Genomic DNA, 60,948 nt, shown 5'->3' with positions numbered 1-60,948 from the left:
CCTCCCAGCACCCTACAGCTCCTCACTACACACTAACCCTCCCAGCACCCTACAGCTCCTCACTACACACTAACCCTCCCAGCACCCTACAGCTCCTCACTACACACTACACACTAACCCTCCCAGCACCCTACAGTTCCTCACTACACACTAACCCTCCCAGCACCCTACAGTTCCTCACTACACACTAACCCTCCCAGCACCCTACAGCTCCTCACTACACCCTAACCCTCCCAGCACCCTACAGCTCCTCACTACACACTCACCCTCCCAGCACCCTACAGCTCCTCACTACACACTAACCCTCCCAGCACCCTACAGCTCCTCACTACACCCTAACCCTCCCAGCACCCTACAGCTCCTCACTACACACTAACCCTCCCAGCACCCTACAGCTCCTCACTACACCCTAACCTTCCCAGCACCCTACAGCTCCTCACTACACACTGCTATGTGTCTCCATCCTGGTTGGCTTCCTGCACTTTAAAGAATGTAAAATCGGGTTTGGATTGGGAATTTCAAGAGGAGAGAAACTTTTGAACAGGACATATTTATTTCATCAAAATTATTTTTTGCACTGCATAATCTTGAAATCGGTACCAGCACTTCACCCAAGTGAAGCATAGAAAGTAATTTAATCTAAATTCATTTATTTAGTCCCATACAATCAATAAATTAACTGGTTGTATCCATACAAATAAGCATCTTCTCATTCTAAGGGATTTAAAAAAAAACGTATACATTAACTGTTATATTCTTGGTGCTTATGACAGAAACACAAAACATCACACTACTGACGTCTGGTGGCTGGGAGATGTACTGCATGTGTCAGTGCTATTTACTGTGTGGCATGCTCAGGTGAAAACTCAGTAACCTCCCTGGCTTGCACCTGTTATAAACTCACATAATACCACATTGCTGCTTCATTAAGAGTAGAGAAGACTAGCCATCTGGCCTGTAGCTTAATAGAAGACACAATTTAATTTAATACATTAGTTGAAAATATATTTGGCTGGTACAATGTAAAATAATAACGTGTAATGGTGTTCCTAGCTCCTCTGGTTCCAGCTGGTCTCAGATATTTAACCCTTGTGTTAGAACAGGCAGTTTACCAGGGAGTGTATCACATGATCATGACTGGGTCATGGGCCAAACAGAGCAGAGACCAGGAGGCCATACTGGAAATGCAGCAGGCTACAGGACCTTCCCAGGATTCATCAAGTTCTTGGGGTCCAGGGAAGCCTTGAGGCCCTGCATGACCTCCATGGCCTGGGGCCCCACTTCTTCCCTCAGCAGAACACGCTTCCCCAAACCTACGCCGTGTTCACCAGTACAGCTGCCATCCAGGGCCAGGGCACGCCTGGGGGTGGAGGAGGGGGCAAAGGAGGAGGAAGAAGGGCAGAGGAGGAGGAGTGGGCAGAGGAGGAGAATATATGTAGTTAATCCAACCATGTACCACATTCATACAGTAGATAGATCGATAGATATGGTTTTTATTGTCATACAACAGTACAGATACGTGCACATAAGAACGAAATGTTGTTCTATCTATCTACTATATGAATGTGGTCCATGTTAGGGAAGTCACCGTTGAGAGAATGTGCTGGAAGAGGGGATGGCAGAGATAGTCAGGGAAGGATTATAAGAGGAGAGGAAAAAAAAAAAAAAAAAGAGAAGAAGAGAGAGAGAAGCATACCTGGCGAGTCTGTCAGTGAAGAGGTGAACTCTCTCCACCTCATCCTGATCCTCTGGGTCCAGCACCATGATACAGTGGAAATTCCCATCCCCCACATGACCTGCAATTGGCCCTGCAAGAGACACACACACACACACTCCGTCTCTCCCATGTGTGTCTGACTGTGCGCATATAGGTGTGTATATGTGTGTGTGTGCATGTGGGTGTGTACATGTGCCTGTAGGTGTATTTACTGTATGTGTGGGGTGTGGGTGTATATGTGTGGGGTGTGGGTGTATATGTGTGGGGTTTGTGTGTACGTGTGTGTGTACGTGTGTGTGTATATGTGTGGGGTGTGTGTGTGTACGTTTGTGTGTGTATCTGTGTGGGCGTATATGTGTGGGGTGTGTGTGTATATTTGTGTGTGTGTATATGTGTGGGTGTATATGTGTGGGGTCTGTGTGTATATTTGTGTGTGTGTATATGTGTGGGTGTTTGTGTGTGTGTGTGGGGCGGGGGGTATGTATCGTGTTTGTGACCTGTGAGGTGGTTCTGGATTAGGTCCCTTTTGGTGTCCACGATGATCTGAGGGAGGTGGGACAGAGGCACACACACATCTGTGGAGTATGCCTGCGCACACACACACACACACACACAGTGCATTGTTCCTTACAGTATGCCAACACACACACAGTTATTACACACACAGAAAACATAGTAGCTCCACACACATCAACAGATCCCCCCACATACACAACCCTAACCCCAGACAGCCCAGGGGAGGGCCCATACCCCAGACAGCCCAGGTGAGGGCCCATACCCCAGACAGCAAGACAGCCCAGGTGAGGGCCCATACCCCAGACAGCCCAGGTGAGGGCCCATAACCCAGACAGCCCAGGTGAGGCCCCATACCCCAGACAGCCCAGGGGAGGGCCCATACCCCAGACAGCCCAGGTGAGGCCCCATACCCCAGACAGCCAGCCGCCCAGGTGAGGGCCCATACCCCAGACAGCCCAGGTGAGGGCCCATACCCCAGACAGCCAGACAGCCCAGGTGAGGGCCCATACCCCAGACAGCCCAGGTGAGGGCCCATACCCCAGACAGCAAGACAGCCCAGGTGAGGGCCCATACCCCAGACAGCCCAGGTGAGGGCCCACCTTGCAGCCTGGTCTCAGAGCCAGGGCAGCGTACCAGGCGTCGTGCCGAGCCTTCCACAGACGCCCTCGTGTCTCTGGGTCCCGCGCCCAGCTGAAATCTGACCCCCCGTTCTCCTGGACGATCTCCTCTGATCACACACATACAAATATTACAGACACATACATACAACATAAAGTATATACACACACACACCTATACAGTATATACACACACATATACACACACACTATGGGCCCTATCTTGCATCCAGCGCAATTGACTTTGTCAACGATGCAAGTATCATTCCTAGGTTGCACTCGACACAAAGTGGATTTTTCCCTCCACAAACGCACGTTGGTAAATTAGGGAATTACTTGGCGCTCCTGGGGGCGGTTCAGTGAAAAAAGGAGGCGTGCTCCGGCGCAAACGCTCCCTGGTGCTATTTTGCAGTTTCAGAAAAACAATTCTGCCACTGACCAGGAAAAACATAGCCTAAAGTCAATGGCACCTTATTCAGATGCTATTTTAAAGGTCACATGACATTAAAACTTCACTTTAGGAGGTTATTTAACATTAATATGTGTTCCCCTAACCTGCCTTTGGTCCCCCAGTGGCTAGAATTTTAGACAGGTGTAAACCAAGCCCTGGGTGTTCTTCTCCGCCTTTGAGAAAATGAAGGCTCAATTGCTCTGTTTGAAAATCTCCTCCTTGTGATGTCATAAGAAGGAAGGTTACTTCCCCTCTCTCTGCTTTGCCCGCCCAGACAATCTGGCCCGCCCATGAGAAACTGAGCTACGATCGTGCAAAGGCAAGTGCAATATCGTTTTTTCCTGGAGAGACATCATGGCTAGCAAACAAACTAAGCATAATAGTTGCTCTGTGTTTGGATGTACAAATCAAAACAAAAGTCTGTTTTTTAATTCCTTCATCCGAGCCTCTGCACAACCAGTATCTTAATTTAATTTGCGCTTGAAATGTGGGTTACCTAGCTTGCTACCCTTAGAATGTGGCTGTAACATTAGCTCTGCAGCTAACAGCTGAGTTACTGTTGCTAATGTAAAGGTAGATACATCAAGTATGTGTGTGAATAGACATGCTGTAACGCAAGTGTTGTAAACTTCTTTGTTATTTGGATAACCGTTATGCTGTTGGTGTTATGGCGCGCGAGATATCCGCCTTTCCCTTCATTTAAATTTTCATGAGTGCGCGCTTCTGCAAGGTGCAGGGTGCAGGGTGATCAGATAAGAATGGGCAAATTCGAGTCCTCTTACAGCAACGGGGCTACGAGCCAGCTGAGTTACTGTCGCTAATGTAAAGGTAGATGGCATCAAGTGTGTGTGTGAATACAAACGCCGTAAGGCAAGTGTTGTACACTTCTTTGTTATTTGTATAACCGTTCTGCTGTTTGTGTTATGGCGCGCGCGATATCCGCCTTTCTCTTCATTAAAATGACTGTGCGTGTGCATCTCTGCAAACCAGGGTGATCAGATGAGAATGGCTAAATTCGAGGTATCTAACCCTGTGTTCACACTGCAGCGACGCAAATCGCTTGCCATCGCTCGCCTTCCCACAGTTCACCACGCTCGGGGGCGTTTCAAACAGATTATGTGGAATGTAGTTCTCTAAAGTCACTGTTGTAGTTGTAATGGCCAAGTGTGCAGACGTGGGTTTACGTACTCGCAACATCGATTGAAATACAACTTGTATACAAAATACAAAACTGTTTAATAGACATACACGTTGACATGTGTAAAAAACGTTTTATTATATTACTCAAAGTCTCAGCTAATCTGTCGATACGATAGGGAGTTCCAGCCAGGCTAGCTAGCTAGCTAGCTAGTTACCACAGAACGAAGTTACGTAATGTCACTAGACTGAATTAAAAAGTACAAGCACCAACAACTTCGGCAACCTGGCACCATGCATTGTTTTTTTTTAATTAACATTAAATCTCAACTCTGTCGCGTCGCTACCCACAATGCACCACGCAAGCGATTCGCCTGGCACCATGCATTGTTTTTTTTTAATTAACATTAAATCTCAACTCTGTCGCGTCGCTACCCACAATGCACCACGCAAGCGATTTGCCTGGCACCATGCATTGTTTTTTTTTTATTAACATTAAATCTCAACTCTGTCGCGTCGCTACCCACAATGCACCACGCAAGCGATTCGCCTGGCACCATGCAGAGTTTTTTTTAAATTAACATTAAATCTCAACTCTGTCGCGTCGCTACCCACAATGCACCACGCAAGCGATTCGCCTGGCCCCATAGAAAATGAATGGAAAACACGTTGTCGCTCGCATCGCGAGTTGTCACTGCAGTGTGAACGCAGTGTTACAGCAACGGGGTCTACAAGCCATTACGATACATCCTTTGTGAACATTAGCGCATGTTGCCACCACTCTCCTCCTCATTAGCATTTAAAATTACAGACACAAAAACAGCGTGTTTTGAAGAAAGCTCATTGTGGGAGTCTTGGTAGTGGCTGTAATTATGCACCAAGGCTGAATTTCGGGAAAGATACATCAGATACAGTAATAGGGAACCACTAAGGCCTATATAAAAGCATCCAAAAACAGCATGTCATGTGCCTTTAAGGGCGCAAGCTTGGTCCGTGCGCACTGCTGGCAAGGCCAGGGTCTTCTTTCTGCGAAGCTACGTTACATTGTTTTGATTTATGGCGTGTTACATTTCTTCAATGATTATAAAAAAAGATTTTCATGAGAAATCTCTAAGTATGTGAACTTGATTTGGAACAATTGTGGCAATTTCCTCCCACGCCTGTTTAACCGAAGCTCCTTTGGGTGGGTTTCTTCTCCCATCTCCATCAGAATCTGAATTCGGTTTATTCGCCATGTAGCCATGTTACACAAACACGGAATTTACTGTGGCAGGAAAGTGCAAACAGTAAACATATATGGGTCTTAAATTAAGTAAAAAAGTACAATAGTTAAACTAATTCTAAGAACTAAACAATAAAAACATATAACAATTAAAATAAAACATTAAATATACATAAATATATATTTATTAATATTTATAAATAAATATAAAATAAGAATAAGAATTTGAATGAGCAGCATGAATGGGCAATTTAGTGCAATGAGAAAACTGCTCTGCCTTTCCCATACAATGTCACTTCTCTATCTGTTACGGCCCTGACTAGAACGTTGGTCTCCTCGGCTGTGAACCACTCCTGGGGCCCGTACTTTGTATGTCGCTTATTACATCCGAGATCAAATAACACATCCAAGATGACATCATCGTGCTAATCATGATCTGGCTAATTCGGTTCTTACAACACTCTTGTTGTGATTAATTTATGCGTTGGTCTAAAAGGGGGTATGTATCAATAGTAGAAACCTTGATCAGCAACGCTGCTATTGGCTGCTCACATAAGTCTATGGCTGCTCACCGTGGCCAAAAAGAGCACCCCGTGTTTTCTGCAACAGAGCCAAACAGAGCAAGAGCTTGCTTGAAGGTTACTCCAAATTGGAAGATTTAACCAAACGGCAGGGAACACCTCAAAGTCAGCAAAATCCAGGAGGGCTGACAAAAAGTAGCAGACAAATTAAAAGTAGTGACCACGTTAGATGTTTTATCGCTTATTACAGTAGGCTAGGCCTATTTGTCTTTGTATTTTCTTATTTTCATAATCACTTTGTTTATCATCTAATGTCATATAATAATTTAATGTGGTTCCAACAAATTAATGATGTAAATGACACCCTCACGAGAAAACCGTATACTCAAAAAGTATCGTAGCCTGTCTCGCTGTGCTAATTGGATCTGTCTATCACGCAATGTGCGGTTCTGCTAATTATTTGTCCACCTTCTGCAACAGGTTGTTGTCGTAAAAACGGATAAGAAATGGTTATGACAGGCCTCCTGTATCACCTCTGCTTGTAAAGCCGCAATCAAATCCTGTTTATATAAAATAACCTGCTCCCGAGCAGGTTCAATCTTACGAACCTGTTGCTATGACAGCAAGTCCAGGATGAGCTTCGAAGAACCGAACAATCCAAGATCATGACAAACTGTCCACAATCAAGTCCAGCTAACTGAGTTAGCGATGTACGGAGAACAGGCCCCTGGCGTGCGCCTGGAAAATCTGCCGTTATAATAGTAATCCGCCATGGAACAAGCCCTGCTTTTAAAGGGAATGTGAGATGACGTTCTGATTGGTTTATTGCACGTTACGCCCAACCGGCATAGGCAGAAATTGTATTTTGGGCGGGGCCAGTGCAAAAGGGCCTATAGTTTTTCCTAGAAAAAATTTACTTCAATAACAATTAGCGCGACGTTTGGGCTGCAAACAAGCACAAAACAGAGCAGGCAGAAGGCAAAAACTGAATCAAGGCAGAATTTGGTACACGCTGAGGCAGGATGACAGGGCAAAGGTACCAGACGACAGGAATCCAGGGCAAAAACTATCCGGGGCAGGTCACTTGTTTATTGTGGCGATATTAGTATATAGGCTAAAAAGCAGCTAGTCTAGCAAAGTTAGCTGGCTAAAGGCCGCCCAGAGTCTTCAGAACTCCTAGCAACCATAGCTACCAATAAAACTTAGCAGACGCTCCTATCCACTTACGTTCTACAACTTGCTTCAACAGTTCAATTTTATTCGGAAAACAAATTAAACACGTACACCAGTCAACTATACATCACGTTTATATTAATATATTTTCTTAAATACATTTGAATAATAAAAATAAACTAAAAATGCATTTTGATCAAACTTGCCTGGGCGAGCCAGTGAGTAATGTGGGCGGGCCAGTGCCGCCCTGGCCCAATACTGGATACGCCCCTGCGCCCAACCACACACAGTAATGTAGCTACTTCGAACCAACCCATTTGAGGGTTGCACCAGGCGCAAAGTCATTAATCCTGCCCGCAAAATAGCAACCGCGCCAGAGTCCCGCCCATAAAGTTACTTGCGCTTTGCGTTTTGATACTGGCGTTTCAGATTGTTGAAATAGGGCCCTATATTTATATTTATACACACACCAACACACACCCAAACACACCCACACCTGTGGAGGTCACCTGCTCCTCCAGGCTCTTTTCAGTCCCGTGGAACTCCAGGAAGAGGGTGGGGCAGACTGGGTATGAGAGGGAGCTGAACCGGTTACATGCTGCTATCATCACGTCATCCAGGAACTCTGGTGGACACAGACACACATTTAGTCATTTAGCAGACGCTCTTATCCAGAGTGACTTACAGTAAGTAACACACACACACTAACTCTATCCCCCGTTCCTCACCCACCCCTAATCCCACTCTATACCTCCTTACCTCACCTACCCCTACCTACCCCTTCCTCACCTACTCCTCCTGACCTACCCCTAACTCGATCCCACCCCTACCCCTCCTCACCTACTCCTCCTGACCTACCCCTAACTCGATCCCACCCCTACCCCTCCTCACCTACCCCTAGCTCCACCCCTACTCCTCCTCACCTACCCCTAGCTCCACCCCTACCCCTCCTCACCTACCCCTAGCTCCACCCCTACCCCTCCTCACCTACCCCTAACTTCACCCCTCCCCCTCCTCACCTACCTCTAACTCTATCCCACCCCTACTCCTCCTCACCTACCCCTAACTCCACCCCTCCCCCTCCTCACCTACCCCTGACTCCACCCCTACCCCTCCTCACCTACCCCTAACTCTATCTCACCCCTATCCCTCCTCACCAATGCGAGCGATGGGCACCCCTGCCTGCAGGACCTGCACCGTGCTGTCCACAGCAGCCTGGACAGTGGGGAAGGAGCACACGGCCGACACCACCGCCTCAGGGACACCGTAGAGACGCAGAGTTGCCTTGGTGATGACCCCCAGCGTGCCCTCAGAGCCCACAAACAGGTTGGTCAGGTTGTAGCCTGCAGACGTCTTCCTGACAGAGACAAACAGACAGACAGGCAGACAAGTAGACAGGCAGACAGACAGACAGGTACACAGACAGGCAGACAGGAATACAGGTAGACAGACAGGTGGACAGATAGGCAGACAGGTAGACAGACAGGCAGACCAGTCAGACAGGTAATAATAATATAATATTTTATTTGTAAAGCGCCTTTCTTGCACTCAAAGCACTACAGTACAGTTAAAATGATCATCATAAAAACATGATATACAATAACAATAAAAACAGACACAATACAATTTACCATTAAAAACCAGATAAAAAAAATACATTTTAAACAACTTTTTAAAGTGGCAAAGTGAAGGAACATTTCTGATTGAAACAGGAAGTTCCACAGTTTAGGAGCAGTGCATGAGAAGGCCCTTCCATCTAAGGTTTTAATTTGCAGAGAGGCTGGTACAGAGTATAGAAACGTAGACTGATCTGCTACTTCACTGCTGAAGGCTAATCAAGTTCCTTTTGTTCACTCCTTAACCATCAATCCTCCCCCTCCTCCTCTCCTCAACCATGCTCCTCCCCTTCTTTTCCTCAACCTCTGTCCTCAATCTCCTAAGCCTCTCCTCCTAAACCATCTTCCTCTTCCTCCTCCTTTCATCTTACCCCCCTAAACCTCTCCTCCTAAACCTCCTCACCGCCTCTTCTCCTTGACCTCTCCTCCTCAACCTCCTCCTACTCTACCTGGGCCTGCGGCGTTGCCCTGCGGTGTGGAGGATGGAGCCGTCAGCCAGGACCACCTCCAGGTTCAACACGTTCTCCTTCATGGTGCCGTAGCGCACAGCATTGGTACCCGAGGCACTGGTGGCTGCCATGCCACACAGGGATGCATCTGCACCAGGATCTGAGGAGGTGAAAGAAGGATTAAAGGCCTTTGTAAGACTGATACTGAGATCATCTGAACATGGTTCTGAGTGAGTTCAAGTCAAGTTCAAGTCTTTTATTTGTCAGGTACACAGAACAACACAAGGTCAGACTGGGCACTGAAATTCTTAAGACAAGACAACACAGGCACCTGGCATAACATAACATAAGTACACTGAACATAATTTACATCTATGCTGAGCTTAAATAAGTGAAACTTCCTAAATATACAGATAGCAATAAATAATCAACTATACTAACCCTAACTGATAGCTGAAAGTGACAGTGTTTAACAGACTAGTGTGCAGTGAATCAATGTCCATATCAGTGTCTATTCAGAAGCCTGATGGCCCTTGGGTAGAAACTGTTGTCCAGTCTGCGTGTGCGCGACCAGATGCTGCGGTAACGCCTGCCAGAAGGCAACGGGGTAAAGAGATAGATGGGTGGTAACAGTCTCTTAGAATCCTGCCAGCTTTCCTGAGGCAACGTGTGTGGTAGGTGTCCTGTGGGCTGGGAGCTTCCTGCCGATGACGAACTCAGCCGAACGGACCACACTTCGTAGGGCCTTGCGACCCCTGTCTGTGCAGCTCGCATACCACACTGTAATGCAACCTGTCAGAAAGCTCTCTATAGTGCATTTGTAAAAGTCAGTGAGGATGACAGAGTCCATACCAAACTTCTTCAGTCTCCTCAGGAAGTAGAGGCGTTTACGGGCTGCTTTGACCATCTTGTCCGTGTGAACAGACCAGGTGAAGTCGTTGCTGATGCCAAGGAACTTGAAGGAGCTGACCTTCTCCACTTCAGATCCGTTGATGAGTAGGGGTGCATACTCCTCCTCCTGCCGCCTCCTATAGTCCACAATCATCTCCTTGGTCTTGCTGATGTTGAGAGAGAGGCTATTGTCCTGACACCATGATGTCAGGGTGTCAACCTCCTCTCTGTAGGCTGACTCGTCACTTTCAGAGATGATGCCCACGATGGTTGTGTCGTCAGCAAACTTAACAAGGAGGTTGGAGCTGTGCGTTGCCAGACAGTCGTGAGTAAACAAGGAGAACAGGAGAGGGCTGAGCATACAGCCCTGGGGGGTGCCTGTGTTGGTGATCAGTACGGATGAGGTGCGCTCACCGGTTCTCACCACCTGTGGCCTCCCCGTCAGGAAGTGGAAGATCCACTTGCAGAGGGAGGTGCTTAGTCCTAGGTCCACAAGCTTGGAGACCAGTCTGGAGGGGATGATGGTGTTGAATTCTGAGCTGTAGTCAATGAACAGCATCCTCACATACGTATTCCCCTTATCCAGGTGGGAGATAGCAGTGTGCATAGTCAGAGAGATAGCATCGTCTGTAGACCTGTTGGACCGGTATGCAAACTGCATAGGGTCCAGGGTTTGGGGCAGCGAGAAGCAGATGAATGATTTGACTAGCCGCTCGAAGCACTTTATGATGACAGAGGTCAGTGTTATCATCAGGGTCCCCAGAGTTAAAGGCGACAGTGCGGGCTATCAGCTTGGCCCAGACCGCGTCATCAACCCAGGGTTTCTGATTTGGGAAAGACCGGACAACCTTCCGGGTGAGACACAGATACTCCCTTTCCACTTAGCTAACCTGGTTCTAGTTCAGGGATGTTGCTAGTGCTGGTTTGCAGTTGGTCCAGCTAGCAAAACTTATTAGAACCAGTTTGCTTTTCAACGGGCAAGACAGCTACGTCAATAACATCACTGCATTGGTCTCTTCACTGGAGAAACTATGTGCAGCTAGCTAGTTGTATTTGTTAGCGTTTAGTGTCCTTATTTGAGAGAGAGAGAGAGAGAGAGAGAGAGAGAGAGCTTTGGGAAGTCTACGAGGCAGCTTAGACAGATTGCTCACCCACGGGGAACCACAGGCCCGTGTCTCTCAGGTAGGAGTTGAGGGCCTTGCGTGTCACACCTGGCTCCACCGTTACGTCAAAGTCTTCCTCATGGAGGTCCAGCACACTGTCCATGTTCCTCAGGCTGAAACACACTCCGCCCTTACAGAGAAACACACATTCCCACATACGTGCTCACTGCTCACACACGTACCAGCAGTGTTTACATCAGAGTTTTCAAACATCCTCCCACCTTCAGAGCTCCAACTCCACCCTCCAGACCTGTCCCAGTGCCGAAGGGGATGATGGGAAGGCAGTGATGGTGGCAGATCTTGGCAAGAGCACTAACCTCCTCCACTGACCGTGGCCACACCACCACGTCAGGAGGACAGCACCTGACACAACACAGACACTGTTACACATCTGATACACACAACACAGACACTGTTACACATCTGATACACACAACACAGACACTGTTACACATCTGATACACAACAGCAGACAGGTGTGCTGTCAGACAGACAAACCTACATACGGGCTAAGGCAGATAGACTGACCCTAAAGGCCAATTTATACTTCTGCGTTTTTACGGACATGCACACAGGGAACGCCCTCTCCGTCAAGGAACTCCCTCTCCGTGCCCTCTCCGAGCCCCTCGCAGAGCTCTTCGTACACCTCCTGATTTTCCTGACTATCCGTCCGTCATTTTACGGATACCCCTTGGCTGTGATTGGTCCGTATTAGAACTGCTTGAGTCAAGGGCGGGGGCGGGGTTGCCGTGACCAACAAGAGAACAGAATCCTTTGACCGCCATTGCTGTAAGTTTTTACAATTCATTTTTCAGGTAAACAGTACATGTAAATAAGCATCTGAATTAAAATGTGATGAGAAAATGGCAGTGTTGTTGCTGAAAATGTGCTTATTTTATTGATGAAATGGCTAATTTGTAAATTTGCTCAGACTTTTCGATAACCTAGCTAGCATTGCAGTGCAGCGCAATCTAATGTTCTGGCGATGAATTGCTTTCAGCATGCAGAGCCGTCTGAGTAGTATAAATTCAACCAATCCGTCCGACTCCGTGCGTGCGTCTGTCCGTAACGAGTCGGAGAAGTATACATCGGCCTTAACCCTGAAATACAAATACACATTTTATTCATTTATCAGAGGCTATACACTTGTATAGTATAGTTCTATACACTCGTTTGGCAGAAAGATATACAATAGTATAGTATGGTTCTATACATTAGTATAGTATGGTTCTATACACTAGTAGGGTGAGTTCAGTTACTGTGGGACATCAGGTAAAGTGGGACGGTTAAGCATTTTGATGATTTAATATGTGCAAAACCAACATCCAATCACCAGAGCTGATCTTGACTCGTAAATACAACACTTTTAGTCACTATGCAGTGGTTTTTATTTTTCTGACATCATCTGAGTATGCGTGATCTGGCTTGACAGGAGGTCCGTAAAGAAAAAACGCATCAAAAGTTCAGCGGCATTTGACATTCTATTTCTCAATGATAAGGCTGGCAAAGGAATTTAAATTAAGTTACAAGGAGTACTATTGCAGCATATTGAAGGGGTTTAACCACTGATTGAAACACACAAACATTTGTAAAATAATGCTTTCTTAGAAGAAAAAAACTTTAAATGTGACTGTCCCACATTACCTGATCATGTCACAGCATTCTTCAGGTAAAGTGGGACATCTAGTAATGATTTGTTTATGCTATAAAAGTAATTTAATTCAACAGTTCTCACATTTTTAATACCAATGCATCACACTGCACTTCAGTTCCCAATTAAATAATACTGTCACACTTTCACTGTCATCGAACCAGCGCTTTCAGACTTGTAAGCATGACCACTAACGCTAGTCCAACGAAATGCTGACGCATCGTGACTAGCTAGCTAGCACATAGACTGCAGATCACTAAGGTTTACATCAGTTACACTTAATGCCTAACTCAAAACCCACACTTAAATGAATCTTGCCACACCCTTGCACCTAGAATTGTTGTATATAAACTAATTATTATTAATATTAGCAGACTAGGCTGACAGACGATGACTGACCCACTTGACCACACAAGCTGTCCCACATTACCTGAAAATGCTGCCTGAGTGAAAGAGGGGGGTCATGTTATGTTTCAAAGTGTGTAGCTCCTAAAATACTGTGTATTCCCATTTCATTCCAAATGTTCCTAAGCCCTAAAACCATTTACAGAAACACAACTGGGGTGACTTAACTGTTTTTTTGTAAGTCTACTGGAGCCTCTACCAAAAAGTGTCCCACATTACTTGAAATCACCCTATAGTAAAGCTCTATACATTAGTATAGTTCTATACACTAGTATAGTATGGTTATATACACTAGTATAGACCTATACATTAGTATAGTATGGTTCTAGACACTAGTATAGTAGAGATGTATGCATTAGTATAGTATGGTTCTAGACACTAGTAGAGATCTATACATTAATATAGTATGGTTTCCACTGGTATAGTATGGTCCTATAGACTAGTATAGCAGAGATCTATACACTGGTATAGTATGGTTCTATATACTCGTATAGTATGGTTCTATACACTCGTATAGTATGGTTCTATACACTAGTATAGCAGAGATTTATACACTCGTATAGTATGGTTCTATAGTTATAGTACAGTTCTATTAGTATAGTAGAGTTCTACAGTATTTTCGTGGCAGAGTCCAGGTGCAGTCTGTATTTACTAGCCACTGGTAACATCACCATGCAACAATTACATCTCAATTGCTTAAGTATAGCAACAATAACATATTGATTACAATAGCAATCTCATTAATGTATGGCGAACACAAATTATAATACAACAGTAAGATCTCAATTCCTTAACTAAAGTCTAACAAGGACGTTTTGATAACAGTAGTCCCTACTGCCTAGTACAGTTCAATGCCTAGTACAGAAACAACAACATGTCTTACGTACAACAACAACTTGGCTACATCAAGTACAAAAGTACAGAGAAGGAAGTACCTAAAGTTATAATTTGCGAAAACAGGAGTTGGGTGAGGTAAAATTGAAGAGGAGCGTCCAGACAGACAGACAGAAAGACAGGCGAGCTCACCTGTGTACTGATTCGTCTCTGCCATGTTGCTCTCTGACAGCTTGGCTCAAGGACACCCCATCTTCCCCACACACTGACCGGAAAGCAGAAACCACTTGCTCCAACCCACCATTCTGTTACACATACGCGCACGCACAGCACTGGAATTCAAGATTATGTTGTGCTACATGCACAGAAAATTAGAATATATTACGCTACCTCAAATTTATGACATGAGAATGTCGTCCACTTTCCTGAACATTCTTACTTTTAACGAGTGTCCTTTGTTGATAAAACGGCATTGTGCAAGACGGGACATGCGAGGGATAAAGCGACGGATCGCGAAAAACATGATATATGTCTAATTGACCCAGAAACCAAGGAACCAACAGGACTCTCTACCTTCTACTTTGGATCCAAGTCAACAACTCGTTCTAGACAACCGTATTACAACCAGAAGGAATATATATACTTCCGGATCAGTTCATGACGTCGAGTGGCAAAATGTTTTGGAAACTTGTTTCACTTTCTACCTGGCATTCTACCTGGCATGTTATTGGAACTTTACGTAATTGAAAAAACGAAAATCGAACTAGTCCAAGTTTCAGGTGTGCGATGTAGCATTATATGAGGTGCTGTAGCCTGACTCATATAGCGTTAGGGTCTACACTTTTGGAAGAGCTAAGTCACCGTATAGAATATCGTGTTTTGCCCAATTTTATTTATCATAAAACTTGAGTTACCTTAGACAATAAATGACATTTGCAAACGCGAATTTAAGATTGCCTGTCCTTAAATACAACCGGTAGATGACGCTGCGGTGTTCCAAAGGGAATCTGCTTTGTTGAGAAGTTTTTGGGTGGGTCTAATGTAAAATCAACGGTCCAAGTTTGAAACTGCTACGGAAAGTGAGTGTGTATGTGTGTGTGTACGTGTATGTATGTATGTATGCGTGTGTGCATTTGCCCGCGCGTGTTTTGAGACAGACACGTAAAAACTCACACGCACAAACTAAAAACGAGTTAGTTATTTTATTGACACAAAAATGATTAAACGTTTAGGTCAGAACAATATCCAAACAAATCCCATATACAATGAACTCATAAATTAGGGTTACCATAACCCATAATTAACCCAACCCTAACCCCTAACTGTGTGTGCATGTAGTACTAATAGTAGTAGGTAGCCTACTTTCTTGATCCCCAAATTGACATTTCAGTTGGAGCAGGCAAGAAAAACAAATATGAAATAATAATTAAAAAGAATAAGTTACCCAAACAAAATATTAGATATACAAATACAAGAGGGAAAAAATACAAATATACAAAATATCCACTACCAAAAATACACACAACATTTTAAAATACCCAGGCCTACACGAGCAGACACACACAGTGATGGGAATCCAAACAGGAAGTGTTGTTGCAGTGCTAACTATCCTGACTAGGGCCCGTGGGTTGTTCCTTCAATCGTTCCATTTGTTCCATTCTTAACATTCAATAGAAGCATTCACTCGCCTTATAGTTGTAGGCTATAGAAAGTTGTCTGTTTAAACAGTACTCCTGTGTCCTCGGGATTACAGTATTGCACTCATACACTCATTTGAGAGTATTACTCACCATCTGAAGTGAATTCAGGACTACCATATTAATGGTGACTATTTAAAGGATTTAAAAAGTAAACCTAACCCTCACTGAGCCCATCTAACCCCTCCCATAACCTTTCTCAGCCCAGAGGACCAGGCAAATATGTAAAGAATGCGTATGGTTAATTATGTGTCTTGCTTTTCCCGCCTACTCAATCATAAACGCGCTTACTAGTTGCGTAAGAGCCTTCTGAAGTCTATTATTCTCTCTCTCTCTCTCTCTCTCTCTCTCTCTCTCTCTCTCTCTCTCTCTCTCTCTCTCTCTCTCTCTCTCTCTCTCTCTCTCTCTCTCTCTCTCTCTCTCTCTCTCTCTCTCTCTCTCTCTCTCTTTCTACAAGGCACACCATGGGCCGGAGGGAGAGCAAGCTGGAATGCATTGACGTCAGAGCCCAGCAGCTTTCAGAGCCGTTCAGCGCGAGGAGACTGCGCGAGCACCGCATAAGAGACTCACTGAGAACAACACGAGCTAGGGCTCGCGCTCAGAAAGCATCTCTGTTGCTTTGTCTTAACGGAGATGCCGGAACGACTGCAAGTGCAGTTTATAGAATATTAGTTAATAGAATCCGGTTGTATTGATGACTTGAAATCAATTGTGTTTTTGACTAATCAGTAGCTTGTAACAAAGTGCAGAGCTGTTCGCTGTGGGTCGTCGCTACTTTTACTTAAAGGATACAACATCTGTATTGACGATGGTAAGTTCTCTGTTTGCCGTGTGTCGGTATGTTTAGAAACCGGCCGTGTTCAGCAGGGCATTTTTATTGGACGTGTTTGAGGCAGTGTGATGTTACCATGGCCCTGTTGTGCATTTCATCAGGGGTGTAGATGCGTATTTATCACCTCGGTACTGCAGTGGAGTGGACGTTTACCAAGGAAAGTGATAACGGTCAAGAGTAGACCTCTGCTGGCAGAATGCGTGTATTTGGTGTGAATTAGATTTTCAGACGGAGTAATTAGTTTTAAAACAATAAATATAAGCCCACCTGCTAGTTTGTAGAGTTGATTAACACTTTCTAAACTGTTCTTAACTTCAACATAACTTAAGGAATTCATTTTTATCAGGACTAGCCTGATCTAGTCAATCCTGGTTTAGCCTGATCTGGTCTGGTCTATCCTGGTTTAGCCTGATCTGGTCTGGTCTATCCTGGTTTAGCCTGATCTGGTCTGGTCTATCCTGGTTTAGCCTGATCTGGTCTGGTCTATCCTGGCCTAGCCTGGTATGGTCTATCCTAGCCTACACTGTAAAAAATAATAATTAAATTACCGCACTTTTTCTGTAAATTAATACGTGTTTTTTTCTGTATTTCTGAATTACAGGAAATACAGGTAGAAAGACAATGGCAAACTGTAAATTTATAATTTTACATAAGAATTACAGCCAAATGTTGTTACCTAAAAATACACAAACATTTCAGTTTTCACAAATATTTATAACATTTTCACAAGATATTTTTTTTAAACACACAACTTCACTTTATCAAAACTAGCTACTTTAACAGTTATTTTGCAGATATTTGCTTTCATTCCATCATGCAATCCCAGCATGCACCAGTCAATATCAAAGACTACAAAAGCCTGCAAAAGCGTTTTGGGGGCAGATAGGAGTTATATGAACTCAAACATGTTCTAAGGGCAGAAAGGAAAATTATTGGTTTACAGATTCAACCAATGAAATTAAAAGGAGAGGCGAGCTCAAGAAGTTTGAATTGTGGAGGGGAATTGGACATTTGAATTGTGGAGGAAATCGTCAAGACCTTTGTGTTTAAGTGAATATTTTATTAAAATTCAACAAACCCTGACGTTTACAAAGATAATTGGCAAACATTAATTCACAGAACCAATAATCATCTTATCGTATGCATTTTGATTTGACTTCTTCATCAATCGTACCAAAGCTGCTCATGGTGTAACGTTAGGGTAAAACGTGCTTTGTTAGCCCGCTTTTATAAAGTCATTATGTGACGACATTATTGTTTCAGATCTTCGGGATGTTTCATTTATTCATACATACATTTATACAACTTATTCATCTCCTGTTCTAGCGCTGTAAGATAGCGCTGTGCTAGTTTTAGTCGACTAGCACTGCTCTCAGGGCGGGAGTGCGCAATCGGTTCGAACTTTGCTGCTCTCAGGGCAGGAATGCGCCATAGGTTCGAACTATGCGCTGCTCTCAGGGCAGGAGTGCGCCATGGGTTCGAGCTATGCTGCTCTCAGGGCAGGAATGTGCCATAGGTTCGAACTATGCTGCTCTCAGGGCAGGAATGTGCCATAGGTTCGAACTATGCTGCTCTCAGGGCAGGAATGTGCCATAGGTTCGAACTATGCTGCTCTCGGGGCAGCAGTGTGCCATAGGTTTGAAGTATGCTGCTCTCAGGGCAGGAACTCGTGGGCAATAGGTTTATCTACTGTACAAAGTATTAAGGACATGTATGCTTATATGTATAACTTTAATTTGTAACTTAACTTTTTTTACATTTAGTTTTTAATTTGATGTTTTACTTTTTATAAGGCAAAAGTTAAAGAAAGTAAAGGAACGAAAGGAAACAAACCTTGCGCACTCCTGCCCTGAGAGAAGCGCTAGTTAACTAACAATAGCACAGCGCTATCTTGCAGCATTAGAGCAGGAGATGAATAAGTTGTATAAATGTATGTATGAATAAATGAAATGTCATGGAAATCTGAAGCAATTATGTTGTCGCACAATGACTTTATAAAAAGTGGGCTAACATGCACGTTTTACTATTAAACGTTACACCATGAGCAGCTTTGGTGCGATTGATGAAGGAGTCAAATCAAAATGCATGATAAGATGATACTTAGTTCTGTGAATTAATGTTTGCCAATTATCTTTGTAAACGTCAGGGTTTGTTGAATTTTAATAAAATATTCACTTAAACACAATTCCAATCTTGACGATTCCTCCACAATTCAAATGTCCGATTCCCCTACACAATTCAAACGTCTTGAGCCCGCCTCTCCTTCAATTTCATTGGTTGAATCTGTAAACCAATAAATTTCCTTTCTGCCCTTAGAACATGTTTGAGGTCATATAACTCCTATCTGCGTTTTTGGGGCTATATCACGTTGTTTATGATCATTGACCAGGGGCTAGCATTAGGCTAAATGTTGTAGGCTAATTAAGTTGATTTCTATCAATGTTGAACATATTGAACTGATGAGATTAAGAAAATTAGAATATCCGTGGTAAACATCGTTTTCCCGTTGGGTCGGTGTTACAGGAACGTCTGGTTAAGCACCAAGTGACGCTAAGCCCGACAGTTAGTCTGAGCCTGACCAGACTAGTTTCGCAGCCATAGTAAGCCATAGTTAGTTAATACACAATACCAAGTTGCCATAGTAACCAAGTTCGAACTACGTTGAGCTAGCTTTATGGAACCGAATGAACAAGAAATGAGTCAGACTAACTGACATTAGTCTGGCTTATTTGGTAAACTCGCTTTATGGAACAGGCCTCAGTGCACTTATAGTAAAGCTCTCTCCTGGAAGTCGCTTTTGATAAAAGCGTCTGCTAAATGAATAAATGTAAAGACGCCAGAGTAGGACAAAGGAAAGTTGATTAGATAGTTGTGTAGCGGCAACGCTCCTGTTACCCAGAACGCCCCGCGGCAAGCTGAAAAGCTACTGAGTTAAAGGTTTAAACTTAGTTAGATAAGTACTGTTTGGAGTTTTGTTGTAGTGTTCGTTCTGTTTTGATATGTGGAATGTGTTGGTCTGTAGTTTGGATACATTAAGTGTTCACCCTGAATGTGAATGTTGTCCAGTTAGATCCATGTCTAACCTGTCATTTGAATAAATTTGCAACGAGATAATGCTCTCCAAATCGTATAGCTAGCCGGCGCTACAGGTGTAATCTGGATTGCCGGTATTGGCCGGGTTTCCCAGACCCGTTAAGAAACTCTTAATCTTAAGAACGTTCTAAGAATATTCTAGAGCGTTGTTAGAACGCTCCTAAGAAGCTCTTAGCGTTAAGAGCTTCTTAACGAATCAGGGAAACCCGGCCAATGTCTGTAGTATTTGGATACTTATTAAAACATCTGAATACTGTGTGTTGGGCACATGAGTTGCTTTGAATAAACATGTTAAATCATTATAACTTTATTAGGCTCTATTCATTGTTTTTATTTATTAAAAATGAAGTTTTTTACAGAGAAGTAATATTAATAAAAGTCATTCTTACCGGCAAAGAACAGCCTGTAATGTGATATTACAGATATATCTCGTACATTTGGTACTGGAAAATTACAATTATTTTATGGTTAATTGATGTTAATGAAAAAACATTTTTTTACTGTAAATTAATGGGTGTAATCTGGCGTCCCAGCTGCCAGATTGTTCCTGTTTTTTTACTTTTTTTTTTTACAGTGTAGCCTGATCTGGTCTAACTGGCTCTGGTTTGACCTGACTTGACAGACAGATACAAGGGCAGACAGACAGAGAGAGACAGGAAGACAGACAGGAAGGCAGGCAGAGAGAGACAGGAAGACAGATAGGGCGGCAGGCAGAGAGAGACAGGAAGACAGACAGGGAGGCAGGCAGAAAGAGACAGGACGTGGTGAAACTTGGGTTAGGGTTAGGTTTTTAGCGTGTTTACGCTGTCTGTGTGGTGTCTGCCTGTCTGTCTGTTTGTCTGTCAGGTCAGATCAGAGCCAGCTAGAATAGTTTGTATGTGTGTTTGATTTTTTTGTGTGTATGTCTGGTACCTCAGTGCTATCCTAACGTCACAACGTCCGCACACGTTAGCAACGTCGCATAGATATGACGTTCTAGTACGACCGACAGCAATATCAGCCATCCCTTAGCATTAGTACCGTAGCTAAAAATCGAGGAAAGCTGAGGCTACTTTTCGCTAGGTACCTACAAACATATCTTAATATGCTAGACAAGTGGGTTATCCCTTCGTTCTTTAGGAAAGCAGACTCATGAGCCCTACTTACCCGGCGTCACGGAGCCGACCAGCTAAATAGTGATTTAGCACTAGCGTTTCTACCTGCATATACCCTGGCAGCTGTGCTCCGTTTTGCTCCTAGATTCAGACCTAGCCCCAGTAAATTGTAGAGCTAGCTAACTACTAGACTTCTACTTTGTGGGAGTTGCAATAGCTAACCAGTCAAAGGGCATACAAAAATACAGGGTGTTGATATTCACAGCCTGTAAACACACCCTTCTGCAACTTACGCAAGCACACCCCACATTTTCCTCAGAAATTGTACAATTTCCCCAGAAATTGTACCCTCTCTAGTTTTCTCCCCATCCTCTCCAGATAATGAGAATCTGAATCTGAGCAGTGGAAATGTTTTTCTACCCAGACAGGAGTGAAGACCTGTCTAAATCTGCTTGATGATAATTGAGGGAATTTGAAAGAGAGACAATTTCCCTGCCTGCCCGCCTGCCTGCCAGTCTGTGTTCTTACCTGTCTGTCTGTTTGTTTGACTACTTGTCTGCCTGCCTGTGTACTTACCTGTCTGTCTGCCTACCTTGCTGTCTGCCTGTCTGTCTTCTTGTCTCTCTTCCTGCCTCTAAGTTCTCCCTCCTCCTACCTCCCTCCTCTCTGTCTCAGGCTCCCTCCTCCTACCTCCCTCCTCTCTGTTCCTTAGTTCCCACGGTGACCTCACCATGCTGAATATTGCATGATGGGAACAGAATAGAATATGAGATCATACCTAGTGTGTCCCCTCTCTTCTCCTCTCCTCTCATCCCCTCCCCCCTCTCCTCCCCCCACCCTCCTTTAATGGAGAGAGAGATGAGTCATCCAAGCTGTTGTCGGTGTGCATGCGTCTACTGTATGTGCATGTCTGCATCTGTATATGTTTGTGTCTGCCTTTGTGTATAAGTACCCGTATGTATTTCTGTCCATGCCCTTGTGCTAGTGAGGAATGTCCCCAGTGTTGCGGGCCTGCCTCACATGGCCTGTTCCTTGGTGTTTGGTTCTTCTGAACTAGCAGCTTCCCAACAGCAGACTGGACATGGGAGACTGTTCTGCTGACTAGTCTGGAACCCTGCATGGTTTGTCTGAGACTGTGTGTTGTTAATATAAATGTGTGTGTTTTTATTATGAATGTGTGTGTGTTGTTATTATAAATGTGCACATCAGAACACTTCCCCCTTTGGGTATAACTTTGGACTGAGCGGGTGTAGTTAAATAAGGCTGGGGTAGTTGAATAAGCCTGGGGTAGTTGAATAAGGCTGGGGTAGTTAAATAAGGCTGGGGTAGTTGAATAAGGCTGGGGTAGTTAAATAAGGCTGGGGTAGTTAAATAAGGCTGGGGTAATTGAATAAAACTGGGGTAGTTAGACACAGCTGGGGTAGTTAGACGAGGCTAGGGTAGTTAGACACTTTTACTTAAGATGGAGCATGTACAGATTAGAACATAAATGTCACCATTCGATGCACCAAATTAAATTAGTACCGAGTAAAAACATAAAACAAACCCACAAGACACACACTTATAACATACATTTTAAGTTGGTTTTGAAGTGCTGATGGACATCAGCACCACAGCATCAGGGTATGCCACTGTGTTGTTACTTTTACAGAAAAAGCGAATTGCCCGTGACTGCCAGTGTTTGTGTGTATAAGGACTAAATAGGTCTTGTGACTGATTGAAGTAATGACATGTTTTGTAATGTCATCGGAGTCAGATGGCTGAGCGGTGAGGGAGTCGGGTTAGTAATCAGAAGGTTGCTGGATCGATTCCCCCTCTGCCAAATGACGTTGTGTCCTTGGGCAAGGCACTTCACCCTACTTGCCTTGGGGGGAATGTCCCTGTACTTACTGTAAGTCGCTCTGGATAAGAGCGTCTGCTAAATGACTAAATGTAAATGTAATGTCAGATCTACAATATGTAAAATACCAACCAACATGTTGATAGCTTTTGTGTAATGTGAATTGTGTAATAGATGTTGACTGCACACAGTGTAAGAGGGTTAACCCTAACCCTATGGAAAGTCTTTGTAGTAACTGTATCCATGTCCTCTTTACGCCATTATTTATCCAGACTGACCAGTATGCACCTGCATGACTTGTGTAAAACATGTCTATCTGTAACAACCTGTGTATTTACCTGTGAAAGAGTGCATTGCATGGCCTGTATCTGACCTGGTTCCTCCCCGCTCTGTCTCAACAGGTACTACATAAGGTCCTGCTCTAGTCGCCCCTCACAGCCCTCCCCATCTATCTGCTAACCCCATTCCTTGACCCCTGTCCCCTGACCCCTGTCCCCTAACCCTGTCCCTAACTCCTTTCCCTGTCCCCTATTCCTAACCCCTGTCCCAGTCATGGCAGCCTGCAGGAGTGGTCCCGAGGATCAGATTGCTGGCATGTACGAGCTGGACCGAACGCTAGGTAAAGGCCATTTTGCTGTGGTCAAACTGGCACGACACGTCGTCACTGGCCTGCTGGTGGCCATCAAGGTACGACAGACTGTAGGTAAAGTGCCGGTATATAGAGTAGAATGCACGGTAGGGTAGTGTTGCATAGGTCTTTCTTAGCTTTGAAACATAGATAGGTTATAGTACCAGATGGAGGGATTATTTCAAAACAATAAGAGCATAATCATAATTCCCGTCACCCAGGTAATCGACAAGACCAAGCTGGACGCCATGGCAACAGGCCACCTCCTACAAGAAGTGCGTTGCATGAAGCTGGTGCAGCACCCCAACGTGGTGCGCCTGTACGAGGTGATTGACACGCCCTGCAGGCTGTACCTCATCCTGGAGCTGGGCGACGGGGGGGACCTGTATGACTACATCCTGCGCCACGAGGGAGGCGTGGCCGAGGGCGTGGCCAGGGTATTGTTTGCCCAGATCGTACGCGCCGTGGCCTACTGTCACCGTCTGCATGTGGTGCACCGCGACCTCAAGCCAGAGAACGTGGTGCTCTTCAACCACCAGGGGGTCAAGATCACAGACTTTGGCTTCAGCAGCCTCTTCCAGCCCGGCGCCATGCTGAGCACCAGCTGTGGATCCCTGGCCTACTCTGCCCCTGAGATCCTTCTGGGGGAGGCATACGATGCCCCATCCGTGGGTAAGGATGGGGGGGAGGAGGAAGGAGGGGAGGGGGGGGGGAGGAGGAGGGAAGGGAGGGGGGGGTGAGGAGGGAGGGGGGTGGGAGGATTGGGGAGGGAGGGAGGAGGGGAGGGGGGATGAGGGGGAGGAGGAGGAGTGCGATGCCCCCTAACCATACACTGATATACACACACATACTGTTAACACACACACACATATACTGTCAACACACACAATTACATAATGTCAACTCACACACACATAATGTCAACACACATACATAATGTCAACACATACACAGTAGGGGTGGAACGGTACATGTATTCGTACCGAACCGTACGGGCTTCACGGTTCGGCTCGTGAAATTGCACGGAGAATACACGGTATAAAAATGAATAAAACTTGCGTGCAAATTAATTGATGTAATGCGGAACTACTGTAAGATATTCGTGTTCTTTAGGGACAATCTGTAGCCCCGCTTTAGCTCTGAAACTGATTGGCGCCACCACCTGTGTAGCCGAGCTGTGCCTGAGTGAGTCAGAGATAGCTAGCAGCAGCACTAAAGACGTAGCCTATGCAACGCTAGTGCTAAATATGAATGTTCGTAGTGTAAGTTTAGCGAAAAATAGCCTAAACTTTCCTAGACTTTTAGCTGCGGTACTAATGCTGAGGGCTCGCTGATATTGCTGTCTTACTAGAACGTGCATTTAGTGTAGCAGACGCTTTTATCCAGAGCGTAGTATCTATGAGTTGTTGCTAACGTGTGCTGATATTGTACACACCCAATAAATGACAAATTTCCAGGCCTCTCTAGTTTCTACTCTGCCACGACCTTCTGTAGCTTCTCAGCTAGGTGAGTGCTTGTGTGCTGCTCATACAGGGGCCGTGTCTGTAGAACTGAGCCCTGCTTCTGCATTTTTGTTTTGCTTCTCCCCCCATTGTACCGAACTCGTACCGAACCGTGATGTCTGAACCGCGGTACGAACCAAACCGTGACTTCAGTGTACCGTTCCACCCCTAATACACAGATGCACACACATACTGTCAACACACACATATAAACACACTCAAAACACACAAACACACGCTCCATATATCAACCATTCTTTCTTGTCCTTTCAGATGTAGAGAAAGTACAAATAACCTGTCTGTGTGTGCGGGAGTCCTTAAAACGAGAAAGCAGTACTTGTGTGTGTTGTATGTGTTGGTGCGTATGTGTGTTTGTGTGTGTGTTGTTTTGTGTATGTGTTGGTGTGTGAATGTATCTTGTGTTTGCAGAAGAGTATTTACAGTGTACAATATAGTGTAGCATAAGTAACGTAGTATCTCTTGTTAGCATCTTGTTAGCATACTACGTATGGTAAAGGTAGTATGTTGTGTAGTATTTGAAGTATTCCCCCAGACAGGTCCCATTCAGGGTCTGGTTCAGGATTTAACTAAATTCACTGAATTCAGAAGTGAGACATTTCAGGAGACTTTTAATGCCCGAGTGTAACACTGCCCTGTGTGCTTGTGTAGCTGTCTGTGTGTGTTCACTTGTGTGCTTGTGGCTGCCTTGCCTGTGCAACATAAGTATGTGTGGTAAGGATGTGGAAGTCGCTTTGGATAAAAGAGTCTGCTAAATGCATACATGTGAATGTACAATTTGTGTGACACGGATCAATGCTTGACCATGCTCAAATGTGTGTGTGTTTTTGTAGGGTGTGTGTATGTGTGTGTGAAAGTTTATATGGGACAATGTAGGCTAGGAAAAGTCTGAGGAACATTGTGTACAGTTTGATGTCTTAAAAAAATAACAATTATGCAAGAAAGTAGCATGCAATAACCCGTGTGTGTGGAGGGTCTGTGGGTGTAGCTAATACCCCCAGAACAAAACTGTGTCTGTAGATGTGTGTGTGAAGGCAGTTAGAACACAATCTCTGTCCCAGACCTCAGAAACATGCACGAGGAGGAAAGGAAGGGTCAGAAGGCTGAACATTCTTAGAATAGAACATTTCCTCTCCTCTCTATCCTTTCCTTTCATTTCCTTTCCTCTCTCTCCTTTTCTCTCCTCTCTCTCCTCTCCTTTCTCTCCTTTCCTCTCCTCTCTCTCTCCTCTCTTCTCTCTCTCCTCTCTCTCCTCTCTCTCCTCTCTCCTCTCATTTCCTCTCTCTCCTCTTCTCCTCACTTCCTCTCTGATGAACCGGTCACCATGTTCTGTGTCCAGGATGTTCTGGGCAAGTTCCCAGAGACTTCAGGTTACCGTGGTTACTTCGGCCCTTGCCCAATCCTGAGGAAGGGGAGGAGACAGGAAAGGAACAGAGAATGTGTCAGCACAAGCGAAGGCCATGTGGACATTGTGTGTGAATCTGTTTGTTATTGAGTAGGTGAGAGGTTAAACTGTCTCAAGGTCTATCCTGTGTGGACACTGTGTGACTATACAGTCTAGAGTGGCTGCGTGAACAAGGAATTGCAAAGGTACCAGTGCTCCGGGATTCCGGATACGGCATACAGTCCAACACTAGTAGGGGTTATATGACAAGTAAAGAGGAAGGTTTCAGAGTCACATAGTACACTGTAAAAAAAACGTTGTAGAAAAACAGGAACAATCTGGCATCTGGGACGCCGGATTAAACCCATTAAATTACAGTGAAAAAATTAATAATAATTTTGTAATTTTCCTGTACCACATTTACAAGATATATCTGTTATATTACATTAGAGGCTGTTCTTTACCGGTAAATACTACTTTTATTAATTAAACTTCAATGTAAAAATACAGCATTTTCAATAAGTAAAAATATTCATTAAAGCCAAAACACGATATCACGATTTAACATGTTAATTCAAAAAAAGTTGTGTGCACAACATACAGCATCCAGATGCTGTTATCAGTATCCAGATATTTACAACTGTAACGCCGGCTAGCTGTACGAATTGAAGAGGAATATTGCTCGCCACACGTTTGTCTTATGAGACAGGTTAGATCGCCATCTAACTGGATAACATTCACACTCAGGGTGAAAACTTCACCAGAGCCCTAACTCTAACACCATCACATTACACATATCAAAACAGAACGAACACAACAACAATACTTCAAACAATGCTTGTCTAACTAAGCTTAAACCTTTAACTTTGTAGCTTTTCAGCTTGCCGTGGCGCATTCTGGGTAACAGGAGCGTTGCCGCTACACAACTATCTAATCAACTTTCCTTTGACTTACTCTGGAGTCTTTACATTAAGTCATTTAGCAGACGCTTTTATCCAAAGCGACTTCCAAGAGAGAGCTTTACTAAAAGTGCATTGGTCAATGATCATAAACAACGAGATGGCCCCAAAAAGGCTTTTGCAGGCTTTTGTAGTCTTTGATATTGACTGGTGCATGCTGGGATTGCATGCCGTCAACGACGCAAGCTCAGTTCATAATTCAAGGTTCCTATGTCTATTATTGAAAATGTTATTAATATTTGTAAAAAAACAGAAATGTTAGTGTATTTTTACATTTAATCATTTGGCAGATGCTCTTATCCAGAGCGATTTACAGTAAGTACAGGGATATTCCCCCGAGGCAAGTAGGGTGAAGTGCCTTGCACAAGGACACAACGTCATTTGGCTCGGCTGGGAATTGAACTGGCGACCTTCAAATTACTAGCCCGATTCCCTAACCTCTCAGCCACCTGACTCCCTAAGTAACAATATGTTGCTCTAATTTTAATCGAAATATATAAATGTACATTTTGCCATTGTCTTTCTATCTGTATTTCCTATTATTCAGAAAAAAACATGTATAATTTACAGAAAAAGTACTGTAATTTGTATTTAATTTTTACAGTGTAGGGTAAAAAAAAAGTATTTAAGGAAATGGATGGAGATGATCTCTGTCCGGATAAATAATGAACAAAATGAAATATAAATGAATAGACAAGATGATTATAATGATATATATACATGTGTGTGTATTTCAGACATCTGGTCTCTGGGGGTGATTCTATACATGTTGGTGTGTGGGCACCCACCCTTCCAGGAGTTCAATGACAGCGAGACGCTCATCAGGATCATGGACTGTCGCTATGCCACGCCCACACACGTCTCACAACACTGCCAAGAGTAGGTACTGAGGGAGGAGAGAAGGGGGGATGCTGAATGAAGGGGAGGATGGGGGAGGGAGGGAGGAAGGGAGAGGAGGGAGGATGGGTGATGGAGGGGAGAGGAATGGAGGGAGGAGAGGAGGATGGGGAATAGGAGAGGAATGGAGGGAGGATGGGGGAGGGGGGAGGATAGGTGAGCGGGAGTGGAAAGGAGAAGGGAGGAGGGGAGGGAGCATCCTAGATGTAAGTTAGTAACTTGATACCCCCTTGTGTCTGGAGGAGGTGGGAGGAGGAATGGAGGAGGATGGAGGGAGGAGAAGGGAGGCAGGAGAGGAAATAAAGGGAGGAGGGAGGGAAATGGTGGGGAGGGACAGAAAGAGGGAGGAGGAGGAGTGGAGGGAAGAAGAAGGGTTAGGAACTTGTTATCCCTTTGTGTCCTCTCACCCAGACTCTAAACTCACACTCCTCTGTCTAACCCATACACACACTCCTCGGGACATGCTGTTCTGGTGTGATTAGCGTTCTGGTGTGTTTGAGTGTGTGCCCTGGGTCTATAACCTTAATTGACCCCCAGCTGCCCCACATACACACACGCACTCTGTTCCTCCGCTGATATCTCTCCTCTAGACCCACTCCTGACTTAAATAATCAGCACTGTATCAGACCCCATCTAGGTTTATTAGCGGAAAGATCAGCCTTCTGGCCTCTCCATTCCTCCTTCCATCCATCTCTCCATCCTTGTAGACCCCCTGGGGTGTATGGATGGTCCTGTGTGCAAAACGTAGCATCGCCCGCGATGTGACCTGCTGTTCTAACAGAAGCAACAAGTCAAACAGAACAGTCCTGAGGTCAGCCAAGGACTGATCCTTCCCCTCCCCTCTCAAATCAAAATGTATTTGTATAGCCCTTTTTACAAGCAATGTAAGCACAGAGGGCTTAGAGAAAAAATTGAAGAAACCTTGGGAGGAGCAATTTAGTGAGGGATCCCCTCTTCCAGAGACTGAAAGTGAAAGAGAGGTGCAGAACACAGGCTTAACATAGTCATACAACAGGGAAGTGTCAATGGGTGTTGAAACACCAAAATCCAGTGTTCAACTTGGGTCAGAGTTGGTAAATGTCAATTTAAGTTCAAGTCTTTTTATTTGTCAGGTGCACAGAGCAACACAAGGTTAGACTGGGCACTGAAATTCTTAAGACAAGACAACGCAAGCACTTGGCATAACATAACATATAAGTACACAGAACAAATTTACATCTATGCTGAGCTTAGATAAGTGAACTTCCTAAATATACAGATAGCAATAAATAAACGACTATACTAACCCTAACACTAAAACTTCCTAAATTACAGATAACAATAAATAGTACGCTATACTAACCCTAATACACAAAAAAAAAAAAAAAAAAAAAAAAAAAAAAAAACCTGTTACAACCCGAAAAAAAAACTAATCTAACCTAAATGGAGTACAGTGCAGTAGTGCAAATTTACAGATCAGTGACTTTGTCAATGACCAAACAGGAGCCTGGTGGCGAGGTACAGTAGTGCAATGTTACTGAAAGAGCAACCAGTAGCTGAAAGTGACAGTGTATAAGTGACTAGTGTGCAGTAAAAATGTCCATATCAGTGTCCATTGAGAAGCCTGATGACCCTAGGGTAGAAACTGTTGTCCAGTCTGCGTGTGCGCGACCGGATGCTGCGGTAACGCCTGCCAGAAGGCAACGGGGTAAAGAGACTGAAGGATGGGTGGGAACAGTCTCTTAGAATCCTGCTGGCTTTCCTAAGGCAACGTGTGTGGTAGGTGTCCTGTAGGGCTGGGAGCTTCCTGCCGATGATGAACTCAGCAGAACGGACCACACTTCGTAGGGCCTTGCGGTCCCGGTCTGTGCAGCTCCCATACCACACTGTGATACAACCAGTCAGAATGCTTTCTATAGTGCATCTGTAAAAGTTAGTAAGGATGACTGAGTCCATACCAAACTTCTTCAGTCTCCTCAGGAAGAAGAGGCGCTTACGGGCCGTTTTGACCACCTCGTCCGTGTGAACAGACCAGGTGAGGTCATTGCTGATGTTCACCCCGAGGAACTTGAAGCAGCTGACCTTCTCCACTTCCGATCCATTGATGAATAGGGGTGCATGCTCCTCCAGCAATTTAAGCAGAGGTAGCTACAGGGCTGGGGACTGTGATTGGCGCAGCATCACAGGCAGGGGGATGAGGAAAGGGACCGGGTACTCGCTGTTGTCCGTCATGGAGATTGGTGTCCACTTGGCGACTAGATCCAGCTTTGGCAGACTGTTACTGATTGATGTCCACTGGCGACCAGGTCCAACGTTGGCAGACCGACGACCAGGCAGGTGCTTAGAGCTCAAACCCCCGACACCACAGGGGATGTGTTGAGCGGGGACAGAGAGAGGAAAGCATGAATTAGAGAATGCCAGGAGCAACTAACAGTTACAGTAATATTAGAATGAGGTTCCCACCGGTCAAGTGCGGACTAGTGCAGCAATTTAGCAGAGCAAAAAGGGTATTTGATGCAGCCCTAGACACTAAGATAGCATGAACCCCCCTCGGTTGGAACATGAAATCTGTTCCAGGGAAGAGAATCTCTAAAATACTTTATTTTTATACGAAAAAGAAGCCCCGCCCCCCGTCGTCTCCAACTAGTAACAGAAACAATAACAGGAACAATATACAGTAACAGGTTTACTTTATACATAACAGGAACAATATACAGTAACAGGTTTACTTTATTTGTAAAATCAAGTCAGGCCTCCATGGACATATAGAAACTTTATTTGTAATTTAAAAGTTATATAAGATACATATACAGACAAACACACACTTCAGGATTACATTAAAGGAGACATCAAATTCTGTTTTTGGATGCTTTTATATAGGCCTTAGTGGTCCCCTAATACTGTATCTGAAGTCTCTTTCCCGAAATTCAGCCATGGTGCAGAATTATAGCCACTACGAGTAGTCCCACAATGAGCTTTCCTTAGAATGCTCTGTTTTGGTATCTGTACCTTTAAATGCTAATGAGGAGGAGAGGGGCGGCAACGTGCGCCAATGTTTACAACGGATGTATCGCAATGCCTCGTAGCCCCCGTTGCTGTAAGATGCCTCGAATTTAGCCATTCTCATCTGATCACCCTGGTTTGCAGAAGTGCACACTCAGTCATTTCAATGAGGAGAAAGGTGGATATCGCCCCTGCCATAACACTAACAGCAGAACGGTTATCCAAATAACAAAGAAGTGTGCAACACTCGCGTTACAACATTTGTATTCACACACATACTTGATGCCATCTATCTTTACATTAGCAACAGTAACTCAGCTGTTAGCTGCAGAGCTAATGTTACAGCCACATTCTAAAGGTAGCAAGCTAGGTAACCATATACAGTAAAGAAACTAAATGATATAGCGTTAGTTAACTTACTTGTCCAAGGTTTGTAGCTTGACCAAGGAGAGTTAGTAATGATCCAGAATTTTATTTCAGCAAGGCCAGTTTTGTATTGGCTCAAGTTGAGGAAACAGTAGAGGCTGAAATGTTTGGCGCAGACATGCAAAACTTTGGGAAGTTGTGTCGGCGCATTTCCAGCAAAAATGAAATTTAGATATTGGTTGTGCAGAGGCTCGGATGAAGGAACTAAAAACAGATTTGGGCTTGCATTTGTACATCCAAGCACTGAGCAACTGTTGTGCTTCGTTGTTTGCTCGCCATGATGTCTCCAGGAAAAAAAGATATCGCACTCGCCCTTGCACAGTGGTAACTCAGTTTCTCATGGGCGGGCCAGATGATCTGGGCGGGCAAAGCAGAGAGAGGGGAGGTAACCTTCCTCCTATCTACGTCACTAGGAGGAGATTTTCAAACAGAGCAAATGAGCCTTCATTTTGTCAAAGGCGGAGAAGAACACCCAGGGCTTTGTTTACACCTATCGAAAGTTCTAGCCACTGGGGGACCAAAGGCAGGCTAGGGGAACTCATTAATGTTAAATAACCTCATAAAATGACGTTTTCATGTCATGTCTCCTTTAAAAGTACATACACACACACACTTAAGCAGTCGTAAAACTTCAGCAGTTGTAGAACTCCAGCAGTTTTTTAAAATTGATTTGGGGAACCACCAGTTAGCCGGCATCTTGGGATCTCAGGGTCCTTACGGGGTGATAGGGTGCAAGAAGACCAGATAGGTATAGTGGTGCCAATCCATGCAGATATTTGTAGGTTAGTAATACAACTTTGAAATCAGCTCTGGCTTGGATAGGGAGCCAGTGTAAAGAGACGAGAGTAGGTGTTATGTGATCATACTTTCTGGTTCTGGTCAGTAGTGTAGCAGCAGCATTTTGCACCAGCTATACATTTTGTAAGTAGGTACTTGGGAGGCCAGAGAATAATACATTGCAGTAGTCCAATCGGCATGTAACAAATGCATGTATTCGTTTTTCAGCATCATCCTTTGAGATGAAATTTCTTATTTTGGTTATGTTACGTAGATGGAAAAATGCTATTCTGGTAATTTTCTTAATATGGTACTCAAACGAGAGGTCTGGATCCATTGTGACTCCTAGATTTTTGACCAGCTGGCTTTGAGAGACTTTGATGCCGTTTAGGTCTAAGGTCAGATTGGATAAATTCTTTCTGTATTTTTTAGGTCAAAAAATTTGCACCTCTGTTTTATCCGAATTGAGTGTAGGGTTAGGGAAATGTGCTGCCATCCAAGTTTTAATCCCAGAAACACATTTTTCCAGAGCGCGTGGTAGTTCTCCAGGCTTTATGGACATGTATAGCTGTGTATCATCTGCATAGCAGTGAAAAGTTTAGTTTCCTAACGGCAGCATGTAGAGTGAAAATAGCAGAGGACCTAGGCCGGAACCCTTTGGTGCTCTGTATTTTACAATGGAGCTCCTGGATGAGCGGCCGTCATAGTGGACACATTGTGATCTATCAGATAGATACGATATAAACCACTGAAGTGAAGTACCAGAAATCCCAACATAGTTGTCCATACATTCCAGGAAAATTTGATAATCCACAGTGTCAAATGCTGCACTTAGGTCTAAGAGAACCAGGACAGAGATAGAGGCCAAATCTCAATACTCCCCCTTACCCTTCCACTTACCCCTTCATTTACCCCTAGCCCTTGGCCCTCGAAAGTAAGGGGTAAGGGCTACATAGCCCTAGGAAAAAGGGACGCCACTTGGTTACAGTAATGTCGTCTAGCACGTATAGATATCTCCAAAGCAAGTAGTGTTATGCACTGATATTAAACGAAATTCGCTGCTAATGGAGTTTACTTAAAACTGTAGACATGCTAGTCAGAGAAATGCGGGACTGTTGTGCAATTCAACACTGTCGCATTAGCGTACCACACTAGCGATTTTTAGAAACGTTTAGATTTTGAAAATGGTTGAAAAATATATGTTCAGGACTGTGTATAACACAAAACAAGACTGTTATAATTTTTTATCAATTAATTAAGTCGAAAATATTACATTTATCGGACTCTCTGGATGATCTGGCCGCCATTGTTGCCGGTCGCGCAGGATTCACATAGCCCTAGGTTTCAAGTAAGCTCCCGATCTTACTTGGTTTTAAGGGGTGTATACCCCTTGGTCTTAGCCCTACCCCTAGCTCCAAAAAAGTATTGGGACACCACTAGCTCTCACGGGAACGCGCAAAACTAAGGGGAAGGGGTAAGGGGAAGGGGGAGTATTGGGATTCGGCCAGAGCCCGCATCAGAGGCTAATAGTAGATCATTGACTACCTTGGTTTATGCAGTTTCAGTGCTGTGATGAACACAAAATCCAGACTGGAGAGGTTCATAAAGCTGATTTGAGGAAAGGTGTTCAGTGAGCTGTTGTACCACAACCTTTTCTAGAATTTTTTTAAGAAATGGCAGATTTGAAATTGAGATCTGTACTAACACCATGTGTTCTTTTCTTAGTGAGTTTTGCAACGGTATCAAATAGGAATATAGTGTTGTGCCGGTGCTTACTAATCAACCTAGGGAAGTATTTTGATTTGGACCTGATGAGTACTTCCTTTTACTCCATTAGGCTGTCCTTCCAGGCCTAGTGCAAAAGCTCCAATCTAGTGGAACGCTACTTTCGTTCAAATATTTTAGTGGACTTTTCAAGTGTGAGAGTTTCCTCTGAATACTATAGAGCCAATTTTGTATCCTTTCTTTTCCTAGGTTTGAGTGGGGCAATAGAGTCTAGTGATAACTGAAGAACCAAATTCAGATCCCTAGTTTTAGCATTTAGTGATTTATTTGGGATGTTAAGTGCTTCTAGTGCTGCGGGTAGAATACTAGCCAGTTCCAGAGCTGTGTGGGTTATGTAATGGCTAGTAGAAATGTTCTAATTGCCTCCAAGGCTCTGGCATAGGTCAATTTTGAAGGTAACCAGGCAATGGTCTGATAATAAAGGATTGTGGGGGTGGACAATGAGGTCAGTAATTCCCCATGTGAGACCTAAATCGAATGTATTTTTACAAATACTAATAACATTTTCACCAAAATGTTCTGTCAAAACAAACATAATGAACGTAATTCACTTGATCAAAACGAGCTATTTTGACAGTTATTTTGCAGATATTTACTTTCATTCTACGGAAAAATAACTTCTTAACATAATTTTTGGTGTAGACAGTAGACAGTACTTTTTCTGTAAATTATATGTTTTTTCTGTATTTCTGAATGACAGGAAACACAGATAGAAAGACAATGGCAAAATGTACATTTATATAAAATTACAGAAAAATATTGTTACTTAAATACTCAAATTTGTTTTTTGTATATATTTTTTTTTACAAATATAAATAACTTAACTTGATAACTTAATATTAATAAATATTAATACATATTAATAACTAGCCCTAACCCTAATTTTCACCAAAATGTTCTGTTAAAACTATTGGTGGGCCGTTATAGGCGTTAACCTGCTGCGTTAACGTGAGACTCTTATCGGGCAATAAAAAAATATCGCAGTTAATCTATTCTCAAAGTTGGCAGCTGGGTCTATACTGCGCAAGCTATGATTTACATTTACAATGTCATTTAGCAGACGCTCTTATCCAGAGCGACTTACAGTAAGTACAGGGACATTCCCCCCGAGGCAAGTAGATGCCTTTCACCTTGATATTTTAGCGTGGATGTGTAGCCTACCTAGCTGAATTGCACTGTAGGGGGCGAGAACGAGTCTTCGAACCTGTGTGTATGCCTTGTGTATGAAATTACCACATCAAACGTGACGTGCCAACATGGATGCAGCTATGAAGCCGCCGGGTTTGCTTCATGGAAAATGTATTTTTAAGAAGCTTCCCAATGAAAACCTCGACAAGACTAAGGTTGTTTGCACCTTGTGCGATGCGAAATTAGTTTACTGCACAAGTTCTTCCAGTCTCAAATACCACCTAAATGCAAAGCATCCCTTAGCTAATGCGGAAGATGCCGGGCCAAGCACTGATGTAGCGCAAGGGAACTATGTTTGAGTGCAAGCCCGTCAGCACAGCTCTATCAGCCGAGCTAACTAATACACTCGCTCACCTGTTTGAGAAACCCATTCTTAAAGACTTACTTTTAGTCATTATTTGGGTAGCACACATATCCTGAATGCGTTTGGCAGAATTCAAATGAGCCATTTTAATCTAGATTTATTCCAAGATTACAGTTAGATTAATCTAGATTTGACGTCATTTGGCACGGCGGGGAATCAATCCGGCAACCTTCTGATTACTGGCCCGACTCCCTCACCACTCAGCCATCTGACTGTTGTTTATGATCATTGACCAATGCACTTTTAGTAAAGCGCTCTCTTGGAAGTCGCTTTGGATAAAAGCGTCTACTAAATGAATAAATGTAAAGACTCCAGAGTAGGACGAAGGAAAGTTGATTAGATAGTTGTGTAGCGGCAACGCTCCTGTTACCCAGAATGCCCCGCGGAAAGCTGAAAAGCTACAAAGTTTGTAGGTTTAAGCTTAGGTAGATACGAATTGTTTGGAGTTTGTTGTTATGTTCGTTCTGTTTTGATATGTGTAATGTGATGGTCTGTAGTTTGGATAAATTAAGTGTTCACCGAGTGTGAATGTTGTCCAGTTAGATGGCGATTTAACCTGTCTAATGAGACAAACCTGCTGCGAGCAATATTCCTCTCCAATTCATACAGCTAGCCAGATCTGGATTTACATTTGTGCATTTAGCAGACGCTTTTATCCAAAGCGACTTCCAAGAGAGAGCTTTACAAGAGAGTATAGGTCACTGATCATAACAACGAGGTAGCCCCAAACATTGCAAGCAGCCAAAACATGAAGCATACATTGTGAAAAACCAAATAAGTGCCAAAGGGAAGAACCATAAGAGCATGCAGTTAAACAAGTTACAATTAAACAACATGAAACTCAAAAAGGGCAAGTACAATTAAACAACCTGAAACCCAGAAAGTGCAAGTGCGTACCTGTAGAAGAACAATCAACAGCAAAATATTTCACAGCGAGTACAAAAGTTTAAATCCGTTATAACTAACCAACAAGAGCAACAAGTCTCTCAATAAGAGTGAACCTGGAGGAAACTAACATCAGGTCCAGCCAAGCATTCCTAAGTGCCGTTGTACTCCTGGAACAAGTGTGTCTTGAGCCTTTTCCTGAATCTGGGGAGACAGTCAGTGTCCCTGATGGAGGTGGGGAGCTGATTCCACCATGGGGGGCCAGACAGGAGAAGAGCTTGTGTTGGGACCGGGCGCTCTTGAGCGGTGGGACAACCAGACGGTTGTCAGAAGAAGACCGTTGGTGGCGGGTGGGGGTGTAAGGCTGGAGGAGAGACTCGATGTAGTCAGTCGCAGTCCCTTTCACCGCTCGGAAAGTCAGTACCATGGTCATGAATATGATATGGGCCGTGATGGGTAGCCAGTGAAGGGAGATGAGGAGGGGGGTAACATGGGAGCATCTGGGTATGTTGAAGACCAGGCGGGCCGCTGCGTTCTGAATTTCTGGAGAGGGCGGGTTGCGCATGCTGGGAGACCGGCGAGCAGCGAGTTGCAGTAGTCAAACTTGGAAATTACAAGCGCTTGGACTAGCAGCTGGGTGGAGTGCTCAGACAGGTATCTCCTGATCTTCCGGATGTTGTAGAGGGTGAACCTACACGACCGGGAGACCGCAGCAATGTGGGCTTTGAGGGAGAGCTTGTCATCCATGGTCACCCCGAGGTTCCTGGCAGAGGATGAGGGGTCACCGTCGCGGGTTTGGCCGGGATGATGAGAAGTTCTGTTTTGGCGAGGTTCAGCTGGAGGTGGTGCTTGGTCATCCAGGCGTAGATGTCTTGGAGGCAGGCCTCAATCCTAGCTGAGATCCCTGGATCAGTCGGGGGAACGACAGGTACACCTGCGTGTTGTCAGTCTAGCAGTGTTAGGAGAAGCCGTGGGAGGTGATGAAACCAGCAGAGTGGTGTTATTTTCAGCAGCGTAAATAGATTTTTTCAGTATTTTTGGAGTTGTCTCCAAAAAGGGCAATGTTGCCACAATTAACACGGCAAGGGAGACATTTGTCAAACCATTACGACCGTTAAAATTTGCAAATTGTAGGCCTACCAAATCTACTTAACATAACTATATGCAGTTAGGCCTGCTGATAATTAGCGTAGTTTGATTTCAGTCAAGACAATCACGTATTAGATTGAGCATTTCTTGTTACATGACACAGACATGAAGGTTTGACTTTGGCGGAGTGGATGATCTAAGGGAAGCACTCCCTGCCTCCTCGATGCGACACATACATACATGAAATATGAGGCAGGGAGCATTTACATTACATTTACATTTAGCAGACGCTCTTATCCAGAGCAACTTACATTAAGTACAGGGACATTCCCCCTGAGGCAAGTAGGGTGAAGTGCCTTGCCCAAGGACACAACATCATTTGGCACTGCGGGGAATCAATCCGGCAACCTTCTGATTACTAGCCCGACTCCCTCACCGCTCAGCCATCTGACTCACTCTATAGCAATAGAGCAATAGAGATATAATCCCCCTGATGGAAAGAACATACAGACAGCATGGGGGAGAAAGGTATGGTGGAGGGCGGCAGCAGCACTGATCATACAACAAATGGGCTGAGTGTGTGCGTGTGGGTGTGTATCCGCGCAGCCTTTTAATGCCGTCTTATCAGACGTGACCCGATGGGCTTGTGCTGGCTAACACAGGTGTTAATGAGCGGATGACGCGTACAGGACGATTGCCCTGCCTGAACTAGCTGCGCTTATGAGCTGTCTGAAACCGTTCTGACAGTAGCATATAGCCAATATTCTCAACAGGAGATTGAGAATAATAGCCCCAAAAAGAACGTGGCAGCAATTGAAAATTGTAAATAACATTCAAAACACTGATGAAGGCCATGGTTAATTGCACTTGATGTGGGCTGATAATGTTACATAATAATAAACAGTTATTAACTGATAGGCTAAATGCTGAGCTTTAAGATAAAAGGGAAAGATAACTAAAATGGGGGATTGACTGAAATAAGTATTATTGCACAGATCCAGCACAAACTTTCAGAAGGTTACCCAAACAGTAGCACACTTTGCTTGGCAGAACCATTTCCATTTCACAGCCTCACTTTGGGAAAGCATGCCCTAGTGGGCACATTGTAGGGGAGACTGCTGGGTACAGCATCTAATCGTGTTTTTTGGAAAGGGCACCATTTGGGACACTGTCATGCAGGGGCAGCATAAAGGGCACTTCATAACAGGGGAGTCAGGTGGCTGAGCGGTGAGGGAGTTGGGTTAATAATCTGAAGGTTGCCAGTTCGATTCCCGTTCGGTGCACATGACGTTGTGTCCTTGGGCAAGGCACTTCACCCTACTTGCCTCGGGGAGAATGTCCCTGTACTTACTGTAAGTCGCTCTGGATAAGAGCGTCTGCTAAATGTAAATGTAAATAACAGCACCCTTTTCCACTGGAAGTAAGGGCACGGGAACATCAAATTTAGACCATTGCAAGGGCACCTTATAGGGTACTGCACCACATGTTCTCTACTATAAATAAACTCATTAAGACATGTTTTGAAATCAAGAGGGCACACAATGCCCTTTTTTTGCGTTAAGGGGCAACCTGGGATCTCAAGCATATTTCACAATGTGAATGGCAGACAGTACGGCACTTGGTCTCATTTTTGCCACTCTAGAGGCATTTTGGAAACGCTTTTTCAACCCTGGGGGCACCAGGCAGTCACCCCCCGAGTCTTCCAGTGGCCTGGATACACCATGGGGACAGTATATTGCGCCTATAATATTGGGGAAGCCAGAAGGAGAGGATGAAGTAAAACAGAGGCTTGTCAACATATAGACTACTTTAAACAATGAAAATGCTTTATACAATTGAATAAAAAGTCTCCTTGATTCTTTGTGTTTCAAGATGACCTGGAAAACTGATGATAATATTAAGGTACTGCTTTGGAGCAAGGTATACCCTTCATATTTCCTGGCATAGTTTCCTTTGCTAAACCTTTTTAAGTCACCAACCCTGTTCAAGAATGTCCCACATGCAAAGACACACAGAGATGCAGACAGACTGAACAGTGGTCAAGGCTTGGCTATAGTGAACTTGCTTCCTTGTGTGTGATTCCAGCAGACTACATAGTCTAGGCCTACCTACATAGACTGCAGTCTACTACCCTCATTTCTACTTTTATATTCTACTACCCTCCTTTCTACTACTTTCTACAAAGGATGGTAGGCTGCTTTTATGTGTTCATTGCCATCCTTAAGAGTTGCTAGTGTATTTCTATGTATATATTTTTTAAGAATGACAATAAAATCTATCAAGATAAACTTTGCTGGTCCTGCTGAACCTATACTTCTTTCACATATACTGGTCAGGGAAGCATCGTCTGTCTCTGAAGACCCTTGGGGCTGGTGGGATAAACGCTCTTTGTATAATCTGAGCACCTTCATCCACAGGTTGTCAAAGAACGGATACGCCATAATTGATTGTAACTTGTCTAGACACTGCTTAGTTTCTAAGGCCTAATTTTATGTAAATTAACCAATGGCTAAAGTCATCCGGCAGATGAACGAATAGTTTACCTCCCAACCGTGTCTTCGGATCAATGATTCGTTCATCTGCCGGGTATGAGTCTTTGGATCATTTTTCACGTGACTTGCTTAGGCTCTTTCAGGAAACTGAAAGTTTTTGTTTACTTCATTCACTTTCACGTGACTAGGTGTAGTAAGACGTGAATGATATTCGTTCACAACTTTTTTTCTTTCTCGGACACGAGAAAATGAACGAATCGCTCTCTGACTCTACTCGTTACTCCCGAGTCATACTAATGATTAGTTCAAAATGAATGAATCGTTGATGAACGATACATCACTACTCATCAGTCCCCCTAACAGGTAGTGGACCTGAGACTATTACTCGATGCCGACTCATCTTTTGAGCAAGGTCACATACCCGTGCTATATTAACCTTTGTGATCTCTGACTGCCTCAGCCTAACATCATTGGTGCCGAGTCTGCCGACATGTATGACAATATTCTCGTACCCATCATCAGTGTATGCGCCATGTGCCTTAGCTTTGGCCTTTGCCTTAGTGCTAGCCAGCACCCGAAGATTAGCTTTTATGTCGGTAGCTCTGGCCCCATGCACACAGTAAACTGTCGCTGGTGGCTCTAAGTCACCAATCACTAACGTCTGAGGAGTCCCACTACCACCATGCGCTGACTTTTTTTGCCTTTGGCGCTCGGGATTTGTCATTGGCGCCTGGGAAAACGGCTTTGGCGCGCGCCAACATTTTCTCTATGTAGGAAAAACCCTGCCATGCTGCGAAGGCGAAACCGGTGGGGCTAGTCTTGAATCCTCCCTCGCGCTAAAACTCCCTGTCGGTGATGTTGCGCCAGTCGCATCTAAAGTTACTAGCTTACTCTCTTCCTCGAGCGACTGTACACGTCTCTCTAGCAGAATCAACCTATCGAGTAAAATTTCACATGTAGGACAATGTGAGTGGGTGAGAGACATTGTAGATAACTTACGTTAATAGCTTATGCGAGCCAAGAGAATCCGTCAAGTGCATTGGAGTTGGGTAGTCGAACTGGTACAGTGTTGTCGAGTTCTAGGAGGAAAAACCGTGCATAGAAAAACTATAGATAATACTATACATGTGTAGATTGAATCGTATAAACTAAAATTAAGTAATATGTAATATTTAGCTATAAACAAGAAGAAGTTTGTAAAAAAGTGTGGAGCAGCAGCTCGTTTAAACAGGTGTGCAGCGCAGAGTATCGTCAGACACTCCTCCATCCCTTCACCTCTCCCCCCTCCACCCCTCTATTCATCGACCCCCTGCACCCCTCCATCCCCAACTCTCCCCATGTTGTCTTCCCAAAGCATCCAGGATCAGTTAGGACAGTATGTAAATTATTCATGAGTATATGTATTTAAGGATGTTTATGAACCACCTGTTAACAAGACAGCTGAGGGGACCTGTGAGTCTGAATGGACTGCAGACTCAGTCTCTACAATGAGTTCGAGCTATTGAAGTCAAATGAACTGCCAACATACACACATACACATGTATTCCATTTTAAGGGAAAGTACCTGATTGAGCAGTGCTCCTTCTCCTGGTCATTCAGGTGTACTGCATAGTCAAGCTCCCCTCTGCAGTGCAATAAAACTGTCAAATAGATGAATGCCTTTGCATACCTCCCTGGAGACAGGTCTGTCTGGCAAATGGCATGAGAGAGTGGCAGGTTAATCAGAGCAACGTTAGGAAGGTGTAGACTATTAAGAGTATGAATATGCAGACAAGAGGGAGTTTTGTAATCTTTCCCTTTACGTCTCTCTCCTCCCACTACCCCTTTCTCTTCCCTCCACCCTTCTCTCCCCCTGCGGTCACATCTCCATCTTATTATGTTCCTTTCTCCCACTCTCCCTCCCTCTCCCAGTCTCATCTCCAGGATGCTCCAGAGAGCGCCATGCCAGCGGGCACCCCTGCAGGAGATCGAGGGTCACCCCTGGCTGCAGGGTGTGGACCCAGCCCCCCATGGCTCCTCCACCCCCCTCTCCTCCCACTTCAGCTTGACCCCAGAGGAGCACCAGTCCATCCTGCACGCCATGGTCAGCCGACACATCGCTGACCAGGACATCATCCAACAGTGAGATACTCCTCCTCCCTCAGTCCTCCTCAGGTTGAGGTTCAGGTTACTTTATTTGTACCCGTAGGTAGATTTGGTCTGCAGTGGATTGCGAGTCCATACATCTCGACACATTTTTACAACAACAAAAGAACTGTGAACATTAAATCTGAAAAAAGTGCTCGAAGTTCCCCTTATTCATCATGGATAAAGTACAATAAATGAGTACTTAAATAAACATTGCTTTTGTATACTGTATCTTTACAAGATTGCTAGGACTGAGTAATAGCTGCTGGAACGAAGCTGTTTCTACAGTTTTTTTCTGCACTGTGGAACTATATACCTTCATCCAGAAGGAAGTAGCTGCGATTCACTGTGCAAAGGATGGGAGTCATCATTTTTAGATCGATCCATTTATCCGCTTTAGATGTCTGGTGTACAGTGACACAGCTGTAACTCCCCAATCACCCTACTAGACCGTTTAACAATTTAACTCAAAGAACTCAGTTACTCAGTCGTTACTAGTCATTACCCTAGCGTTACTAGAGTTCATTCATCGTTTGCTTCGTTTTCATCGTTTGCTTTCGTCACACGTCGTCGCGACCCAGTGACACGTCATCACACTAATAGTTTTCAGGGGTGTCTTACTTGGTCGCCGTTACACGCTCCTCATGTGTCAGTCCTACGCTAGTCATGCGTTATAGGCACACGTTAATCATACGCCAGATGTGTCCACCTTGCCCTAGAACGTTTCAGAAAATTGAACGATTAGAACTTTCAGAGAACGTTGACCAGAACGTTATGGTGTGACGGGGCCTTAAGATAGATTTACAAACCAAGATACATTTAAATTTACATTTATGCATTTAGAAGACGCTTTTAACCAAAGCGACTTCCAAGAGAGAGCTTTACAAAAGAGCATAGGTCACTGATCATAACAACAAGGTAGTCCCAAACATTGCAAGCAGCCAAAACATGAAGCATACATTGTGAAAAAACTAAACAAGTGCCAAAAGGGAAGACCCATAAGAGCATGCAGTTATACAAGTTACAAATGAAAACAACATGAACCACAAAAAGTGCAGGACTGTACCTGTAGAAGAACAATCAACAGTAAACCTTGAAGGTAGAATGTAGAAGATCAAATTTATGAAACGGATTATCCCCCACTCCTCAACACTCCTCCTTCTCCTCCATTTATCCTACTCTCCACGCTTCCTCCTCCACTTCTCTGCACTACCTTCCTCTGTTTTCTAACCTTTGTTTCTCTCTCCTGTCTGGCGGGGCTTACATGTGTGTGTCAGGGCGTTGGAGGCTGATCTCTACAACCACATCACAGCTACCTACTATCTGCTAGGGGAGCGTATCCTTGGAGACAAGCAAGACCGGCCACCTCAGCTGTCACAGTAAGACCCACAGCATATACCCTGTATGTGTGTGAATACATGCAAGTAGCCTGCAAGATATACACCACAGCTCCCAGCACACTCATTCTACCATCCTCAAAGTCTCCACCCTGGGTCGTGTTAGAAACACAGATCCTTATGATTTTCTAACATGAGAATCTGTATCTACAGGACCCCTCTGTTACCGTCCCTGGGTCTGCAGGACAGGGGGTTCCACCATGGGGCTGTCAGAGGGGCTCTGCCTTCTGGCTCTGCCCACAGGGGATTGTCTGGGTCTGGGAAACTTCTCGCCGCAAGGCCCCTGCTTCAACTTGGCCCTCCAGAGAACCCTCTGTCTGAGTACACTCCTGTACCCTGTCAAGTTCTCTCTTTGCACCCAACCCCCCCTGATCCCCCCCTCAAGAGTCTGGGAGCCCTGCAGCTGATCTGTGAGGAAGAGGAGGAGGAGGAAGAGGAGGAAGAGGCCCAATTGCTCAGACAGGGCTTGCTCTCCAGCAAAGTACAGACAACACAGGCTGGTGTGACTACCCCCTCAGCTCCAGGGGGTTCTGGGGGGCCCCAGAGTCCCGCTAGACCAGCCCTTGGCCAGGAAGAGGGAGCAAGACAGCTGGGGCCTCTGGAGAGAAGCCTGACTGAAGAGGTGGATACTGTGGTGGTGAGGAAGGAACAGGAAGAGATGGAGGACCAGAATGAGCAGAAAGAAGAGTGCACGATGGAAGAAGAGGTTAGTCAGAACAGGGAAGAGGATGATCTACATGAGCCAGCAGTACAGGAACCGGAAATGATGCGATCTGAGTTTGTATCCATGTCTGACACATCTGAACCACTGAAGGTGAGGTCAGGCAACCATGTTACTGCTGACCAGCCAATCAGCGGGGTGGACAACCAGGTTAACACAGTGGTAGACCCGCCCCCACCATCACCCTGTCTTGAAGGGGTGGTGCAGTGTTGCCGGGGGCAATGGGAAATGCCTAATTGGGATCCCAGTTCTAGTGTTCTGGAGAACAACAACAACACAGCGGCCAAGCCCAGCCAGAGCTGTTCCCTCTCCAGGAACCACTGTGTGGACCTGGGAACAGATGGGGTGGAGGCACGTAGGGTGGAGGTGCCCAGCACCAAGGGGGAAGATGGAGGCAACACAGAGGAAGGGCTCCACCTGGCGAGGTCCGACTACCAAAATGCACCTCCGGACATGTGTGTGGCGAAAGAGGCGGGCTGTGAGGCGGCACTGAGGGTGGAGCCTGGGAAAGGGAAGAAGCTAAGAGAACGGCTGCTGAAGCTCCCGTTGTGTGAGAAGGCCCTTTCCTTCAACATCCAGCCCACCTCCAAGGAGAAGCTGCAGCCCTTTGCCCAGTACAACTGCTGTCATGTCCTTTAGGTGTTGGGCTGGTCTGATCTGGTCTGGGCCGGGATGTGCTGGCCTGGCTGGGAACTACTTTTTTAACTCGATCAAAACTCCTGTATTGAAATAAGCTATTTGAATAGAAACAAGTGTAAAAGGTATTGACCGCTTAAAAACACTACTGTGAAGGGTATTGACAGGAACTTATGATCTGTACCTGGACCTTGACTCCTTTCACTGTGGAATATAATTCATAGAATTACTGAGAGTTTTGACATTCTCCTTCTGTCCGGCTGTGTGTGTATGTGTGTGTGTGCATGTGTGTGTGTGTGGAGATTGGGAAGGTATCCTTTTTTCAACTCCAGCACAAAATGCCCTGCTTAACTTGCTACCTGAACTTCATCACAACGGACTGTGGAAAAGAGAGACTGTTCTCAAAGCTCCAGAAAGTTCTCAACATTCTACCTGAACTTTATTCTACTGTGACCTCACCGGCTTGGTGTTCTGCCCCCCTAACCGGGTTAGCCCCTCCTCTCTTAACTTAAAGCTGAACTTGCTGCTCCCCCTCTGAGAAACCTAAGGGTTAGGGTTGAGCTCCACACCCACATCTTCTGCCTTAGATAGCAACCTGAACCAAGACACATTTTGCAGGCAGAATATGTGGAAACCTGTAATCTGACATTACTGGTTTACTGGCCTGACATTCCTAAAATCCAGTGTCACTGCAGGCCTATAGTAATAATAATAATCTGTCCAATTAGCAGACAGTTTTATTCAAAGCAACATAGAAGAGGGATTTGAACTTGCTACCACTTGATCTGCAGTAATATTCTCTACCACTGAGCTGTACCCATCCCAATGCTTTACCACTGAGCTATACCCATCCCCATGTTCTACCACTGAGCTATACCCATCCCCATGTTCTACCACTGAGCTATACCCCTCCCCATGCTCTACCACTGAGCTATACCCATCCCCATGCTTTACTACTATGCTATACCCATCCCCATGTTCTATCACTGAGCTACACCCCTCCCCATGCTCTACCACTGAGCTATACCCCTCCCCATGCTCTACCACTGAGCTATATCCATCCTCATGCTCTACCACTGAGCTCTACCCACATTAATAAAAATACTCCAATACTGGAATAATACTGTCCAATTTAGAACAATATTTAACAAACGATATTTTGTGTAAATATACACATTTAAAGTAAATGTAATTATATAAATAACTTACATGTAATTTTTGAACATAATTTATTACATTTGAACCCTAACCCTATAGAAATTATTATTATATGTAATTATTTAAATAATTGATGTGAAAATGTTACACAACTGAACTCATTGTTATGGGTGTAATGCAAACCTAATCCCAAACAGGACAGACTCCTAATCCTGACCAAAGTTCATGTTTTATCTGAAAGATATTGACTATGATATGATGACTATATGACTATGATGACTATATCACTGTGATATGATGACTATATGACTATGATGACTATATCACTGTGATATGATGACTACATGACTATGATAAATTACAGGTTTTATATTCACTATGGATATGCAGGTTTTCTTCATTATAAAAATATACTTTTGTAGACAACATGAAACTTAAATCTCTTTCTTTTTAAATGCTATTGAAGCCTTTTATTATATTAGAGAACATTGTGTTTTGACCAGCAGAGATAGTTTGAAGCTGTGTACTTGGTTAATATTCTACACAGAACTATTCAGTCCTTCAAGCAATTATGATGATGATGAGACACAAACCTTATGTTATCTATATAGTATATAGTTCTCTGTGTGCATCTCTTCAAACAAGCTGTCTCCCTGAATGCAAATCTTGCTAGGACTTGACTAGGGATGTATAGTATTATGTACGTTATGACACAAACACACTACATATACACAAGTACACACACCACATACACACAAGTACACACACGTCAGGACATCTCATTCCTCACCTGTGTCTCTGTTGACAGGAAGGGTCTCCATTCCATCACTTAGATCGCCTTTGCATCTGGCCACGGCTGCGTTCAGGAGTTTGAAAAGTTGTAAAATGAATAAACTTTCTGGGGGATGTCAGAAATGTGTAACGATGCAGAGCATTCAGGAAAGATGTGATGATGATCGCTTGGTTAGAAATGCTGTAGACAAGTGGACAAAGAGTGTAGGGGCTTGGCGTCTTACAGGTTATGTGCTAGAACCATACTACAACCTTGAGGAGATTCATTTATTTTTGTATTTAATTATTAAAACAAATTAAATAAAATATTTTGTGTGTGGTCTGGTGTTTCTATGTAATATCTAACCTTGTGGTAAATCCAATGGAAAATATGGCCGTAGAGGGGACTCCGATGAACAGGCCAGGCCAACTTTGGGGCCTCTAGGGCCTTCCTAGGCAGAGTTATGGGCCTTGCAAAAGGGCAAGGCGAACATGGGTCCAAAAAAGTCCAAATCCAATGGAAAATATGGCCGTAGAGGGGACTCCGATGAACAGGCCAGGCCAACTTTGGGGCCTCTAGGGCCTTCCTAGGCAGAGTTATGGGCCTTGCAAAAGGGCAAGGCGAACATGGGTCCAAAAAAGTCCAAATCCAATGGAAAATATGGCCGTAGAGGGGACTCCGATGAACAGGCCAGGCCAACTTTGGGGCCTCTAGGGCCTTCCTAGGCAGAGTTATGGGCCCTGCAAAAGGGCAAGGCGAACATGGGTCCAAAAAAGTCCAAATCCAATGGAAAATATGGCCGTAGAGGGGACTCCGATGAACAGGCCAGGCCAACTTTGGGGCCTCTAGGGCCTTCCTAGGCAGAGTTATGGGCCCTGCAAAAGGGCAAGGCGAACATGGGTCCAAAAAAGTCCAAATCCAATGGAAAATATGGCCGTAGAGGGGACTCCGATGAACAGGCCAGGCCAACTTTGGGGCCTCTAGGGCCTTCCTAGGCAGAGTTATGGGCCCTGCAAAAGGGCAAGGCGAACATGGGTCCAAAAAAGTCCAAATCCAATGGAAAATATGGCCGTAGAGGGGACTCCGATGAACAGGCCAGGCCAACTTTGGGGCCTCTAGGGCCTTCCTAGGCAGAGTTATGGGCCCTGCAAAAGGGCAAGGCGAACATGGGTCCAAAAAAGTCCAAATCCAATGGAAAATATGGCCGTAGAGGGGACTCCGATGAACAGGCCAGGCCAACTTTGGGGCCTCTAGGGCCTTCCTAGGCAGAGTTATGGGCCCTGCAAAAGGGCAAGGCGAACATGGGTCCAAAAAAGTCCAAATCCAATGGAAAATATGGCCGTAGAGGGGACTCCGATGAACAGGCCAGGCCAACTTTGGGGCCTCTAGGGCCTTCCTAGGCAGAGTTATGGGCCCTGCAAAAGGGCAAGGCGAACATGGGTCCAAAAAAGTCCAAATCCAATGGAAAATATGGCCGTAGAGGGGACTCCGATGAACAGGCCAGGCCAACTTTGGGGCCTCTAGGGCCTTCCTAGGCAGAGTTATGGGCCCTGCAAAAGGGCAAGGCGAACATGGGTCCAAAAAAGTCCAAATCCAATGGAAAATATGGCCGTAGAGGGGACTCCGATGAACAGGCCAGGCCAACTTTGGGGCCTCTAGGGCCTTCCTAGGCAGAGTTATGGGCCCTGCAAAAGGGCAAGGCGAACATGGGTCCAAAAAAGTCCAAATCCAATGGAAAATATGGCCGTAGAGGGGACTCCGATGAACAGGCCAGGCCAACTTTGGGGCCTCTAGGGCCTTCCTAGGCAGAGTTATGGGCCCTGCAAAAGGGCAAGGCGAACATGGGTCCAAAAAAGTCCAAATCCAATGGAAAATATGGCCGTAGAGGGGACTCCGATGAACAGGCCAGGCCAACTTTGGGGCCTCTAGGGCCTTCCTAGGCAGAGTTATGGGCCCTGCAAAAGGGCAAGGCGAACATGGGTCCAAAAAAGTCCAAATCCAATGGAAAATATGGCCGTAGAGGGGACTCCGATGAACAGGCCAGGCCAACTTTGGGGCCTCTAGGGCCTTCCTAGGCAGAGTTATGGGCCCTGCAAAAGGGCAAGGCGAACATGGGTCCAAAAAAGTCCAAATCCAATGGAAAATATGGCCGTAGAGGGGACTCCGATGAACAGGCCAGGCCAACTTTGGGGCCTCTAGGGCCTTCCTAGGCAGAGTTATGGGCCCTGCAAAAGGGCAAGGCGAACATGGGTCCAAAAAAGTCCAAATCCAATGGAAAATATGGCCGTAGAGGGGACTCCGATGAACAGGCCAGGCCAACTTTGGGGCCTCTAGGGCCTTCCTAGGCAGAGTTATGGGCCCTGCAAAAGGGCAAGGCGAACATGGGTCCAAAAAAGTCCAAATCCAATGGAAAATATGGCCGTAGAGGGGACTCCGATGAACAGGCCAGGCCAACTTTGGGGCCTCTAGGGCCTTCCTAGGCAGAGTTATGGGCCCTGCAAAAGGGCAAGGCGAACATGGGTCCAAAAAAGTCCAAATCCAATGGAAAATATGGCCGTAGAGGGGACTCCGATGAACAGGCCAGGCCAACTTTGGGGCCTCTAGGGCCTTCCTAGGCAGAGTTATGGGCCCTGCAAAAGGGCAAGGCGAACATGGGTCCAAAAAAGTCCAAATCCAATGGAAAATATGGCCGTAGAGGGGACTCCGATGAACAGGCCAGGCCAACTTTGGGGCCTCTAGGGCCTTCCTAGGCAGAGTTATGGGCCCTGCAAAAGGGCAAGGCGAACATGGGTCCAAAAAAGTCCAAATCCAATGGAAAATATGGCCGTAGAGGGGACTCCGATGAACAGGCCAGGCCAACTTTGGGGCCTCTAGGGCCTTCCTAGGCAGAGTTATGGGCCCTGCAAAAGGGCAAGGCGAACATGGGTCCAAAAAAGTCCAAATCCAATGGAAAATATGGCCGTAGAGGGGACTCCGATGAACAGGCCAGGCCAACTTTGGGGCCTCTAGGGCCTTCCTAGGCAGAGTTATGGGCCCTGCAAAAGGGCAAGGCGAACATGGGTCCAAAAAAGTCCAAATCCAATGGAAAATATGGCCGTAGAGGGGACTCCGATGAACAGGCCAGGCCAACTTTGGGGCCTCTAGGGCCTTCCTAGGCAGAGTTATGGGCCCTGCAAAAGGGCAAGGCGAACATGGGTCCAAAAAAGTCCAAATCCAATGGAAAATATGGCCGTAGAGGGGACTCCGATGAACAGGCCAGGCCAACTTTGGGGCCTCTAGGGCCTTCCTAGGCAGAGTTATGGGCCCTGCAAAAGGGCAAGGCGAACATGGGTCCAAAAAAGTCCAAATCCAATGGAAAATATGGCCGTAGAGGGGACTCCGATGAACAGGCCAGGCCAACTTTGGGGCCTCTAGGGCCTTCCTAGGCAGAGTTATGGGCCCTGCAAAAGGGCAAGGCGAACATGGGTCCAAAAAAGTCCAAATCCAATGGAAAATATGGCCGTAGAGGGGACTCCGATGAACAGGCCAGGCCAACTTTGGGGCCTCTAGGGCCTTCCTAGGCAGAGTTATGGGCCCTGCAAAAGGGCAAGGCGAACATGGGTCCAAAAAAGTCCAAATCCAATGGAAAATATGGCCGTAGAGGGGACTCCGATGAACAGGCCAGGCCAACTTTGGGGCCTCTAGGGCCTTCCTAGGCAGAGTTATGGGCCCTGCAAAAGGGCAAGGCGAACATGGGTCCAAAAAAGTCCAAATCCAATGGAAAATATGGCCGTAGAGGGGACTCCGATGAACAGGCCAGGCCAACTTTGGGGCCTCTAGGGCCTTCCTAGGCAGAGTTATGGGCCCTGCAAAAGGGCAAGGCGAACATGGGTCCAAAAAAGTCCAAATCCAATGGAAAATATGGCCGTAGAGGGGACTCCGATGAACAGGCCAGGCCAACTTTGGGGCCTCTAGGGCCTTCCTAGGCAGAGTTATGGGCCCTGCAAAAGGGCAAGGCGAACATGGGTCCAAAAAAGTCCAAATCCAATGGAAAATATGGCCGTAGAGGGGACTCCGATGAACAGGCCAGGCCAACTTTGGGGCCTCTAGGGCCTTCCTAGGCAGAGTTATGGGCCCTGCAAAAGGGCAAGGCGAACATGGGTCCAAAAAAGTCCAAATCCAATGGAAAATATGGCCGTAGAGGGGACTCCGATGAACAGGCCAGGCCAACTTTGGGGCCTCTAGGGCCTTCCTAGGCAGAGTTATGGGCCCTGCAAAAGGGCAAGGCGAACATGGGTCCAAAAAAGTCCAAATCCAATGGAAAATATGGCCGTAGAGGGGACTCCGATGAACAGGCCAGGCCAACTTTGGGGCCTCTAGGGCCTTCCTAGGCAGAGTTATGGGCCCTGCAAAAGGGCAAGGCGAACATGGGTCCAAAAAAGTCCAAATCCAATGGAAAATATGGCCGTAGAGGGGACTCCGATGAACAGGCCAGGCCAACTTTGGGGCCTCTAGGGCCTTCCTAGGCAGAGTTATGGGCCCTGCAAAAGGGCAAGGCGAACATGGGTCCAAAAAAGTCCAAATCCAATGGAAAATATGGCCGTAGAGGGGACTCCGATGAACAGGCCAGGCCAACTTTGGGGCCTCTAGGGCCTTCCTAGGCAGAGTTATGGGCCCTGCAAAAGGGCAAGGCGAACATGGGTCCAAAAAAGTCCAAATCCAATGGAAAATATGGCCGTAGAGGGGACTCCGATGAACAGGCCAGGCCAACTTTGGGGCCTCTAGGGCCTTCCTAGGCAGAGTTATGGGCCCTGCAAAAGGGCAAGGCGAACATGGGTCCAAAAAAGTCCAAATCCAATGGAAAATATGGCCGTAGAGGGGACTCCGATGAACAGGCCAGGCCAACTTTGGGGCCTCTAGGGCCTTCCTAGGCAGAGTTATGGGCCCTGCAAAAGGGCAAGGCGAACATGGGTCCAAAAAAGTCCAAATCCAATGGAAAATATGGCCGTAGAGGGGACTCCGATGAACAGGCCAGGCCAACTTTGGGGCCTCTAGGGCCTTCCTAGGCAGAGTTATGGGCCCTGCAAAAGGGCAAGGCGAACATGGGTCCAAAAAAGTCCAAATCCAATGGAAAATATGGCCGTAGAGGGGACTCCGATGAACAGGCCAGGCCAACTTTGGGGCCTCTAGGGCCTTCCTAGGCAGAGTTATGGGCCCTGCAAAAGGGCAAGGCGAACATGGGTCCAAAAAAGTCCAAATCCAATGGAAAATATGGCCGTAGAGGGGACTCCGATGAACAGGCCAGGCCAACTTTGGGGCCTCTAGGGCCTTCCTAGGCAGAGTTATGGGCCCTGCAAAAGGGCAAGGCGAACATGGGTCCAAAAAAGTCCAAATCCAATGGAAAATATGGCCGTAGAGGGGACTCCGATGAACAGGCCAGGCCAACTTTGGGGCCTCTAGGGCCTTCCTAGGCAGAGTTATGGGCCCTGCAAAAGGGCAAGGCGAACATGGGTCCAAAAAAGTCCAAATCCAATGGAAAATATGGCCGTAGAGGGGACTCCGATGAACAGGCCAGGCCAACTTTGGGGCCTCTAGGGCCTTCCTAGGCAGAGTTATGGGCCCTGCAAAAGGGCAAGGCGAACATGGGTCCAAAAAAGTCCAAATCCAATGGAAAATATGGCCGTAGAGGGGACTCCGATGAACAGGCCAGGCCAACTTTGGGGCCTCTAGGGCCTTCCTAGGCAGAGTTATGGGCCCTGCAAAAGGGCAAGGCGAACATGGGTCCAAAAAAGTCCAAATCCAATGGAAAATATGGCCGTAGAGGGGACTCCGATGAACAGGCCAGGCCAACTTTGGGGCCTCTAGGGCCTTCCTAGGCAGAGTTATGGGCCCTGCAAAAGGGCAAGGCGAACATGGGTCCAAAAAAGTCCAAATCCAATGGAAAATATGGCCGTAGAGGGGACTCCGATGAACAGGCCAGGCCAACTTTGGGGCCTCTAGGGCCTTCCTAGGCAGAGTTATGGGCCCTGCAAAAGGGCAAGGCGAACATGGGTCCAAAAAAGTCCAAATCCAATGGAAAATATGGCCGTAGAGGGGACTCCGATGAACAGGCCAGGCCAACTTTGGGGCCTCTAGGGCCTTCCTAGGCAGAGTTATGGGCCCTGCAAAAGGGCAAGGCGAACATGGGTCCAAAAAAGTCCAAATCCAATGGAAAATATGGCCGTAGAGGGGACTCCGATGAACAGGCCAGGCCAACTTTGGGGCCTCTAGGGCCTTCCTAGGCAGAGTTATGGGCCCTGCAAAAGGGCAAGGCGAACATGGGTCCAAAAAAGTCCAAATCCAATGGAAAATATGGCCGTAGAGGGGACTCCGATGAACAGGCCAGGCCAACTTTGGGGCCTCTAGGGCCTTCCTAGGCAGAGTTATGGGCCCTGCAAAAGGGCAAGGCGAACATGGGTCCAAAAAAGTCCAAATCCAATGGAAAATATGGCCGTAGAGGGGACTCCGATGAACAGGCCAGGCCAACTTTGGGGCCTCTAGGGCCTTCCTAGGCAGAGTTATGGGCCCTGCAAAAGGGCAAGGCGAACATGGGTCCAAAAAAGTCCAAATCCAATGGAAAATATGGCCGTAGAGGGGACTCCGATGAACAGGCCAGGCCAACTTTGGGGCCTCTAGGGCCTTCCTAGGCAGAGTTATGGGCCCTGCAAAAGGGCAAGGCGAACATGGGTCCAAAAAAGTCCAAATCCAATGGAAAATATGGCCGTAGAGGGGACTCCGATGAACAGGCCAGGCCAACTTTGGGGCCTCTAGGGCCTTCCTAGGCAGAGTTATGGGCCCTGCAAAAGGGCAAGGCGAACATGGGTCCAAAAAAGTCCAAATCCAATGGAAAATATGGCCGTAGAGGGGACTCCGATGAACAGGCCAGGCCAACTTTGGGGCCTCTAGGGCCTTCCTAGGCAGAGTTATGGGCCCTGCAAAAGGGCAAGGCGAACATGGGTCCAAAAAAGTCCAAATCCAATGGAAAATATGGCCGTAGAGGGGACTCCGATGAACAGGCCAGGCCAACTTTGGGGCCTCTAGGGCCTTCCTAGGCAGAGTTATGGGCCCTGCAAAAGGGCAAGGCGAACATGGGTCCAAAAAAGTCCAAATCCAATGGAAAATATGGCCGTAGAGGGGACTCCGATGAACAGGCCAGGCCAACTTTGGGGCCTCTAGGGCCTTCCTAGGCAGAGTTATGGGCCCTGCAAAAGGGCAAGGCGAACATGGGTCCAAAAAAGTCCAAATCCAATGGAAAATATGGCCGTAGAGGGGACTCCGATGAACAGGCCAGGCCAACTTTGGGGCCTCTAGGGCCTTCCTAGGCAGAGTTATGGGCCCTGCAAAAGGGCAAGGCGAACATGGGTCCAAAAAAGTCCAAATCCAATGGAAAATATGGCCGTAGAGGGGACTCCGATGAACAGGCCAGGCCAACTTTGGGGCCTCTAGGGCCTTCCTAGGCAGAGTTATGGGCCCTGCAAAAGGGCAAGGCGAACATGGGTCCAAAAAAGTCCAAATCCAATGGAAAATATGGCCGTAGAGGGGACTCCGATGAACAGGCCAGGCCAACTTTGGGGCCTCTAGGGCCTTCCTAGGCAGAGTTATGGGCCCTGCAAAAGGGCAAGGCGAACATGGGTCCAAAAAAGTCCAAATCCAATGGAAAATATGGCCGTAGAGGGGACTCCGATGAACAGGCCAGGCCAACTTTGGGGCCTCTAGGGCCTTCCTAGGCAGAGTTATGGGCCCTGCAAAAGGGCAAGGCGAACATGGGTCCAAAAAAGTCCAAATCCAATGGAAAATATGGCCGTAGAGGGGACTCCGATGAACAGGCCAGGCCAACTTTGGGGCCTCTAGGGCCTTCCTAGGCAGAGTTATGGGCCCTGCAAAAGGGCAAGGCGAACATGGGTCCAAAAAAGTCCAAATCCAATGGAAAATATGGCCGTAGAGGGGACTCCGATGAACAGGCCAGGCCAACTTTGGGGCCTCTAGGGCCTTCCTAGGCAGAGTTATGGGCCCTGCAAAAGGGCAAGGCGAACATGGGTCCAAAAAAGTCCAAATCCAATGGAAAATATGGCCGTAGAGGGGACTCCGATGAACAGGCCAGGCCAACTTTGGGGCCTCTAGGGCCTTCCTAGGCAGAGTTATGGGCCCTGCAAAAGGGCAAGGCGAACATGGGTCCAAAAAAGTCCAAATCCAATGGAAAATATGGCCGTAGAGGGGACTCCGATGAACAGGCCAGGCCAACTTTGGGGCCTCTAGGGCCTTCCTAGGCAGAGTTATGGGCCCTGCAAAAGGGCAAGGCGAACATGGGTCCAAAAAAGTCCAAATCCAATGGAAAATATGGCCGTAGAGGGGACTCCGATGAACAGGCCAGGCCAACTTTGGGGCCTCTAGGGCCTTCCTAGGCAGAGTTATGGGCCCTGCAAAAGGGCAAGGCGAACATGGGTCCAAAAAAGTCCAAATCCAATGGAAAATATGGCCGTAGAGGGGACTCCGATGAACAGGCCAGGCCAACTTTGGGGCCTCTAGGGCCTTCCTAGGCAGAGTTATGGGCCCTGCAAAAGGGCAAGGCGAACATGGGTCCAAAAAAGTCCAAATCCAATGGAAAATATGGCCGTAGAGGGGACTCCGATGAACAGGCCAGGCCAACTTTGGGGCCTCTAGGGCCTTCCTAGGCAGAGTTATGGGCCCTGCAAAAGGGCAAGGCGAACATGGGTCCAAAAAAGTCCAAATCCAATGGAAAATATGGCCGTAGAGGGGACTCCGATGAACAGGCCAGGCCAACTTTGGGGCCTCTAGGGCCTTCCTAGGCAGAGTTATGGGCCCTGCAAAAGGGCAAGGCGAACATGGGTCCAAAAAAGTCCAAATCCAATGGAAAATATGGCCGTAGAGGGGACTCCGATGAACAGGCCAGGCCAACTTTGGGGCCTCTAGGGCCTTCCTAGGCAGAGTTATGGGCCCTGCAAAAGGGCAAGGCGAACATGGGTCCAAAAAAGTCCAAATCCAATGGAAAATATGGCCGTAGAGGGGACTCCGATGAACAGGCCAGGCCAACTTTGGGGCCTCTAGGGCCTTCCTAGGCAGAGTTATGGGCCCTGCAAAAGGGCAAGGCGAACATGGGTCCAAAAAAGTCCAAATCCAATGGAAAATATGGCCGTAGAGGGGACTCCGATGAACAGGCCAGGCCAACTTTGGGGCCTCTAGGGCCTTCCTAGGCAGAGTTATGGGCCCTGCAAAAGGGCAAGGCGAACATGGGTCCAAAAAAGTCCAAATCCAATGGAAAATATGGCCGTAGAGGGGACTCCGATGAACAGGCCAGGCCAACTTTGGGGCCTCTAGGGCCTTCCTAGGCAGAGTTATGGGCCCTGCAAAAGGGCAAGGCGAACATGGGTCCAAAAAAGTCCAAATCCAATGGAAAATATGGCCGTAGAGGGGACTCCGATGAACAGGCCAGGCCAACTTTGGGGCCTCTAGGGCCTTCCTAGGCAGAGTTATGGGCCCTGCAAAAGGGCAAGGCGAACATGGGTCCAAAAAAGTCCAAATCCAATGGAAAATATGGCCGTAGAGGGGACTCCGATGAACAGGCCAGGCCAACTTTGGGGCCTCTAGGGCCTTCCTAGGCAGAGTTATGGGCCCTGCAAAAGGGCAAGGCGAACATGGGTCCAAAAAAGTCCAAATCCAATGGAAAATATGGCCGTAGAGGGGACTCCGATGAACAGGCCAGGCCAACTTTGGGGCCTCTAGGGCCTTCCTAGGCAGAGTTATGGGCCCTGCAAAAGGGCAAGGCGAACATGGGTCCAAAAAAGTCCAAATCCAATGGAAAATATGGCCGTAGAGGGGACTCCGATGAACAGGCCAGGCCAACTTTGGGGCCTCTAGGGCCTTCCTAGGCAGAGTTATGGGCCCTGCAAAAGGGCAAGGCGAACATGGGTCCAAAAAAGTCCAAATCCAATGGAAAATATGGCCGTAGAGGGGACTCCGATGAACAGGCCAGGCCAACTTTGGGGCCTCTAGGGCCTTCCTAGGCAGAGTTATGGGCCCTGCAAAAGGGCAAGGCGAACATGGGTCCAAAAAAGTCCAAATCCAATGGAAAATATGGCCGTAGAGGGGACTCCGATGAACAGGCCAGGCCAACTTTGGGGCCTCTAGGGCCTTCCTAGGCAGAGTTATGGGCCCTGCAAAAGGGCAAGGCGAACATGGGTCCAAAAAAGTCCAAATCCAATGGAAAATATGGCCGTAGAGGGGACTCCGATGAACAGGCCAGGCCAACTTTGGGGCCTCTAGGGCCTTCCTAGGCAGAGTTATGGGCCCTGCAAAAGGGCAAGGCGAACATGGGTCCAAAAAAGTCCAAATCCAATGGAAAATATGGCCGTAGAGGGGACTCCGATGAACAGGCCAGGCCAACTTTGGGGCCTCTAGGGCCTTCCTAGGCAGAGTTATGGGCCCTGCAAAAGGGCAAGGCGAACATGGGTCCAAAAAAGTCCAAATCCAATGGAAAATATGGCCGTAGAGGGGACTCCGATGAACAGGCCAGGCCAACTTTGGGGCCTCTAGGGCCTTCCTAGGCAGAGTTATGGGCCCTGCAAAAGGGCAAGGCGAACATGGGTCCAAAAAAGTCCAAATCCAATGGAAAATATGGCCGTAGAGGGGACTCCGATGAACAGGCCAGGCCAACTTTGGGGCCTCTAGGGCCTTCCTAGGCAGAGTTATGGGCCCTGCAAAAGGGCAAGGCGAACATGGGTCCAAAAAAGTCCAAATCCAATGGAAAATATGGCCGTAGAGGGGACTCCGATGAACAGGCCAGGCCAACTTTGGGGCCTCTAGGGCCTTCCTAGGCAGAGTTATGGGCCCTGCAAAAGGGCAAGGCGAACATGGGTCCAAAAAAGTCCAAATCCAATGGAAAATATGGCCGTAGAGGGGACTCCGATGAACAGGCCAGGCCAACTTTGGGGCCTCTAGGGCCTTCCTAGGCAGAGTTATGGGCCCTGCAAAAGGGCAAGGCGAACATGGGTCCAAAAAAGTCCAAATCCAATGGAAAATATGGCCGTAGAGGGGACTCCGATGAACAGGCCAGGCCAACTTTGGGGCCTCTAGGGCCTTCCTAGGCAGAGTTATGGGCCCTGCAAAAGGGCAAGGCGAACATGGGTCCAAAAAAGTCCAAATCCAATGGAAAATATGGCCGTAGAGGGGACTCCGATGAACAGGCCAGGCCAACTTTGGGGCCTCTAGGGCCTTCCTAGGCAGAGTTATGGGCCCTGCAAAAGGGCAAGGCGAACATGGGTCCAAAAAAGTCCAAATCCAATGGAAAATATGGCCGTAGAGGGGACTCCGATGAACAGGCCAGGCCAACTTTGGGGCCTCTAGGGCCTTCCTAGGCAGAGTTATGGGCCCTGCAAAAGGGCAAGGCGAACATGGGTCCAAAAAAGTCCAAATCCAATGGAAAATATGGCCGTAGAGGGGACTCCGATGAACAGGCCAGGCCAACTTTGGGGCCTCTAGGGCCTTCCTAGGCAGAGTTATGGGCCCTGCAAAAGGGCAAGGCGAACATGGGTCCAAAAAAGTCCAAATCCAATGGAAAATATGGCCGTAGAGGGGACTCCGATGAACAGGCCAGGCCAACTTTGGGGCCTCTAGGGCCTTCCTAGGCAGAGTTATGGGCCCTGCAAAAGGGCAAGGCGAACATGGGTCCAAAAAAGTCCAAATCCAATGGAAAATATGGCCGTAGAGGGGACTCCGATGAACAGGCCAGGCCAACTTTGGGGCCTCTAGGGCCTTCCTAGGCAGAGTTATGGGCCCTGCAAAAGGGCAAGGCGAACATGGGTCCAAAAAAGTCCAAATCCAATGGAAAATATGGCCGTAGAGGGGACTCCGATGAACAGGCCAGGCCAACTTTGGGGCCTCTAGGGCCTTCCTAGGCAGAGTTATGGGCCCTGCAAAAGGGCAAGGCGAACATGGGTCCAAAAAAGTCCAAATCCAATGGAAAATATGGCCGTAGAGGGGACTCCGATGAACAGGCCAGGCCAACTTTGGGGCCTCTAGGGCCTTCCTAGGCAGAGTTATGGGCCCTGCAAAAGGGCAAGGCGAACATGGGTCCAAAAAAGTCCAAATCCAATGGAAAATATGGCCGTAGAGGGGACTCCGATGAACAGGCCAGGCCAACTTTGGGGCCTCTAGGGCCTTCCTAGGCAGAGTTATGGGCCCTGCAAAAGGGCAAGGCGAACATGGGTCCAAAAAAGTCCAAATCCAATGGAAAATATGGCCGTAGAGGGGACTCCGATGAACAGGCCAGGCCAACTTTGGGGCCTCTAGGGCCTTCCTAGGCAGAGTTATGGGCCCTGCAAAAGGGCAAGGCGAACATGGGTCCAAAAAAGTCCAAATCCAATGGAAAATATGGCCGTAGAGGGGACTCCGATGAACAGGCCAGGCCAACTTTGGGGCCTCTAGGGCCTTCCTAGGCAGAGTTATGGGCCCTGCAAAAGGGCAAGGCGAACATGGGTCCAAAAAAGTCCAAATCCAATGGAAAATATGGCCGTAGAGGGGACTCCGATGAACAGGCCAGGCCAACTTTGGGGCCTCTAGGGCCTTCCTAGGCAGAGTTATGGGCCCTGCAAAAGGGCAAGGCGAACATGGGTCCAAAAAAGTCCAAATCCAATGGAAAATATGGCCGTAGAGGGGACTCCGATGAACAGGCCAGGCCAACTTTGGGGCCTCTAGGGCCTTCCTAGGCAGAGTTATGGGCCCTGCAAAAGGGCAAGGCGAACATGGGTCCAAAAAAGTCCAAATCCAATGGAAAATATGGCCGTAGAGGGGACTCCGATGAACAGGCCAGGCCAACTTTGGGGCCTCTAGGGCCTTCCTAGGCAGAGTTATGGGCCCTGCAAAAGGGCAAGGCGAACATGGGTCCAAAAAAGTCCAAATCCAATGGAAAATATGGCCGTAGAGGGGACTCCGATGAACAGGCCAGGCCAACTTTGGGGCCTCTAGGGCCTTCCTAGGCAGAGTTATGGGCCCTGCAAAAGGGCAAGGCGAACATGGGTCCAAAAAAGTCCAAATCCAATGGAAAATATGGCCGTAGAGGGGACTCCGATGAACAGGCCAGGCCAACTTTGGGGCCTCTAGGGCCTTCCTAGGCAGAGTTATGGGCCCTGCAAAAGGGCAAGGCGAACATGGGTCCAAAAAAGTCCAAATCCAATGGAAAATATGGCCGTAGAGGGGACTCCGATGAACAGGCCAGGCCAACTTTGGGGCCTCTAGGGCCTTCCTAGGCAGAGTTATGGGCCCTGCAAAAGGGCAAGGCGAACATGGGTCCAAAAAAGTCCAAATCCAATGGAAAATATGGCCGTAGAGGGGACTCCGATGAACAGGCCAGGCCAACTTTGGGGCCTCTAGGGCCTTCCTAGGCAGAGTTATGGGCCCTGCAAAAGGGCAAGGCGAACATGGGTCCAAAAAAGTCCAAATCCAATGGAAAATATGGCCGTAGAGGGGACTCCGATGAACAGGCCAGGCCAACTTTGGGGCCTCTAGGGCCTTCCTAGGCAGAGTTATGGGCCCTGCAAAAGGGCAAGGCGAACATGGGTCCAAAAAAGTCCAAATCCAATGGAAAATATGGCCGTAGAGGGGACTCCGATGAACAGGCCAGGCCAACTTTGGGGCCTCTAGGGCCTTCCTAGGCAGAGTTATGGGCCCTGCAAAAGGGCAAGGCGAACATGGGTCCAAAAAAGTCCAAATCCAATGGAAAATATGGCCGTAGAGGGGACTCCGATGAACAGGCCAGGCCAACTTTGGGGCCTCTAGGGCCTTCCTAGGCAGAGTTATGGGCCCTGCAAA

At 46.5% G+C, this 60,948-nt stretch overlaps 2 protein-coding genes across 5 annotated transcripts; one reads left to right on the top strand and one right to left on the bottom strand.

Moving 5' to 3' along the window:
- Window positions 1–531: 531 nt before the first annotated feature.
- Window positions 532–14,986, bottom strand: ldhd (lactate dehydrogenase D). 2 transcript variants are annotated; one of them, XM_047033726.1, is made up of 11 exons: window positions 14,803–14,986; window positions 14,556–14,668; window positions 11,695–11,836; window positions 11,462–11,603; window positions 9,420–9,579; window positions 8,512–8,711; window positions 7,864–7,979; window positions 2,867–2,960; window positions 2,215–2,305; window positions 1,697–1,808; window positions 532–1,360 (listed from the first exon to the last, which is right to left on the bottom strand). In XM_047033726.1, exons 1-10 carry the CDS (start codon window positions 14,884–14,886, stop codon window positions 1,736–1,738), a joined length of 1,215 nt encoding a protein of 404 aa, XP_046889682.1. In that variant the 5' UTR covers window positions 14,887–14,986; the 3' UTR covers window positions 532–1,360; window positions 1,697–1,735. The 2 variants fall into 2 exon arrangements, with proteins under 2 accessions (XP_046889682.1, XP_046889681.1); XM_047033725.1 differs by having other exon boundaries at window positions 2,833–2,960; window positions 7,851–7,979; window positions 14,803–14,982.
- Window positions 14,987–15,362: 376 nt separating this feature from the next.
- On the top strand, window positions 15,363–46,049 carry snrkb (SNF related kinase b). Of its 3 annotated transcripts, none has more exons than XM_047033719.1 (8): window positions 15,363–15,442; window positions 16,518–16,871; window positions 23,470–23,606; window positions 23,769–24,219; window positions 28,148–28,289; window positions 42,207–42,416; window positions 43,700–43,801; window positions 43,973–46,049. In XM_047033719.1, exons 3-8 carry the CDS (start codon window positions 23,472–23,474, stop codon window positions 45,177–45,179), a joined length of 2,247 nt encoding a protein of 748 aa, XP_046889675.1. In that variant the 5' UTR covers window positions 15,363–15,442; window positions 16,518–16,871; window positions 23,470–23,471; the 3' UTR covers window positions 45,180–46,049. The 3 variants fall into 3 exon arrangements, with proteins under 3 accessions (XP_046889675.1, XP_046889674.1, XP_046889677.1); XM_047033718.1 differs by having other exon boundaries at window positions 23,321–23,606; XM_047033721.1 differs by lacking the exons at window positions 15,363–15,442; window positions 16,518–16,871 and having other exon boundaries at window positions 23,458–23,538.
- Window positions 46,050–60,948: the final 14,899 nt, after the last annotated feature.

This window comes from Hypomesus transpacificus, chromosome 14 (genome assembly GCF_021917145.1).
Source record: "Hypomesus transpacificus isolate Combined female chromosome 14, fHypTra1, whole genome shotgun sequence".
NCBI lineage: Eukaryota > Metazoa > Chordata > Actinopteri > Osmeriformes > Osmeridae > Hypomesus > Hypomesus transpacificus.
The sequence above is the reverse complement of the archived record's forward strand: the minus strand, read 5'-3'. Positions and strand labels throughout refer to the sequence as shown.

Bases quoted from the DNA above. Each gene is read 5' to 3' on its own strand.
- ldhd (XM_047033725.1), bottom strand. From the start codon at position 14,886: ATGTTTTTCGCGATCCGTCGCTTTATCCCTCGCATGTCCCGTCTTGCA. The intron at 9,580-11,461 runs GTGAGCAATCTG...TCACCTCCTCAG, and splicing joins GGGCCTGTGGTTCCCCGTGG to ATCCTGGTGCAGATGCATCC. The intron at 2,961-7,850 runs GTGTGGGTGTGT...GTGTGTGATCAG, and splicing joins GGAGCAGGTGACCTCCACAG to AGGAGATCGTCCAGGAGAAC.
- snrkb (XM_047033719.1), top strand. From the start codon at position 23,472: ATGGCAGCCTGCAGGAGTGGTCCCGAGGATCAGATTGCTGGCATGTAC. The intron at 28,290-42,206 runs GTAGGTACTGAG...TCCCTCTCCCAG, and splicing joins GTCTCACAACACTGCCAAGA to TCTCATCTCCAGGATGCTCC. The intron at 42,417-43,699 runs GTGAGATACTCC...TGTGTGTGTCAG, and splicing joins GACCAGGACATCATCCAACA to GGCGTTGGAGGCTGATCTCT.